This window comes from Opisthocomus hoazin, chromosome 5 (genome assembly GCF_030867145.1).
Source record: "Opisthocomus hoazin isolate bOpiHoa1 chromosome 5, bOpiHoa1.hap1, whole genome shotgun sequence".
NCBI classification, from domain to species: Eukaryota; Metazoa; Chordata; class Aves; order Opisthocomiformes; family Opisthocomidae; genus Opisthocomus; species Opisthocomus hoazin.
The window spans coordinates 54,202,139-54,274,227 of NC_134418.1; the positions used below are offsets into that span (position 1 = coordinate 54,202,139).

The 72,089-nt window shown below is 43.4% G+C and overlaps 2 protein-coding genes across 2 annotated transcripts; both read right to left on the reverse strand.

The window, feature by feature from the left end:
* Positions 1-6,944: 6,944 nt before the first annotated feature.
* LOC104329210 (transmembrane protease serine 11E-like) lies at positions 6,945-48,082 on the reverse strand. Its single transcript, XM_075420104.1, has 10 exons — positions 47,919-48,082; positions 39,964-40,085; positions 39,119-39,237; positions 26,005-26,072; positions 22,570-22,733; positions 13,299-13,337; positions 10,644-10,839; positions 9,552-9,811; positions 8,638-8,780; positions 6,945-7,106 (listed from the first exon to the last, which is right to left on the reverse strand). Exons 1-10 carry the CDS (start codon positions 48,080-48,082, stop codon positions 6,945-6,947), a joined length of 1,437 nt encoding a protein of 478 aa, XP_075276219.1.
* Positions 48,083-58,233: 10,151 nt separating this feature from the next.
* On the reverse strand, positions 58,234-68,113 carry LOC104329203 (transmembrane protease serine 11E). Its single transcript, XM_009934296.2, has 9 exons — positions 67,993-68,113; positions 66,736-66,851; positions 66,244-66,311; positions 64,515-64,678; positions 63,472-63,510; positions 61,578-61,758; positions 61,086-61,351; positions 58,808-58,950; positions 58,234-58,395 (listed from the first exon to the last, which is right to left on the reverse strand). The coding sequence occupies exons 1-9, from the start codon at positions 68,102-68,104 to the stop codon at positions 58,234-58,236; spliced, it is 1,251 nt and encodes a 416-aa protein (XP_009932598.2). The 5' UTR covers positions 68,105-68,113.
* Positions 68,114-72,089: the final 3,976 nt, after the last annotated feature.

Genomic DNA, 72,089 nt, shown 5'->3' on the forward strand with positions numbered 1-72,089 from the left:
ACCCTCAGAGGGAAGAAGTTCTTCCTCATGTTCAGACGGAACTTCCTGTGCTTCAGTTTGTGCCCATTGCCCCTTGTCCTGTCGCTGGGCACCACTGAAAAGAGCTTGGCCCCATCCTCCTGACACCCACCCTGCAGATATTTGTAAGTATATATTAGGTCCCCTCTCAGCCTTCTCTTCTTCAGGCTGAACAAGCCCAGCTCCCTCAGCCTCTCCTCGTAGGAGAGATGTTCCAGTCCCCTCACCATCCTCGTAGCCCTCCGCTGGACTCTCTCCAGTAGCTGTTCATCTTTCTTGAACTGGGGAGCCCAGAACTGGACACAGTACTCCAGATGAGGCCTCACCAGGGCAGTGTAGAGGGGAAGGAGAACCTCCCTCGACCTGCTGGCCGCACTCTTCTTGATGCACCCCAGGATCCCATTGGCTTTCTTGGCAGCCAGGGCACACTGCTGGCTCATGGTCAACCTGTCGTCCACCAGGACACCCAGGTCCCTCTCCACAGAGCTGCGCTTCAGCAGGTCCACCCCAAGCCTGTACTGATGCATGGGGTTGTTCCTCCCCAGGTGCAGGACCCTGCATTTACCTTTGTTGAACCTCATCAGGTTCCTCTCTGCCCAACTTTCCAGCCTATCCAGGTCATGCTGAATGGCAGCACAGCCTTCCGGTGTGTCTACCACACCTCCAGGTTTGGTGTCATCAGCAAACTTGCTGAGGGTACATTCCAACTCTTCATCCAGGTCGTTGATGAAGAAGTTAAACAAGGCTGGGCCCAGTACTGACCCCTGAGGGACACCACTTGTTACCAGCCTCCAACTAGACTCAGCGCCGCTGATGACAACCCTCTGAGTTCTGCCATTCAGCCAGTTCTCAATCCACTTCACCGACCACTCATCCAGCCCATACTTCCTGAGCTTCCCTAGGAGGATATTATGGGAGACAGTGTCGAAAGCCTTGCTGAAGTCTAGGTAGACAACATCCACGGCTCTCCGTTCGTCTACCCAGCCAGTCATGTCATCATAGAAAGCTATCAGATTGGTCAGGCATGATTTCCCCTTGGTGAATCCATGCTGACTACTCCTGATAACCTTCTTTTCCTCCACTTGCTTGATGATGACCTCCAGGATAAGCTGCTCCATCACCTTTCTCGGGATGGAGGTGAGGCTGACCGGCCTGTAGTTCCCTGGGTCCTCCTTCTTGCCCTTTTGAAGATTGGAGTGACATTGGCCTTTCTCCAGTCCTCGAGCACCTCTCCTGTCCTCCAGGACCTCTCAAAGATGATGGAGAGTGGCTCAGCAATGCCATCCGCCAGATCCCTCAGCACTCGTGGGTGCATTCCATCGGGGCCCATGGATTTGTGGACGTCCAGATCGCTTAAGCGATCCCTCACACAGTCCTCCTCGACCATGGGAAAGTCATCCTCTTTGTAGGCTTCTTCTCTTACCTCCGGGGCTTGGGATTCCTGAGGGCCTGCCTTGGCACTGAAGACTGAAGCAAAGGCGGCATTCAGTAGCTCTGCCTTCTCCGCATCTTCCGTCACCAGGACACCTGCCTCATTCAGGAGCGGCCCCACATTGTCCCTAGCCTTCCTTTTGCTGCTGATGTAGTTGAAGAAGCTCTTCTTGTTATTTTTGACATCCCTTGCCAGCTTCAATTCCAGGTGAGTTTTGGCCTTCCTCATCGCATCTCTGCATGCTCTGACCACATTCCTGTATTCTTCCCAAGTGGCCTGCCCCTCTTTCCACATTCCATGGACCTTTCTCTTCCACCTGATCTCCGCTAGAAGCTCCTTGTTCAACCATGCAGGTCTCCTGCCTCCTTTGCTCGATTTCTTTCTCAGGGGGATGCATTGCTCCTGTGCATGGAAGAAGTGTTGTTTAAAGAGCGACCAGCACTCTTGGACCCCCCTGCCTTTGAGAGCCCTGGCCCACGGGATTCCTCCCAGTAGCCCCTTGAAGAGGTCAAATTTAGCCCTCCTGAGGTCCAAGGTTTTGATCCTGCTTATCGCCCTGCTTCCTCCACGCAGGATCCTGAACTCGACTGTTTCATGGTCACTGCAGCCGAGTCTATCTCCAACCTTCACATCCTCCACCAGTCCCTCCGTGTTTGTTAATACAAGGTCCAGCAGAGCGCCTTTCCTTGTTGGTTCCTCCACCACTTGCATCAGAAAGTTATCATCGATGCTCTGTAGGAACCTCCTGGATTGCGCCTGCCTAGCTGTATGGTCTTCCCAGCTGATGTCAGGGTGGTTGAAGTCCCCCATGAGAACCAGGGCCTGTGATTGTGAGGCTGCTTGCTGCTGCCTGTAGAAGGCCTCATCAATTTCCTCCTCCTGGTCAGGTGGCCTGTAGTACACACCCACAGTAATGTCACCAGTATGAGCCTGTCCCTTAATTCTAACCCATAAGCACTCAACTCGTTCTTCATTTGCCCCCAGGCCAAGCTCAATGCATTCCAGTTGCTCCCTCACATATAGAGCAACTCCCCCACCTCTCCTTGTTGGTCTGTCTTTCCTAAAGAGTCTGTAGCCATCTATGACAGCATGCCAGTCATGCGAGTTGTCCCACCACGTTTCTGTGATGGCGACCAAGTCATCTTTGATATGCAGTCCTCTCACATGAAACAGATTTTGCATAGTAACAGTCAATACTGACAAGCCTTTTGCCTAAACAGAGAAAGAGCAACATCAGTTAATTCTTGCCTAACAGTTTAGCAGTAATCAAGAGAACTATCAGTGAAACTGTGAACATGGGCATTCTACGATAAATTGCCAAATTGCTCCAGAAGTCAAAGAAACTGGTTCCCAAGTGCATCAGTTAGTAGGTGTACTCAGAAGCCCACTAGGCTGATGGTACCAAATCAAAAAATTTACAAGTTTTTCTCTAGTTTTCCAAGACTGCAAAATTTGAAACATCTGGAGCCATTTGACTTTTTCCCCATAGCCTTCTGTTTTAAAAATACATGTAACTGTAAAATCTCAGTAAATTTGGTTAAATAAATTAATTTTAAAGGAAATCCCAACTCTATATTTCTACCATGCTAAAGTCAGCTGTAGCTTTTGAGATTGCCAAAAAGTTCCGAAGCAAGGCTGTCAGTTTACTGACTTGCTGAAGCAGTGAGCTCGGCTCATTGGCTCATGGCTGTGGTCAGGAGAACATCACCAGCTCTGGACTCGAGCCTATTCATGCCCAAAATCTCTGTAACTTCAGTTTACATGCACTAATGTGGATTCATTCTGCGTGCAGCTATCAAACACATCTTTAGAGCCAGTATTTTCAAAAGGAGCTAAAGCTAATACAGCTGTAAATCTCCTTTCCAGCTGCTGGGAAAATCCCAGCCACTTGCACTTTTTTTTTTTTTTTTTGTCTTTTAATTTCCTGATTTTCAGGCATGATTTCACATTCTTAGTGGGGACTCCAAAGTGGGGATTTAGGGGGGATGCATTTTTTTTCCCTGATTTATTCATTTAATAAGCAAATGACCAGACAAAGCTCTACCTAGTTTTCTCCCTAAAAATGTGTTAGTTGAAAATACTAAGGCCAACACAATTCAGTTTAGCACACAGGCCAGCGCAGAAATGACCATAAATCCACATCAACATCCTTCAGTGGGTTTCCAGACATCCTGCCATAGGCTGTGGCTTGCCATCAGCTCTTGCAGCAGTGATGTGCTGACTGGCAAGGCTTTGTCTCCTCTTTTTGGCACAACATGTGGTGTAGGAGTGCTTTGCTGGCATATTTGAAAGGGCTCCAGCTTCCCAATGAGGTGGGCCAAAGGATCCTGTCATTTAAGGCTGCTCTAGCAAGTGACACCTTCCTAGAAACCATGTTAACAATGTTGTTAAAATCCTGATCCAAACAAGAGCACCAGCTACCTAAGCTGATTCCACGCTGATGTGCATGAATGCATTTCCGAAAGCAAGAGCCAGCTTTTCCATGCGCGTGCATCTCTAACACAGGCTGCGAGTTGCCCAATAAATATTCATTGGGTTAAATAATATGTTTTGGCTCTCAGCTCTTCTAATTTGTTAACAGGAACAGCAGATATGGAATTGGAGTTTCCACAAGCTTTACTTACATAAGGAATCCCAGTGACTGATTGATGTCATTCAACCAGACCGCCTCACATGATTAGATCTTGTGCAAGCAGCCTCTTATTTCTTTCTGATTTGTGCTCCAGGCTGAAAATTAGCATTTGGCAAGCCTCAAACAACCTGATTTGAATAACCAGAATTTTGGAACATGTTTCTTGACGCTTTAAATCTGCCAGCGAAATCTCAGGAGAGTTGGTATGCCAGCTGCGTCGACCTCCCTACAGCCAATTTCCACGAATGCCACGTTACAAGGATGAGTTTTTCCAAGGCCAGAAGCAAGGTGGTGGATACTCTGATGAAGCTTCAGATCCGTCCTCAAATTTGCATAGCTCAAGCTTAACTGAAATTCACGAGTATCTTAGAAAAACAGATGTCCCACTTGTCTTTGCTGAAACATCTGTAAAGCTCCAACCACTGTTAAAGACAAACAATTCCTAGGATGGGGAATGAACAGAGAGCACTGCAGCTTTAGAATAGTCTTATATCAAAATAAGGGAAGATTAGCCTATTTTGCATATAATTTTTAGTTTGGTTATTATTAAGCAAAAAAAAGGGACAAAAAGGAGCAATTGTTTTTAAATACCTTTAATGTTATGAAACGTATTACCTTTATCTCATTTAAATCCTTGCTAAATCTTAACATCAACAATAATAAAAGGTTTTTAAAAATCTTTTCTTTAATTGCACAATATTTTCTTTCTTTTATTCTAGGGCAGAAAACAGAGTCTTCATAAATAAAACACTGACATGGAGTACAAGACAAACCCAGGCCAGACAGTTTGCTAAAAAATTTGTGAAAAGTGCATCTGGCTGGCTCAGGACTCCCTGAGTAAGGTAGACATTCTCCCCCACACCTCTTGGCTGTCTTTTCTCTCACAAGAAAATCTGAAATAAAGGTTGCCTTTGTCATTTTAAAGGTATCAGATATACATGTCGCAGTGTGAGGTAGGAACCAGTTCTTAGGGGTTGTATCTAATTTGGGCCTCACCTCCTTGTTGTTGCCCCTCCTTTTGCTAGGCAAAAAGATAGATTTAAGTGCAAAACAAAGCCGTAGCTATCTATGAAAGTGGACTACTGTTTACTTTCAATTGCAATTCATCAGCTGATTATAAGGAAGGACACTTGTCATTTTCACCTTCAAAGCATTAAGAGGCACAAAAAACTAGATGTAATTTTTTTCCAAAGGATGCTTTTGAAAAAAGCGGACCTGAACACTGGAAGAAAACAGTGTTTCCAGGTAACCTAATCCAAAACTCCGTTAAGTTTCTATTTTGTAACTGAAACTGGCCCAGAGTAAATTCTTAGCTGAAAAATAGCAGCAACTTGAAAGTGCATAAATTAGAAACTTAATAAATTAAGGAAACTGATTTGCTGCACCTAACTATCCTCCTAACTGTCCCAAGATCCTTTTCATTTTATAACGGACATGGAAAATCAGAATAAAGATACTACTATCTCAAAACCAAAACTAAACTAAAATCTTCAGTAAATTTCTTTCCGAGATAAGGCGTCTTTTTTACTGAAGTTCAAAAGATATCTAGAAAGACTGGAAGGAGCGTAATAATAAGACAACCCCCTCCTCTACCACCAAGGCTTAAGCATAGGCTTTTCCATCCATATGTAGACTCGTAATTCAGGGTGTGAGTTTTCAAGAAATGCCACGTCACTGGATGCCCCTCCTCCAGCAATCTGTGAGATGTTATGCACAAAAGTAGGAAAAGTGCTTAATCAGTGTATAAGGATTGCATTTACTCTGAAGTTCTTATCGAGACTGTTCTTTAATATGAAATTACTCTTCAACCTCGTAAGACAGGATCATATTCATTCATGGCAGAAATGAATCCATCAGCGAAGCAAAACAGTATCACTTATTGCTTTCTTTGCAGTGAGACAGTTTCCACTGACTGCATACCCTTGGAAAAGCACACTATTTCTTGAATGAGAAAGGTAGCTCCCAGTTTGTTTCTGGTGAATATTTATTTTTCCTTTAGCACAAATTTAAATGCTGGGTTTCCTTCCAGGGAAGTTGTTCGTGGAGACACACTTACTCCAAACAAATTTGGGTAGAGCTTGTGTTTCTGTATCTTAAGCACACTGCAAGTTGAACAGAGTAGATCTTGAAGGCAAGTGGTACAGAGGTAGCAGCACAGTATTGTGATAAAGCACTTCCACAGTAGCACTTTCAAGCAACTTGAACTTTATGGAATTCCTGTTAAAAACGTGCTTCAAAAGAAAAACATCGAGCTTTTCTCTTTTGCTTTCCAACTTACTGCAAGCACAGAAATCCTCCTTTTCCTTAGGTAGGACCTACCCTTGGTCCTGGCTGGTCCACTGTTAGCCATGAAGGCCACCAAGCAGGGAGAGCATCCTGGGCCTTGGCTGCAGTCTGTGCAGATGACAGTCTCTAACAAGAGTAATAATCAAGGGTTCACTTTGATAGAAACACAGCTGTGACAGCATTTGCTTCACTGGAGGAAGAAGGTTCAGCTTCAGACCTCAGTCATGGCTGAAGAAAAATTTCTTTTTTTTTTATTTTCCTGGAAAATGTTCGTATTTATAAAGCAGGTAAATTGGCACCTTTTAAATGTTAGTTTAATGACATCAGTTTGTAATTTCCGATAAGCGAGAATGTTTCCAGGCTCAAAGATGAGGCAGGCAATCTCATAGGTTTAGTATAAATTCACAAGGTGTTAGGATCTCTGACAGCAAAGATAGTGGTTGCTGCGGGCAAAGGTTGCTTCAACCAAAACTACATAGGAATATATACAGTAAAAAAAATAATAACCTTTCAAAATTACAGACAAATATGTGTTACACATAGTCTATGTAGTTAAATCCATTTTTGATTTTGGAATTAGATGCCAGTTTTTGAGGTAATCCAGTCACGGAAATAAGTCACTCGTGTGTAAACTCCAGGTTTATTTGGTTTGGCACATTCGTCTCCCCAGCTCACTATTCCCACGAGGTACCACATCAGTCTAGAGTCTGGAGTAACCAGTGGTCCCCCAGAGTCCCCCTAGAGAAAGAGGAGGGGAAAAAAAAGAATTAATTGATTAGAACAGAAAATCTAATTCTATCCATAGATAGGAGGGCGTGTCCAGTAAGAGAAGAAAGCAAGCAGTTTTTCAAGAGGTGCCATTTATGCAGAATCCAGGCTGTTTCTGAAACTTGAGTCAGAAGTCTGTGGCTTTTTCCTGTTTACGATGGAACCTCCTGATCTGTCTCTGTGGTTTTAGAGGGGAAAAAAAAAAAAGAAGCTTCTTTTCTGTTTTGTGAATCACTGCTTCCCATCTGCCTTGCCTTTCTCCTCATACAAAGTAGGGAAACATAAATACAGACAGCAATCTACACCAACAGGAATTTTTTTTTTTTTTTACAGTAACAACTATCCTTTCAATTAATTCTTTTAGTCACTTGCAGCAATAACATTTCAAAAAGATTTCGTCAGGAACTTGGTCTTCTAATTAAACAATATCTAGTGAAGATGTTAGCCACTTTCAAAGGCTGAATTCAGATACTGGTAATAGCATAACATGGTAATAATAGTTAAACTGGAAACTTTACAGGCTGAAAGGCAATCCTCACACAACAGACCAAATTCCCCATCTTTCACCAAAAAGCTTTACTGAAATAAACAGCAGTTGCACCCTTCTGTTCAGGTCTCTTCATTGCTGAGCCAGACAGAACAGAGGAACTGAGCCTCCCAGACTTATTCTGCAGGGAGTTTTGCTTTCGGCATAAATCTGTAGGACTGCGATTCTGGGAAGAGTCTGCTTTGAACCAGCACTTAGGAGTACATTCTTTGTAAATAACATAAATAGAAACTACCTTTTTAAAAGTTATCATTACGGAAATATTTTTGTTTGAACATAAGCATTTCCTTGCAACATTTGCAAACCTGCACCATGTGTGTGTCCTGACCATACCATTTACACTTAGCTTCTTTATAGTTATCTTTGTTTCAGACAGCTTTCTGTCACTGATCCACATTTGTTACCAAAGATCATATCATAACAGATTTGTTATGAGCCTGGTCTAGTCCAGACTTAAATTTCAATGAGTGATACTGCATTTTTGCTGGCAACTTAACTACTCCATTCTTAAACTTCTTCTGTCCCAACTATAGAGATGTGTTGTCTTGGCTACTTGAGACATTTAATTTTTAGCTCATATTTAGTATTTTAGCACATAGTATGGCTGTCAATGTCTTGTCATATTCTTTTGCAAGCATATTGTTTGTTAGATTTCACACACAAGAAATTATGAGAAGGAAATGGGCTTGTAGCAGCTATTCTGAGTTACAGAATAACAATTTCATTTCATGCTATGAAAGGTTTAAATTCTGTATATCATACTAATTTAGTTCTCATAGTATAAGTTTTATGTGCTAAATGACGTGTAGTAAATGCTATTTCATTTTACAACTTGATTCCTGTTTGAATGGAGCCTGTTTAAAGGACTAGTATGCAGTCAGTTAAGATGTGGTCAACCAGATATTGGAGTCAGCATTAAAATAGTTTTCCTTTCTAATTTTCAGCTACAGTTACCTGACAAGCATCTACTCCTCCTTCCAAGTATCCAGCACACAACATCCTGGGTGTTATGTCCCCATCGTACACTTCTTTTCTGTTGCAAGTCTTTGAGTCGATAAGTTTCACTGTTGCTTCCTGAAGAGCATTTGGAGTTGGACCTGAGGGAAAATACAGTTTGGGTATTTGTCAACAGAATTACTTTGCAGTGGTGAAGATATAGGAAGAGCATTTAATGTTCTCTTACGGAGGACCAGCTTGACTTGATTTAATGTGGAGGTTTTGCTTATTGGTCTGTCTAGGTTAGGCCCTTAAGGAAAATATACATGCTCATAGTCTCACTTAGGAACTGTACCATTAAGAGAGAAGTAACAATTGCATGGTATGTAGTGCCTTAAGTGTAAAGGCATGTATTTTATACATTTTCCGTATAATACAATGGAACACAAATTACCTAGCAATTCATTTTGCTACCAAATGAAGACATTTTGGTTCCATTGCTAAATCTACTGTTAGCATGCCCTGATAAGAGTGCGAGCTTGGGGAAGTCACCATCTGCAGCTCACTCTGCACATTGACCTGAAAACGCACAGAGTTATCTGTAGCTTCTGGCTAGGGCTGGGAGAATGTTTTTTTAGGTGCTATATAAACACATGCATGGCTGGACTATCTGTCTTAAAAATTTACAATATGAAACAGAAAGGCTGGAAAAAGAGAACAGTCTTCCTACTGTTTTCTGCCTCAGGGGACTGTAGCTCTGTCCTTGTCCAGCCTAATTTTAGAACAAGAAATAAACAAACCTATTGCTTATAGACAAAGCGTTAGGCTCGCTGCCATACAACATATGGCTACAGAAACTGGTTTCCATTCAGTAGCAGATCAGAGCCACTGTTTATGTAACGTACAGGTCGCCTGGTAGACTCAGGACTCACCGTCATTGGTAAGCGCTCCCCAGCCTGTGATGACAGCAAAAATATTGTATGGAAAAGTCTGAAATGGCTCAGGCAGACAAACGCGGTGTATGCTACTCGTGAACTCAACTTGTTTAGAGAGCTGCACAAGTGCAATGTCATAATCGTGTTCTGGGTAGCGGTACTTTTCATGAATAATAATAGTCTTGACTGATCGTTTCAAGCTTGCTGGCTTCAAAAGAGCTCCAAAAGTAGCAGTCCACTTCTGAGGGTGACTCATGCTGAAAAAGGTAAGAGTGCTGTAAATATTTAGCTTATATCTAAGTGCTTGGGACTTCAAACTTGGTGAGAACCTTTATTGTAAAGGTCCTTCAAGCCAGCTCCCTACTAGATTGTTAAGGCATCCATCACTTTCCATAACACTGTGTCCCATGTAATTGTGGGCTGCTGCTAAAAGACGGCAATCTTGCATTCCCTCCTCAACCATGGTCTCATACTCGTTCCCTGCTCCTTGTCCCTGATCTAGCCATTGTGCAGCCACGGGATGTAATCAAATCAAAAAGCTCTTCTGCTAGAAACTTCTTTCATCTCCATTACTCTTTTTGCATGCTAATAATCTGTTCAATCAGCTGTTCCATTTTACATGTGCTGCAGCTTCACAATTGCCATGCTTGAAACAAAAAAGTGCTGGGAGTGCATGGCTATGGCTGAACAGAGGGGTAGGAATGTGGGATTATAACTTCTAGTAGCAGCCTGCAGTGGCAGCAACATAGCTGTAACACAAAGGAGCACCTTTAGTAACATTTAGTGTGACAGAAAGCAAATACTCTGCCATTTCAGTCACATTACCTTTCCTGCACTTCTTTGCTCAATATGCCAAATGGCTATTGATTTCCACACATACAACTGCCAGTTCTGCTCCAGAGAGTCAGTCTTCGATTCCTCATTGAAACATTCAAGAGATGGGTCTGCTTAACCCTGACTTTTCTCCTCCAGGGGAGAAAATTGTTCCCTTGGAAAGGGTCACAGATGTGGTGTAAATCTGGAAAGCCACACAACTTGGTACACATGGGGCACATTCTGCTGCAGATTCTCTCTAAGATGGGAACTTACTCTCTGAAGCAGTGAGCTGCAGATACAAGCCACGTATTGCTGATGAGTGTTGCACCACAGCGATGGATATTATTGTACTGCAAACTTGCTTGCCACGGCCAGTCCCCAGTCTCTGCAGAAGACAATCCACCGACTATTCGCAATGATGATGATTTTGCCATTGACTTGACTGATCTATTCTGCCGTAACCCACAGACTGTCAAAGAGGAGAAAGAGTGTGTTAGCTATTCTTGTTTAGTAAATATGCCTGCCAATGGCTGTGGAAAACATATGTAAAATTACACAACACCTCGATTCTCTAACAGTATTAACATCAATGAGAAAACGTACCTTCCACCAGCCCTCCCAAATCAGAGATCCTCATGCACAACCCATTCTGTTAGAAGCCTGAATGAACAACTGGCTATTATGGAAAGCCATGATGGTCAACCATTCAGACTTAGCTGTGTGGGCAGCCCAAATCAGGAAGCGAAACCTTCACCACGCACCCAGAACGATTCCCAAATACAGGGATTGCCAACTTTTATGTCCCAGGTAATTTGTCATTAACATAAAACATGAACGAGGCAAAATCGAAGCTGGGAATGATCCAAGCCATGTTTTTTTTACCACACATGCACGCAGATTGCATCAGCAAGATGTCACCTGGAAACAGGCAAATGCGCATTGCACAAACGGCAGGCTGCAAGTGGACCTGGAGAGGCACTTCAGGCAAAGAGCATCACACTAATAGAAGCCAGAGATGACAAAGGCATGGATACTTCCGTCACGGTGTGTATCCATGACAGAAAGTATTATCCTCCAAACCCAGAGAGAAAGTAAAATATCCATGGTTTCAGCCACTGAACTCAGGATATTCAGGAGCAGCTGAAGCTCCCCTGTAGCTTTAGAAACTTCCTCAGTGGACAGAGCTGCTTCAGCTGTCTTCTCCCATCCAAACAACATCAAATCCATCTTACCTGGACCAAGACCCACTAGTTTTCATCCAGGCCCCGATTTCAGCTAGACATTAGGAAAGTTGACAGACAGGACTATCCCAATTCATTGAAAAAGAGACAGAGCTAAGAATTATTTGCATAGTGACAACACAATCCAAACCATTGCACTGCCTGTCTTCCACAAACAGTGACCAAGAGGGGGACAAAGCAGAAACTGGTAGTATGTCACTGTAGAGCTGCCAGCCCCATGGGCCTTGAAGTCCTCAGAAGCGAAACACTGGAGCCACGCAGAGTGCAACCTCTGCCCCTTCCTGCTAGGATCTGCACAAGGTTATGTTAACAGAACCTCGTAGTCAAAAGCAGCAGCAATAACACAACAGAGTGAAAGCTTAAATTTGAGAGGAAAAAAAAAAGTCAGACAATATTGAGAAGCTCACATGCTTAGTGTAGAGTCTGCCCTGTTCTAAGATTTAAAACCACAATGAAGGAAACCAGTGAAATCTAAATCTGTTTGTCCAAAACCCTCCATGTGAAAGGAAAACTGGAGAACATACCATAACTGATAACACTGTCTGCACTAGCATGTTTCCCTCCTTGCAAGCTATTGGTAATCCTCAATTACTGGTCCTAAAACTGCACAATCCTATCGACCACCTGAGCAGTCTATGTTCAAAACACAGGGAGAAACTCACAGTTCCATCAGTGCCCCAGAACACCAGCACCTAAAACGGACCCAAAAAGTGACGTTATTTAATCTCCATTACTTGAAAGCCTGGTGCTAAGGAACTGATCAAACCTTACCAGGGTAAAAGAAACCCAACTTGTAAGCAAAGATGCCTTTTTATGACTGTTAAATCTCTAAACAAGATTCTAACTATCATCTGCTCAAATAAAAATGCACTCAGATCCACAATAAGGACTCTCCTGCCTTTAGCACATTATAGTACACCTTTCAGCTAGCTGTTGTGCCTGACATTAAAGCAGTCCAAGCAATTAATTTTTTTTATTTATTGGAAGTCCTCCCCACTCACTCAACTTTACTACGTACTATGTTATTTCGTGTAAGAGCACAGCCTGTCTCTGCATGTCCAAATACACAAATAAGCAGACACAGTGTAGAAGCTCTCACTGGTACCAACAACAACTGGATCAGGCTAGTAAATAAACAAGAGTCCTGAACATTTGCTCAGCCCTCACTGGCTAAGTCCTGTTTCCTAGATGGCAGGCTTTACATTTAAGATGCACCCTCCACCTTCCACACCAGCACTGCAGGAGGCAGAAGCGTGCCATAGGCACCTGTGCAGCAGGACCTGAGTGTCTCTTCTCTGCCCAGTGCTGGGGATTTCTGTAGAACCCTCAGCACTTGCTCTTTTCTCACAGAATTGCTGTTATTTTTAACAGGAAGAAAATCTCACTGCAAAAAAAACCTGACCAGGGCACTCAGCAGTATGTTTAGACTTTAGAAGGGATTTTTACCCCATCACCACTATTTTCAAGCCAGTTTTCCTTAGTATCCCAGAAGACACGAATAAAAAAAGGCTTCCTTGTGACCGAGCAGGATTTCTAAACACACGGCTCATCTGTGTGGAGTACAAGGTCACATTCATTAGACAAGAGGATGAGAAAAGGCTTTTAAGGGCCAGGAAAAGTGCTCATAGACTATCAGTGCTAATTAATACAATCTGCAATTTCCCAGGCTTAAAAAGCCTTCACTTACTGTCATTGAAGAGGGCTTCTGCTCGTTTCTTCTCCATATCTGAAACAAACAAACAGTCAGGGTGAGGCCAGGACAGCACGGGCAAGGTTTCCCATCTGCATGGTCCTCCCACCCCATGGCTATTTGAGTCCAGGGCACCGCAGGAGATACGGCTGAGGGGGGCTGCTAGAGAAACCAGTGTAGCTCATATGCGGTCACGTTCTTGCACTGGCTATCGCACACCTCTCTGTGATGCTGCTTGCTGTTCTCCAGCCAGCCGATATCCTCTGAGGGCCAGGCACAGGGTCTCCCCCATTCTGCCGGACCCTGATGTTTCTGGATGGGACTGCAGACAAAATAAGTTCTGTATTATTCAAAGCCCACAATTTTGCTGGAGAGAAATTTTTTATAGTGGAAAGTTCTGAAGTTCCCTTTTTGTAAAAATTCAACTGGCTGCATTTTGCACCAGAATGAGGGCCGGGGGAGATCTGGTGCTCACTCTGTGCCATCTTTGAGATCAGATGGCACTGACTTCACTGCAGCAATGCCAGCTTACAATAGCAGTGTCTCACTCGCCTTTCTCCTATCTTACTGAACAACAGGGTGTCTGGTACACTATTAATACCAAAAGAGATGGTTAATAGCAATTTATTGCATGGCACAGCAGGTTCTAGCAATACATTCCCTCCTTTAATATGCATGCCTTATGTTTATGGACGATACAGTATGCTCATGCTGACAATAACAAGCATTGGCTCAAGGCATAAGTCTATTCACCTTCTTCCAGAATGCTGTTTTTAGTAGAGCCACCATTTTAGTTGCCAGCAGTTAAAAATATTAACAAAACAAAAACAACACAAAACCAAAACCCCACACTTTCAGTACAATTTTTAAATTATATAGTGATTCTTGTACAGCATCCACAACTTCACATTTTGCAGCTGGATAGCCTTCCTCAGCAGACCCCTGTCCTTATCCACTTACTTCATTTCTCTTTTCTCTTTGTAGCTACACAGAATAATATCCTAGTTTTGATCCAAAACCACACCAAGCCAGGAGGAGTCTCTTTGGAATGCAAAGGGCTCTGGCTCATACTTGTCGCCTATTGTGCTTGCATCAGTTGTGTTTTGCTTGTGGGCTTGACGCTCCTCCTGGTATCCACAGTGAATTTCATGTTTGCAGTCCACCATTACTAGACGTGTACTCTTCATTTCTTAATATGACATTAAGCAGATTATGATAGAAAAAGGAAACAAACAGAACTCCAGTGCATGCACAGCTTGACTGCAGGGAATGTTACAGAGCAAAAGCAGTGCTAGGGCTGCCGAATGTGCACGCAGCCGCTGCTTTATTTTGTAAGAATGGGAGATGAGTTATACTTGGACATTTATACAGCAACACAGTCTTATTCACTATAAACAGGAACTGTTCACATAATAAAGAGGTTTTTCTGATGAGCAAGCAACAACTTGTGAGGTCCCCTTTCAGTAAAAATGATCACCTATACTTTCTCAATTCCTGTGAAAGAAGGAGGAAAACCCTAAAGTACAGGTATTTCTGCACTTCAGGAATATTGGTTGTATTCTGTGAATTTCCATGGATAATATGTTTGGTTGTTGTCAAGATTCCTTACATCAAAATGTAATAATACCAGACGGTAAAAACTAGGCCAGCAGAGGGACTCAGTGGTGGTGTAAACATTGCTGTTTGGTAAGTCACAAAGTGAGGAAGACAAATGGATGCTGAGCTGTGCTAAGGATTTGGCTACTTCACCTGTATATGTTTATGTTGGCAAAAAGTGCTGTGAAAAATCTGGCCCTACTTGTTCATTTCAACTATGATAAGCATCCAATGTTTTCCTAGAAATTCATACAAGCTTCAGAACTAGCTCATCATTTGGGTCACTCTTAATTTTATAGCTGGAAATTGGTAAGAAACCAACAAATGTAATCAAGAATGAAAGAGCACCTTTTGCCTGATAATAATGTTTTTTTAGCTCCTCTCTGGGTGGAGGTAGATCTACCTCATAATGCCTAATTATAAAGCCTGCAGTCAATTATTAACACTTACATTATGTTGCAAAGCTCATCAAGAAGACAAAAGGAGCAACCAGGTTGTTCAAGCACAGTGCCGGAAGCAATTCAATTGGCATGTTCTCACTGCACTGAGTTTTGCTGTGAGTCACACAGCTGTTCTGCAATGCACCTGTCTATATCTCTCTTTGCATTTTTACGAGGCACCTAGAAAAAAGTACAAACCTCATGTGGGCAAAATTTTACCCATTCTTTCCAGCTGGACTGACTTGCGTGTAATTGGAAAAACAAGTCTCACACACACACTGCAAGTCTTAAACAGCATGTCTGTACAGCTTTGAATTTTAGCATACTTTATAATACATCACAACTATGCAGCCAATGTACTCTCCCCACCCACCCACTGCTGAAGGAAAAAGAGCCAGTCACACCTGTCAGTAAATGTCAGTAAATTCACCAGGGTAGGGGCATTGCTTTGCTTTAGACATCTGCCAGATACAGTGCCCTGACCATGTATTCCACGCACTGGGAGCTGGAACACAAGTACTGAAGAAAACACTGCACCAGTGGAGAAAATCTCAAAGTAAAGGGAGTTTTTAAGAGGTGAAAGCAGGTGTGTCTGGCAACAGGCCCAGGAACCCATCATGCAGATCAGCACTGGTGAAATTATAGACACAGGACTCAAAACAAAGATCCCAAACCCAGAGCACAGGTATGTGTTTGGAAATCTGAACTGATGCTATTTTCAGATAAGCTGAGCCCACAGTATATCCCATCAAAAGCAGGAGCATTTTGGGTTACATGGTACTGCTGAAAATCAGGGTGCTTACTGGCTTACCTCATCAGGGGTTTGCCTTGATTTGTTATTAGTTTGACATTTTTGGCCTGGTTAACCGCATAGCTGTTCATAATTGTGCCAGCCACCATGTTGCAAGCCCTGCCTTGAAGCAATCACTTGTAAGGCACGAGAGACAATTTTGCTGCCCTGCTCATTTACTAGTTGCCCTAGTTGTCTGCACTACCAAGAAAAAGCATCAATTAGTAACAATTAAAGTGCCATAACTTGTCCCAGCCACATATAGCTGCAAAAATAATTGTTTGTGCCGCATTTAGGAAAACAGTGTTCAGGCTTCCACTGTAAACAAGAACAAGTTCAACTTGAACGTGCATTGCCTACCTGTAAAATGGAACTTGCTATTTAATTAAAGCTTGCTTAACTTAAAAGAGAAAACTAATGTTTAAATGAAAATCACAGCAATCTATTGAAATGCTGTTTAGGGATTCCATCTTTCAGAAGAGGGCTCTGCTCTCCACCTGCACAAGCAATTTTGTTCGTACAGTTATTTTGCATATTTAGTAAATGGAATAACCTTAAGACACATATAAATTACTGGTCTTCATTTCCAACTAATGACAACAGTGACTTGCAGTTACTATTTAAGATTAATAACTTCTCAGTAAATAACTTCTTTTTACTCCTCAATATATGTGTTTGAGCAAACACGGAAAGAAAAGGGGAGTAAGCAAAAGCAGGAAAGCATCTTTATTTTGCTAATTGTTTATCTGCAATAGCCAGTTAAGGCCAGGATTTCTAAGGGAGTTCAGTGCCCAAAGCCTGTGGATCTATTTGGCAGCCATCTACATGTTTGCAGATTCAGTTAATTGCAGAGTGAATGTGACCACTTATCTCTAAGGGATTCAGAGATTCCTGCAGAAAAATGTGCTCGCTTTGCCATGTCTCTAAATACTATCAGTGTCATTGCATAAGAAGAATTAATCTTTTGTCCACTGCCTCATTTCATTTTAGCCACAGAGATCAGTGTTTATATTAAAAGGAAAATAACAGGCAGAACTCTCAGTGGCATCAATGGACCAGACATTATATTGAAGTAGTTCAAGCAAGGCAAGCAAATGTGTTATTAGGGGATATTATGCTTTTGCAGTGTGGAAAGGGCCAGAGATGGTTGCAAAATTAAAGATGAAATTTCTGTTTTAAAAATCTGATACAGCTTTACCCAATCACATCATTTTTCACAGATCTTGATTTCCACAAGAAACTTCTTTAAAGGTTTCCACCTGTGATTTTCTGTATGTCATAATTGCAAGCTTCAAAGACAAACTGCATGTTCCATCCTCTGTTATATCAAGTTTCCACATCTTGCTAGTGTAAGATTCACACAGAGAATGCAAGGTAGAGATTATCTTAAGTGGGATATGAAGGGAGGAAAGGATTGTAACATAAAAATTAAGAAAAAGTACATGCTTCAGTACTAGTAACACATTCTTGCACATGCATTTGAAGCACAGCTTTGTGAAATGCACCAGGGAGCAGAGGACGTATTTTCCCCACAGTTCTTTGTCACATTGTAATAACAACTTCCTCAAAAAAAGAGAGAATTACAAAATTCTCAGCTGCATCAGAAACAGGGGCTTACCTAATTTAGGGTTATTTAGGGTAACAACAGTGCATGCAGGCAAAAAATGGATCTCTGGCAAATTTCAGTAGGTCACCAACATGGGCAGCTGAAAGGAATGCCACAGACTGCATCTGTCCTGCAGTGCAGAGGTGGGGATAATAGCTCTAGTCTAATACTCTTTAATTACCTTAAAGACCACAAGGGCCAGAGGTACTGGGCTGAAATGGGAATAAGAGCAGTGAGCAGCAGATTCAGTCATGTTCCAAAAACTGTACCCAAAAGGAAATGCAGGGGTTTCCTGAAAGATGGCAAAACATGAGCTTTGAGCTCATGCTCAGGAAAGTGATGTTCTTGTGCGGTTACATAGGGCATACAATCTAAAATGTCTCCCCACTAACCTTCCAATATTCTCACCACTCTCTCAACAGGAATTACCTCCCTAGAGTTATGCACCCTTGTAGAAGTAGCAAAACATGGCTTAGATACAGGTGATGCAATTCTCATTCCTTCAGCAGGGGAGAGTAGCCTGGTAGAGACAAGACAAAGGCTTTGTACCTGTCACTCAGCCCTTCCCTCCCTACTTATGTCCACTGGGCCTGCCCTCACATGTATCACTTCCTCCCCAGTCACCATCAACCACATCTTATTTCTGTCCATGAGGACAGACAGAGGCCCACACCTCACAGCATACTTACAACTCCTCCATCTGGGCATCCTGCAGCCTGAGTAGGGATCTGCCATCCTGCAGCCCGAGGAGGGATCTGCATGAGGAACTATGGACCAGTTCTGTAGCGTGTATCCAAGCTGATACAGTTTATAGCATTATTTTTCTTCCTGACCCACACTCACGCCCCAGCTGCAATCAAGGTCTCACTACGGTAGGGGCAGTCCAAATCACTTGAAACTCTGCAGGCAAGGCAGAGACAGGGAAAAACAAGAACTGAGTGAGGAAATTAATTAAATCAACTTATCTGGGTCATCTAAGAAGTCAGGTCAGGATGGTTTCCTGCCTAATACCCTATTCACAAGCATGTCGTTGCAAAATATTGATTTAAAAATATATTTCAGGCAGCCTCTCTAGACTGTTGCAAATGCTGAAACATACCACCTCGTGCCAAATTAATGGCATCAAAGCGGAGGAATGTCAGATCTCCACTGTATTTCCTAATGTACAGATGCGTGTCCTGTTCCACTCCCCCAAAATGCTGTTGTGGCTGGTAAAGTACAAAAACCCAGACTGCTATATACATTATTTGAGATGAAGCATTCCTCAATCATCCAGGTCAGACACTCATCTGCATGTCTCCCACAGAAGACTCAATAAAGAAGTGAGAATCTGTCTCTCAGGTTCTGTACTTTGTATTTGTAAGGAGCTTTAGCAAGCCCCAGATGCCAGATAAATAGAAACAATAACAGTTGACTTGTTGATCAAAACCAATTCATGACTCATTCTTCATGGTCAAAACCCTTGGCTGTGCAACAGGTGGGAATGCTTCCTACTCACTTTGAACAGTGCCAGTGATCTTGCAACCAGTTTCTTTCTGACGTCAGAAGTCCATTCCCAAAAATACACTTTGGGAGACTTCCAACCTACTTGACAAAGGGAAATAGTCTGGCAAGGTGCTCTACACTTTGCTTAATAGGGAGCCAGGCTGTGAGATGACTCTACTTCTAACCAAGAAACCCTGGGGAAAAAAAGTCAGCCTTGTAGGAGATCTCTTTGGTGCCAGAACTGTACAGAGGACGAACTGCAACACCTTCGTTCAGTGCCAGTGGAAGAACAAGTCGTAACGTGGGTGTTTCCAAGTCATACAACTTTGATATCTCATTTTGTTGGCCCTTGCACTGTTGTTCAGAGAAGATAGGATTTAGTTTGCCTGCTTCTCCAGTGAAAAATATTTGGGCTTCCTGTAGGGTTTGTACACAAGTGCAGAGATCTCTATCACCTCCTATTTTCTATCAAAGTTACAGTGCATGTCTGGAGATACCACTGTCCTTTACTAGGGGACTACAAAGTCTAGCTAAATAAGAAAGCAGGCACTTCAGTAATAACTCATCTGAAGATACCCCAATACAAATGTATTCTTGTAGTCCTATGTAAAGAACACCTACTGTTTAGTGATGATACAAAACAGAGACAATATTATCTTGTTTTCCTTTAATTTTTACACAATTGCTTTTTTTTCCACATCTGTACGATCAAGCTTGTATCTCTTTTCAAAAAAAAAAAACCTGAACTAATAAATCATTGTCAGTTTAGATTTTATCCCCAGTCCTCAGGAATGAGGAGGCAAAGCAAGTTCTACCCGTGGTCTGGCAGACTGCTTAGTTTTGTACTGCTGCCCTGAACTGCAGCTGGAGATCCCAGGTGTTGCACCCAATTTGCAGGAGTTTGTTGGAGCTGATCCGCAAAGCAAATACTTTTGAGCAAAGTGCAAGTTGAGACATGGTGTTGAACAACAAGATGATTAGATCTGGGGAGGAAGACTTAGGGATGTTCTCCTTATCAGAGCCTTCTAGCATGCAGTGTAAATAAGTGCCTGACCTGGATTTGTTCAACTAGTCAGCTATGCTGAGCTAAACTAAGGTATATCATGGCCCCCAAATTATAATCTTTTGATAAGGTGATAACAATGAACAGGTTAATGATTTTTTACAAGCCATTATGAAAATGTTCTGAGATTGCCTCAAGATAAACAAGGATTCCAGTTGGCAAAACCATCAAAGCTACAGTGAAGCAAAATTTAGAAAGGTGCTGCAGAGCATGGAAAAAATGTAGGGCTTCTTAGCTTTCCTTGGTTTAAATACTAATGTTGGACAGGGTACATCAGGAGCGGAGAGAGAAGTGGGAAAAGCAAAACCTAGATCCTTCTCTGGACTTCCAGGATTTGTTGAAAATTGTCACTTCTCCCAGGTGTGAGGAAGAAGACAAGCTTTTTGTCCTCTAAAGGCATAGGAGTGCTCTGTTCTATACTTGTCACTAGAGTCAACCTGGTTTTCTTAAACCACAGCACCAACAGGAACTTGCCTAAGCCTCATAGCACTGTTGATATCCTGTTAGCAAAGAAAGATCCAAATGGAAACTTTTATTGCCATCTCCTAGAAATGGCAAGGTATTGTTTATGTTCTTTTGTGTCACGTGTAACTGTTGCACAATGGTAGTCTTGTAGCCAGTAGTAGACCTATGTAGTCAGTGTTCTATGGTTAGGCTGGGAGAGCCAAGAAAAGCAGCGTGAAGTTTATCATACAACTTTATCAAAGTAACACAGAGATGCCATCTTTTACTGAGATCAAATATTTAACAAAAACATTATGACGCAATTATACCAGCTAATTTTTTTAACGAGCAAGTAGTGCAGCCCTAGTGCAGTTCAAGGTCAACTAAAACAGAGTTTTGAGTCACTTCGCATATTTACCAGACTGAATAAAACCAGCTAATCAGATAACTCTATGAGAAGATCACACTCCTTCTCTAACAAGTGTTTTTATACTCCTTCCAGTCTTATTCTTTTTGTAAGGCACCAAATTAAACTGAAGCTTCAGAATTCACTAAATTACAACCTGGCTGTCTTTAAAAAAAAAACAGAAAAACCTCTTTGAATCGCTCTAGTTGATGCCCACACACTGTTTCTATCTGGGAGAAATTACATGTACACTCTGCTAAACAGACACTACTGGCATATAAAAAACACCACAGAGAAATGGAGATTCTTTGCCCAAAGGGATGTTACCAATCATCCTGAGCCATTCCAATGGGGAAGACTGGTTGGCCCATCAAGAAACATTGGGGATGTGACAGCTCATATTTGAGTTTCACTGCCCAGTTCAAGCACCAAGAGGCAGTACAAGAGGTTGCTCCTGGTCATTTCTGAAAGGGAGGAAGTCTGGATCGATCCAGCACGGAATCTGGCCCAGGCTCCTTGTCCTTTCAACACAGCCATCCGGCCTCTGCAAATCTCTGCTGGTTTAAGTAGTCTAGTGTGGAAAAGCAAGCAGCAAGTACCCACCCATGTGCTATACTGTCACCCTTGTGCTGCGAGAAAGTGGAAGGTCTGCAAAAACAAATGGAGCAAGAATCTGCCCTTCCTTTCAACTAGCAACTCATTCTTGAAAAGTCTGACACCCAGAAAAAATGCTGACTGTATATAAGCGAAGCCAAGTCAGAGACAAGAGTCTAAGCCTGTACAAAAATTCTCTAACAGATCAGAAGTGTAGAAGCGGAGGAAAACCCACCTTTCAGTGTCTGGTAATTCACTAAATCCAAAACATAGTGCAGTTAATTCTTACATCCTGCAGAAGCAGGTCTGCTTTGCAAAGAAGGGGCTAGATCCCCAGCTGAGAAGACACATAGGTAAGAACATTTTCCCTTTCTTTCCCTTTCCCCTGGGGAATTTGCACGGATTTCAATCCTCCCACCAAATATTATTTTTTCACTGCATTGGCTATTTCCTCACTGTCATCCAAGCATAGTTTCTGCACTTTCAGGCTCCTCAGAGAAGCAAAGACCTAGGGAACATACTTGCGTTGCTGTGTACTAAAGCACTGTGGTGAGGCTCCTACTCTTTACCTCAATAGTAGCAGAAGGTTGATACTGCAGTTTGGAGGGAGGCTAAGGCTGTACTGCGAGGCCACAAAACAACTGCTCCTGTTTATCCATATTTAAGTCACATTTAAAAGACTTAGGTGGGGTTTATACATTACCGCTGATTTTTTGTTTTAACTTAATGAGTAGGAAAGACTGTCATTCAGACTTGGTAACAGCCATCATCAGAAGGGAAAAATCATGTCCCGTCAATCAGAAAAGGGTGAGAACTAGCTTTATGAGAGATGCAATATACTTACTTGATACGGTAGAAGATCTGACATTTATTCGCAGGGGCCCTGTGTATTTTTTCAGGCCTCTCTGTAAGATCCTTTCAACTCTTTCTCGCAATGCTTCTCTAGAATCCGTGGAGGAGAACCGGAATGTGAGCAAAGCCTCTGCCATCACACCACCAGCATCTGGGCTACAAACCAACGAAACAGTCTGGTTACCTTCAGCCCATTTCTGCATTTCTTAGTTTTTATCTTAGCTCCTCTAGCAATGGCAATGTAACATAAAGGATTAGACACATTTTTGAATATTTGGTACATTTTTGAGAGAAGGAATTGCCGAAAGAAATCCAAGTAAATGCTGAATGGTCAAACGCATCTTAGGCTAGAAGAAAGCATGATGCTTTCTGTGAACAAATGGCCAGACCAATGTTATAATGGAGTCTAAAACGCAGTCACTGGCTACATGCTTGGGATACAAGAGGAGGAGTGAATGAACTGATTTGATTGCAGTGAAAAGCTGGATACACAGCACTTCAGAAACATCAGGTTGAAGATTAATGTTATCTAGACAGACCTTTCTAGGGCCCTGTACATACACAGAATAAAAATTTCCAATCATCATCAAACAGGTACTTGAGCAAAGGGGAGAGACCACACAACCCAATTCCACCACTGCAATCTCTCAGGCGTATGTGACTAATGACCCCACATTAGGCAACAATAAATGAAAGTCAGCAGCATATCGACAGTCTGCTTATCACAGTCCAAGAGCTGGACAACAAAAGGGGCCTTTAACATCTCACTGAAAAGTGCAAGCAGCACCCACACTGGGACACAAAATTGCCCAGTTTTGATGTAAGATCAGAGGAAAGAAAAGGAAGAAAAATCTTCTAACAGACTGAACTCACCCAGTAGCAGTATTTATTTTTCCTTAAAGCATCAGATACTGCAAGAGGCTGAATGCTAGACTACAAACACCAAAGCATCTAATCTGGCATAGTGAATCTTGCTCTGTGCTTGCAGATGGCTTATCCTTGGTTATTACATGGGGAAGATAAGAGCGTGCTCTGAGAACCTTCTCTCCTGTGCCTCCTCCTACCTGAGTCAAGAACCAATGACACAGCCCACAACAGGTGGAATCACAGTTGCTTCATACAGGGGGCTAGCTAAAAGCAGGTTGCTCTGACTTCAGCATCATTCGGGTAGGAAAGGAAAAGAGAAGATCTTCCATTTATATCTCACTATCTTGGAAATTTGTAACTATATAAAGGAAAAAGAAGAAAATCTAAAATAGAAGGCAAGTAGCTTATACAGAAGTCATGCAATCAGGCTATGGTCTTCAAAAGGAGAATGCACCCAAATGAAACAGACATTCCTGCTATCGCCAGTGAAGGGCAAATAAAAAGCCATATTTTATGAGCACAGCAAGGCATGCTGTGTGTTTTATAGCTGAGCAGAAAAACACGTTCCTTGCCTCAAGGATCTCATAATTGAGACTGAGTAGCTATATGTGAACGGCCCAACAGGCTGTTTTTTCCCTTTGTGCCAACTTCAGAATGATTGCCACTCCATTTATTTTCCAGATATTATCTGATCCAACTGTGGGTGTTGCTCTGCATTTCTGAGGTGTTCCCTCACCTCTCCCCCCACTCCTCTTCCTGTGCTGTGCCACACTGGAATTACCGTATCAACTCTTGCAAGCACACCACACCTCTCGAAACCCTCAGGTAAGTACAGCCTGCCTTGAATCATTCACTATACAACAAAGGTCCAGAGCCAAAGACACCTAGTCAAGATTCGTTTTGTCTTTCTCAGTAAGCAGTGGGCATTATTACTAATGCATTGTTTATACTGAGCCAAAAAATATGCACAGTACTTTCCAAGCAAATTCACAAAAATGACCCTGCTTGAAAGAACTTGCAGTCTGAGCACTTACAGGCATAAAGCTTGTATATCTGAAAAAAGGAAACCAGCTTTGGTGCATACAAGTCTTGCATCCAACACAGCAAACATCACAGCAAATACCTCAGTTTGTCCTTGGGAACAAGATGTAATGAAAAATATTACTTCTCCCTACAGATTGGCCTCTCAGATCCTTAAACCACCTTGTCTACACTTAAAGCACTCTAGTCAGTGTCGAAAAATATTCCTAAAGCTACGTTCAAATAATGACTTGTGTGATTTGCCTAACTGGGGATTAATCTAAGGTAGAGCAGGAGGCAGGATGTCACAAACTATAGAAGAACAAGGAGAAACACATTCACAAGAGTAAGATCTTGAGGCTGCTATCATTAGTCTTGCAGCTTTAGCACATGATTATTAAGACATTCAAGTTTTACTTGCAAATTGATAGGCACTGTCACTCAGGAACAAGACCTTGGTATTACAATAGACAGTTCCATAAAAAGGTCATTTTCAGCCCTCAACAGTAGTCAAAAAAATCAAATCAAACATTAGATATTATTGGCAAATGAACAGAGAATAAAAAGGAAAAAAAATATTCCTCGGTGATAATCCAAATCACAGGTCTGACCCCTCCATCTAAAAAAGCAGAGACAGCAGACCTGAAAGAGTAACAGAGCAGGGTGACAAAGTGACAAGGAACAGTTCCTGCCAAGAATGGCTGAGCAGGCTGGGACTTTCAACTGAAAAAAAGAGTAGAGCTCATGGGGTACAGGAGAGAAAAGGGATATATGATGGGAGTGTCTGATACCACTATTTGCATAAAGAGGAAGGACAGAGATCAACTTTTCATCACCTTTTCCAGTACAAGAACTAGGGGCCGTTGAATGATCCAAAGAAGGTGGCTCTTCACAAGTATCTCCTTACTAAAGGATTGAGGTGCACAAATTTCAAGAGTCCAGGGGAGACAAGACAAGTCCTTGGAAACTAATTCCACTGGGGGCTGCTAAACAAACCACAACCACTTCAGGAACTCCCAGGTGGTAAATAGCTGGAGGTAGGGAGCATACCAAGAAGTAGTTATCATACATGTCTATTGTGCTGCTACTGTTTCCTAGGTACCTACTTCTGCCCGTTCTTAGAGACACAACAGCGACAAGTGCGACCTTCAGAAGCAGCACAGCCATGCTCAGGTTTTACTTGACAAGCCCAGCACAGCAGCAATACTAGAAGTAAAATGACATCTGCATTATAGTGAAGGAAATAGTTTTGAAAATGCTTTTTATTTTTATATAGCTCAAGTTATATCTGCTTTATTAGCTAAAGCTTGCTCAATATCTGAACACAAACTTGTATAGAATTTGGACTGAATGACGTTTATCTCCTGCATCAAGATCCAAAGGAGGACGTGGTTCAGAATAAGATTATGCTCAATTGGGGATTATGCTCCGGTCTTACATAAAATACACTTTACTGAATTGGATCAAATGGCTCTCTAGCTGGGCTTGGTGTACATTTCATTTTCTCTCTGCTGTGTGCTTTTATTTTAATCTCACATACCTCACTCTGATTAAGCGTGAACTGATGTATTTTTTCCTTAAAATGGAATTGTAAAATGTCTTGTCGATCTGTTGAAAAAAGAAAAATATAAGATAACAACAGAAAAGGAGGGAAATGGACATATTGCTGGAATGAGAAATCAGAAAGCAGCATTCGATTACAAACTCACATCTTACAGAACCTAGAAACGTAATCCAGCCCAGCCTCTAGATAACATTTCTCACAGACTTTTCCTAACAGTTTCCCATTTGGCCTAAAGCACGTCATAAAAAGTTAATTTGTTTTTCTAAATATCCTATGACTACATCAGTGTGCCACTGTAGTGCTGTCCCTTCCACTCCCAGGCATAATGAAGGAATTTCATAAATATCCTTGAAACACACTGCGCAAAGCGCAGCCTCCTAAAGATGGCCTACAGAAAGGATACAGGATGTTGTGCTCTGCACTGAGCCTCTCTTGTAGGGGTCCTTTCTGATACAGCACTTATCCTTGGTCCTGTAGAAATTTATAGCAAAACTAACAGTGATTTCCAATTATATCCCCCAAACACTGTTGTTATTTGCCACATGCTAGGGGAATTGTCATGCAATTCTCACCAGAAATCTGGGACTCATAAGGAATCAATCCCCAAATGACATCATTGCTGGTGCCTGCTTAACCACATCCTTCTTTAGGCTGAATGTTGTCTCAAGATTGCGTGATCAGTCTGAGACAGCACAGTGTGATATAACACGGCACGAAATTCTGCCAGGCATGGCTCATGATCACTGAAGTGTTTAGAAATAGCAAAATCACTAGCGAGCTATGCAGTTCCTCCTATCAGCAAGACCCAGCAAATCAAACATATCCTGTAAACATCAAATGCACTACAAGAAAAGCTACGTAGAAATGCTTTACAATATCATGCAAGTTGTCTTTTTGTAGTTTTTAGCCCATAAAGGCTGTCTGATTTAGCCAGTTCTCCAGATTTTCTGTCTTCCAAAGGAAAGAAAAAAGTAATGGTTCTCAAACTTCTAGTACGATGATATCTTTCAGATATAGAAACAAGCATGTAAGCATGAAATCTGGGGGTGATTCCTCCCAAAGAACACAAAGCCCCTCTTTCCAGCCTTGGTTGTCATAAGATGAAGCCTCACATCATTACACGGTGATACTGAAGCAGAATAATTTCAAGACGAAAACTGCACATTTTATTAAGCATATATTAGTGAGGAAACAAAAAGAATAATTCTGAATGATAATGCATTGAGCTGATGTCTTAGTTTGCTGTTACTGGCCATTATCTGGAATTACTTCAGCATTTGGAATAAACAAAATTCTAGGGGGAAAAAAAAATCAGCTGCAACAAGCTACTGTATACATGCAGAATGTGCTTTATCCTGTCACTTCACAGATTGCCAGCTGCTACCACTGCATTTTATGAAGCATACAGTTAGAAATGAAGAATAAAGTGGTTTCTTTTGTATAACTTGTTCTGCCACCACCCACCACCCCCTACCACCCTCCACCCAAGTTACTGGAAGTGTTAGCCCTCAGCAGACAAAAAGGTTGGGGTTTTTTTTTATTTGGGGGGGGGGGGTGTTAATGATAACATTTACTTATTGTTTCTGTCATAGTGTTAACTGCTTCACTGATGATTGTGTAAGCAGAAGCATGTGATTGATTAAGCAGCACTGCCAGCTTTGTGGCACGCAATGGCATGTGCTGTCTTTGGCTGCACTGCCTTTCAAAACTTTTGAGATCTTTGGGACAGGGACTTCTTTGGAGAGTACTTTGCAAACAAAAGAAGGCCTTGAGCTGGGCTGAGGTACACCTCAAGCTTCTGCTTTGCTAAAGAGTAAAATGAAAGCAGACTGACTTTAAGCTTGGGACTGAAGAGGGGAAGAAATCACAGTCCCTTGCAAGTGAGGGTTAAGTCAATACGACATTCCTGAATCCTTTATCTCCTCCTGGCAGTTGTGTTTTCAAGCTGTCTGTACTGTCACATCTCAGAGATTGTAAGTGGTTTTGCTACACTTTCCACCTACATTTCTGCAGCAGATACAGGGATCCTTACTTCTGTCACCCATTCTCTTGTGTATCTTTGCCACAGCCTGACAGCTCATGTGATTGTGTTTTTTGTACCGCCAGCATGTACAGCTTTCTCCTTTTCTCCTCACCCTGGACCAATTCGTAGATGTTCCATACAGTCTGATAAGGAACACCGTGTACTGCAGCAAAGATTTCCAGTAGCATCTGACAAAATAAAATTACCCACAGTACTTTTACGAAAAGAATCTAAGGAGTCCAAATGCAACTGAACTATCAGCAACAGACATTGTTTTCAGAAAAGTCAATCTAAAAGGGATGTTAGTTACTTTTATGGAGAGAACAGTAAGCATATGATTTAAATTTATATCAAAATTATTGGATTTGTGTTACTTCCATTCTCTTTCACAATTTCATATCTGAATGAGAAAGTAGCCACTTTTCCTGTTACTGTCACTAACGTTCCCCTGCTTAATAGCTGCCTTATCTATCATCGATAGATAAAAAAACAACTGGAGAGTTGTTTTGTTTCCAGTGATCCTAGTAGGGCCTTTAACACCTTCAAACTTGATCTGATATTTTTTACTTTTGTAATATCTGCTGATTCTTATCTGGAAAGATATGCTGGCCAAACCTCTGCTGTGGCCCCTACCTCTCACCTGCTGATGAATTTGTTTGACAGGCGTGAATCTGTCACAAATCTCCTCTTTCCTTCAATGATCATTTTGGTAATCTGATTTATTAACAGTAATCTTTATAGTCATACGGTGTTTATGTAAGAGAAAAAGATGTAGCGAGATGCCTTCAGACAAAAACTTTCAAACATTAATGTTCTGTGTCATGTTTTTACTGTTCGTCTTCTGGTGAAGACTTTCACACCCATATCAAACAGTAAACATTTCTCTCCAGCCTGCTTATAGCTTTCTTTTCAGCTTGAGTCACAACCCTGGAAGCAAAAGCAACTAGAACTTCGTCCGGTCACTAGGTGGGACCCGGTCCTGCCTGGGAGAAGCACCTACACTCATTTTAAGCATTTTGTTTTGATTACAGCCACTCAGAAGTGACACTGTCATGACCAGGTCCCTTAAATTCACCACTGATTAAGTGCATCTTCACTTGTTTTCCTGGCCCTTGTCTAGCAACTGCTCAATGGTGACAGCTGCTGCTGCAGTCAAGGTCCATAACCATTCTTAACCGAGTGCAAAGTCCTACTCCTTTCAAGTAAGCAGCGTTTTCCTTACAGCCTTTGTTTTAGCATTTGTTCAAACAAGATTTTCTTTAAGTTAATGTTTGCTGGCTAGTTTAGCTTAATGCCATCTGCTATATCCTAAATTTAATTTCATATCTTCTCTCCTTTTTACAAAACCTCTCTCCATACAGTATAATTTTCTAAGACAAACTGGACTCCTGAACACTGGTCCATCTACGCCAATAGAGTAACTAATAGTGGCTAGTACCAAAGATGCAATAAGATGGCAAAACATTCCCACCTGTACAAATCCAGCCACAAAGGAAATTCTTCCTTGTTCCTTGCAGACAGAAGTTGCTTTACACCTTGATGAACAAGACCTGTTTTCCTATCCTGTCTTGAGTAACTCTGGATCTCACCATTAACCTCTTTTTCTCATGTTGCACCATGGCCAGCCTTCCGAGGCCTGTGAGCAACCTACTAAAATCTTCATGATTTCAGAGTCCCCCAATATGCCCTGCCTCCCTGCGACCCAAAAAACCCCAAGCTCTGGAAGTAGGTCACATGCAAGAGGGATCCCATTGCTCTCGTGTAGGGTGGCGCTGACATGAGCTGGGCTTGCCCAGATGGGGAGCTGGGTCTGGAAGTGACCCAGCAATGTTGGCTGCGTCAGCCCTTACTTTCTCTCACCACACACCCTCTGCCACTGCACGCAGTGTAACAGGATTTATCAAAAAGGTTATCTTAAATCTTGTTTTACAGAACTTTCCTCTGGAAAATTTGCTGAACCCACTGAATTATTTGCGTAGGATGTTCAAAAGCATTCAGTAGGTTTGGGAGCACAAATCCTCTTGTTGTTCAATACTATTGCTCTTTTGCCTGCTGCCAGTTTAGTCCTTCAACAGCTCTCCTCATACTACATTCTTCCTCTTGCCTCACTACCTTTTTAGGATGTAAAGCCTATTATTAGAGATTTTTAAAGCTTTTTAACCATAAATATTAATTGGAACATACCATCTGGTTCAGTGACTCTCTCCAGTTTTGTGGCAATTGTGCAATATGAATCACTGCTAATCAGTTGTGTTAACTCTGTACCTAGCACCCAACTTGCTGGCCAATTTGCATCCAATTTACAGCTCAACCTGCTGAGCTCCCCAGAGCTGACCATAATGCAAATCCAGTAGCAGCTTCCTTGAGAACCTGACATATCTCCTGCCCAGGTTTCAACTGAAGGGTTAGTTGGGAACCCTACCAGAGACTAGAGGGAGAGAGGGCAGGAGGAGAAAGACAGACAGGGAGAGGAAAAGCTGAAACTGGCACTGTCCCAGACCAGAATGTGGGCATCACATTCCGCTTAGAAGCAGAGATACCAATTATTAACAGCAGCGACAGCCCTACAGCTAGCGTTTGCCCGAGGTGAAGAAAATGGACCTGAAGGAGAGTGAGTATAATGGTCCATGGGCCTCCAGCAAACCAGAAGATCAGATTTTTTCCCATCAGAAACCACACGTATGCAAAGACAGTATGTGTCACAGCAGGCAATAGCAGTGTGATCCTGTACATCTGCAAATGGTATCACAGACTCTTCACAGAGTTTAAACTAACTGGACTGCTAAAGCTGGGAGGCGAGTAAGCAATATCTGACTTTGCACTAAAATAAGGATCTCAGCTGGATGCTTCTTGGAGATGTCGGCTGCAAAAGAGAAATAACTGACCTTGTACAGTAGTTCTTAAAAAGACTGTTTTTTCAGATAAAAGAAATTAACAGGACTAACACATGGGGTAACGTCAGGATTTAAAGTCTCATGCTTATGCCTAGTGCAACCAATTTCAAAGGCACGTAATGACAGGAGAGTTTCATTACAGCCATGTAATAGTGACAGCTGGAATTAAGGTCACCTAAGTATTCCCATTCCTACTCCCCGCTTTCAATTGTCCATAATTAGCTTCCTAAAACTTTCACACGGCCATTGAAATTTTGTCCACTTAGGGAGGAGATCTTCTAACTTTTGGAGAGAAAATCAAGTTTGGAGAGAAAACCATTTGGGCCAATATCCAGTTAAGAGCTTTTGTGTGTTGTTTGTAGTTTGGTTTTTTTTCCAAAAAGTATGCTTTTCCCAGGAAAACAACTCCACGCCCTCTGTTTTTTTAAGCAATACTTAGGGGTAAGGAGCTGAAATACAGGAGTAAATAGTTCTTAGGAAAATAATAGTTTTATGAAATCCAAGGAAGATCAATAGTGATGGATTCAGGTTACAAGTGCCCAAATACCATCAACCACGCAAGTTCAGTAATGAATTTGGATTCTCCCTTTTGACAACACCATGTTCTAAACAACTTCTCTCTTGACTGGCCAGATTTTGATCTCAGTGACACAAGTTCACATCTTGAATCACTTCATTGATTTAATTACCTGTAAACAGTGCAGTAATTCGGGATTGTGAGTCTATAATTAAGATAAGATTCTACCCTTAATCACACAAACTATCGATAACTGCCCTTCATTTAATTTTTAATTCCTTTTTCCAGTTCAGGTTCACATCCATTTTTCTTGTGCACATTTTATAGCTTTTCTTGCCACACACTGGATCTGACTTAGAGTTACTTATTTTGTGGATGTGGGGTGTCATCTTATGATTTTTGTGGCTTTGTTCATGCTTATGAGACCTTCTGCCTTGGTGAACCAAGAAAAAATGAAAAAGAAAAATCAGCTTGTGTGCCTATTACTGGAGAAAATTATGTTGTATTGATAAGTTAAAGAATCAATGAATTTGAATGATTGTTGAACTTAAGATAGAGAAAAAGTTGGATATTAGGCAATTTGTTAATAACTAACCATTTCATCCTGGAAATTCATGCTATTTATGTAGAGCACACTGATAGTTTGAGATCTTACAGGTAAGGAAAAATACTAAGCTACAGCTTCATGCACTACACTGCATCAACTCACACTAGCATTTAAAAGTACTTCATATTTTCCTCAATATTTGTTTAGTTCCCTGTGCTGCTGTGACCTGTGGAAACAGGAAAAACTGGAAACAACAGTTAAAGCAAGAAAGCATCTCAGTTTTTAAATCAATGCAGCATATCCCTATGCCAGTGGTCTTTTTCTTCTTTTGATTTCAGTAGGAATTTGTGAAAAAAAGCATCACAAGTGAGAGCCAAGTGCTTTCTGTGAGTTATTTCCTCTCTCAGTGTACAGCATTTCACCTATATCTTTAAGGCCACACCTGTATACATACATACTGACAGTCAAGTGTGCTGTCAACCTCTAATTCCAGAGCTAAATAAACCAGTCACCACACCGCCATCTTGGCCACTGTTACATTGCCATGTTTCCCAGCTGACTGAATTACTGTGGAAAGATGCTTTTTGCGTTGTTTCTAGCCCCAGTCACCCATAGAGGGCACCCTTATTGTACCATGTTAGTGCAAGGACAATGCTTCCTATTTGTGAGAACCATTCCCTTAAAATAAAGCTTGTAAAGCAGAAGTTGTCAAATGCCCTAAATTTATTTTAGGAATTTTTTCTCAAAATGCTCCTTAATTTTAAAGATATTTTTTACATCGCTAAAAGATTTTTTTTCCATTTTACAATATTATTTTGCAGAACAAGAAAAAAGGGAGAGTATTATTAAAAAGACTCTAAAAAGCTTCATTTAAAAAGCTTCATTTTTCTGGCTTTTGTACTATAGATGTGGTTCTAAATAAAATTGCCTTCAGTGAAGAACAAGAAAAACTTTCAATAAAAGTTCTGTTCTTTTCACCTCATATCTGTACTAAGCAAGTACTTGAGGGAGCACATAGAGAGTCTAGGAATGCTTGGGTTTAAATAAGGACTTACATTTTAAATTTTGGGCTCCATATATGAAAACACTACCAAATCTCTTTTGAAACTTATTACAACCAGTAACATTCTTACTCAGTTTGTTCTGGGTGCTGCAAGACTCTGAAAAATCCTTGGAAAGACTTGGCTGCTGCAGCTACCATAATTTCTCTTTCTGTGATCTGTCCAATCTATCTTCAGTTTTCTTTTGTTTCAGCAGCTGAGAAGGGAAAGAAGTGTTTTATGGGCGGGTGAGGGGGAACAGCTCACATACAGCAAATGAAGCTATATGGTGCTTGCAGATACTTGTATTTTTCAACTTGCTGTGAGAGTCATGTTAGACTCCCTTGAACTTCAGCATACTCCCTTTTCTTGGGGCACATTCAGTTATCACCTCTAAATTAGCCCTCACAGTCTGGTCCTTGGAGAAAAAGCCTGCTGCCTTGGCAATCTGCTCCTACTGAATGAACCTCCCGACCCAAGGACCTTAAGGCACTGATCGAGCAAGCCACACACTTCTAGCTTTACCTTAACACCCGCACAGAAGGTGTGACAAACACACCTCGTGTAGTGTACAGTTTCAGCCAGCTTTGCAGCTAGTTCTTGGCTCTGAAGTGGTTTGTATTTCACCTCCCTCACTCTCCTAAATACACACACTCACTTTTCTGCTCCTCAGGTGGACCTGAGCCTGACATCTGACCCTGAAAATGCCAAGTGTCATAAAACAGCAGTCTCATCTACTCACTCACTGCTGCCGGTCGTTTTAGCTAGGCTTCCTCTGAGTTCAGCTCAGAGGGAAACCTTAGCTAGTACTTCAGGCTTTGGCCCTGCAGATGTGACAGTAAGCCACTCACAGCTCAAATGATACAAGGTACTTCCTGATACCGGGATGACTGCAAGCTTATCGCTTGGTATAAAGCAGAGAGCCTTTCAGTTACAAGCCTCCTGTTGAAGGCTAATCCATCCACCGAACAAGGTTATCAGGTATTAAAGCTCTGCTTTCCATGGAAGCATAACTGTCTACGTGGGAGTTAAGAGAGGACACACACCAAGAAACTGAAGTGCTGTGACGAGGGTGAATAAAACCTGAGTGTGCCAAAGGAACTAGGTGAGTCCTCTCCTGATTACCCATAGGTACTTAAAAAACCTTTTGCTGTCTCTGGCGATCATTTCTCAGGTGCTGAAGTGGCTTTATGTATTTGGCCTTTCAGCTCTCTCCAGCTCAGTTCCCTGTCTGCACAGAGGAGACATCAGTGTCTAGGGACTGGGAAAATGTGGGGAGCTTTGGTCACAATTGAATTGTGATGAAGCAGCTGAGAATCTGCACCACTGAGGATGCAGAGGACAAAGTGAGCTCCCATTGCACCACACTGGTGTCCTTCGTGGTGGTGGCCCAGAGGGCAGCTAAGCAGAGGCACTGGATTCAGCTAACAAGCCCTGTTTGTGAGTCACAAAGCAGCAGGGACAGTGCAGAGCTGCAGAGAACTACTGAGTACCAAATGTTGAACTTAGCAGTGCTTGAGATCCTCGCTCACCTTGGTAGCACAAAGAACAGGAGGGGTGTGTTTGGGGTGAGGTAGGTGCACGGCACCTGCCTGCTGCTCTGCTTCTCCCACCTTGTAGCAAGAGAAATGTGTTAACAACCTCAAAAATCATCATATCCCAAGGGAGAAAACAGCCTCCTTCCTTACCAGCTCTGGTATAGGGACTTATCAGTGAGTCCTTAAACTGACCAAGAACAGGCACAGTCATCAGAGCTATTCTGCAGCATTATCCTGTGGTATCACAACTGCCTCTGCAATACCCAGTATAGACACTATTTCTAAATTAAACCCACACTACTAATTCTATCAGACAGGACAAACTTCAAGAGCTGTATTCATTAAAAACTTTCCCCAACATCTGTACTTCAGGACATGGAAGATTCTTTTATCACTTGAAGTCACTGAAGCAAGATGTGTGTTTCTAAAAGAGATGTCTTGACACACAATGCGGAGTCCTGAGACCAGAGTTACTTTATGAAATTCCATTACTTCAATAGAAATATTGGGATCAGCAGTAGTTTCCCAGAGGAAGTACCCATATATCCTCTTAATACAATTCCCAGCCAGCCACTCTGCCCAGATCCAGACAGTTAGTTCTGCGTTGGTTTCAGATGGTGGAAGGACAGGGGAGAGCCAGGTGCATTGCGAATGATGAGACGACAGGGGAAATACATGCCAGTCCATTCCATGGGTCAAGGCACTCATGGAGAGAACACAAACACCTCACCTCCCCCCTAGCCATCCAATTAGCCAAGGAGGGGGATATGCTACACTCATACCTGAGGAGCATCCTTCCCCCAAACCCATGGCCTGGCTTACCATCACATGGGAGCAGGAGAGAGTAGGGAAAAATGGACAGGGCATAGCCCCAGAAGCAGGGGAGGGTCCACAAAGACATATGGACTAGGACAGGGAGAAGCAGCCCAACATCAGGGCTGGGAACAGATCTGGCCAGAGGAGGAGGAGACGTGGGAGATACTAAGTGTCTGGGAAAGGAGAAGAGTGGCATAGGCTGTCCTCAAAGACAGGAAAGCCCACAACATCTAGAAGAAAGCATCAGAAAGTTACTGTAGTGGTAAAAAGAGCAGACAGGTACATTTGGAATTCACTGGAGGGCAGGGTAAAGGCTGGTGTCTATTTCTTTGAGCAACTAACCACGTACCTAAGGGGGCACATGCTGTGGCCGCTTGGTATCCACTGCTCTCTCACAGCTAGACACTTGCCAGCCTTCAGCTGAGACAATTATCATTAAGATGGGCTTGATGAGGTGCTAATTTCAAGCTCTCCTGATTGCCCGCTTCCTTCCCTTAGGGTCAAAGATCACTTTCCACACTGGACACAAAGCCCCTCCCACCCTCTTCCCTGCACACAGGGCAGTTAGTGCTGCTGCCCGGAGCAGGCACCTGGGATCATCCCAGTCACCCAGGACTATCTAGAGCCGGCTGTCTCGGCTCCCTCCACACTTCAGGGTGCCAGAGGGGCTGAAGAAACAAAGCCTAGAGCAGGGCCTTGGAAATCTCCCCCAGGATGCTGTTAGTCAGAGGGTAGTTAGGGGCGCCAGGGCATTCTTGGGAAATTCAAAAGAATTAATACATTTTGTGGGAGAAGAAAAAATATCCAAGTCTGGTGCAGGAGCTGGAGAAAACCAGTGGGTAAAAGTTGTGCAGATCAGCCAAGCATTAAGCGAACCCACTATAAAATAGAGGTTCCTTGGGGAAGCAGCCATTAAGGCTGTGACGGTGCCTTTTTTTATCCAGTGCAAGAGGGGACGGTCTGGCACAGTGCATTTTAGCTTGGCAAGAGAAGGATGACTGGTCCAGCTAGAAGAACGAGGAGGCACTGGTCAGCTGGGACATCTCTTTCCACAGTGGCATTTTCAGGTCTATTTTTTTCAAGAGAGCACAAAGGGAACCCTCACAGCCACTTGCAGGAAGCCAGGCAAGGAACAAAGACCTTTCATCATCTGTTCCTCAGTCCCCCCAGCTCCACCCCACAACACATTTTCCAGACTTTCCAGTCAGCCCTGAGATGTCGACTGGTGCACCAGCTTCATCAGCTCTCTGGCATGATCTCGCTGCATTCCCTCCCACCTTCAATGAGATAAGAGAGTGTCGCTCACACAATGGGTGTTACAACTCAACTCTGGAAACAAAAGCAAACACCAGGAAGTTTGCTGCCAGTCGCAAGGAAAGCATGAGCTGACTTCCCTATGGGAGCAAAAACACTTTTCCTGGTGAAACATCAGCTCTGAAAAGAGCTCCTTTTGTGGTTGTTCTGGGGACAAAGCAAGGAGGCTTCATCAGGGAGGGATCAGAGAAGGGAGCACTTGACAGGGAGTTGCACTAACTCAGGTAATTTGAATGCTTCTGTTTATCAGAGATGATTCACTTCTGTTCACTTTGCACAAAGTATTGTGAAAGACATTGCATTTATCTGCATTGACTCACTGTTTCACAACATGAGCTTAAGGTATCCTCACTGCTATGAGGATGGGAAGGCCTGAACATCCAAAACCCTGACATCAGCCAGGGAAAGACTGCAAAGGATTTTGGTAAATCCAGACAAATCAAGAAATGTGATAAAAACCTGAACTCTCTACTTCTCTATTAAAGAGATGGTGTGAAAACTCTGAAAATAAAAATTCAGATGTTCTGAGACAGCTATCTGTCAAGAAGTCAAGAGGATATTTCTATCTCTGGAAAGATTGCTTTGATTTTTATCACTACAATCTGAGTTTTGCTTGTAGAGAATCAGACTTACAAGGAACATATTGTTCATTCACTAGTGCATGGAGTCACTTGAAATAAGCTTATGGACAATTATCAATCTCATACATCCTTGTTAGATGGAACGCCTGAAGCTAAAAACACAAAAAATCAAAGTTTATGATAGGGACCAGCTGAACCAAAATTACAGCAAAGAACTTGCCAAAGTTGAGAGAGGGAGGTAGAAGATAATGGCTGAATTAAAGACAGCTCTTAAGAAAAGTCACAGGAATGAAGTAAGGGCAACACAGTTCTCTGTATGTTTGCTATGGTGTTACTTATCAGGTACCATTAACATGTTCTGAAATAATTGTTCTCACTGCTTAGCCAGCATTGGTATTTACTGTCACTACTGTCAGAAGTGCTCAAGATCCATAGAGGAGACATGGTTTCTAAAGAATTGCCTTCCATTCAAGCATCTAAATTAATAGCCAAGTTCAGGGGAAGTCTGACTGCATTGGACAGTGTCTGAAAGAACTTCTTAGCTAAAATAAGTGTTTCTTTGCTAAAGGAGCCACATTTTTAAAAAATGAAGAGGGAATGGAATGGGAAAACAGGATACAACTTTACTCAACAAAGTGTTATTCCTCAGACCTCTCCGCAGCCCTTGCCTTCCTCCCACCTCAGCAATACACAATGTCTTCTCGGTCAGGGAGAACATTCCCTCTCCAAGGTCCTATATCATAAGGTTAAAAGCCTGCAATTATTAGGTAATAGTTGTAAAGTGGCAGCACCTAAGTAAATGCAGCTTATGTAAGACTCTATACATACAGATATATATACCAGGAGCAGATCTTGGCAAACATAGTATGGTTCCTGTTAGGAAAAGAGGGCAGAAAGGAAGCAAATACAGAAAAGAGAACAACTTGACTAAGATCTCCAAGGCCCTCAGCAGTGGAGCCATGAAGAGATGCTAGCAGTGCCAAATCCCAATATAGCACCCTACTTCTCCAGAACAATGTTCACCAGAGCTCACATTTTGTTATGGACAAGTGGCATGGCCCTAAATTAAATAACAGTGGAGAGCAAAGCACTGATTGTCCTATTAACTGAGTATCTGTGCAAGGCTACTAAACAGGAGGAAGGAGATATGCATCGGACTCTGATGAATGAAACACAAAAAGATACAAGCACAATCACATGCTTATTGCTGTAAAGAGTTGAACTCTGTAATTATCATCTATGGGGAAGTGTCTCAAAGAGAAAACAAGAAAGGAAATTGCAATGTGTCTATTTATTTCCATAGCTACTGTATGACTGAGAACCACTCAGCAGCCTCTGCTATTTGTAGGAGGGTTTCCCAATAAAACATACCAAAGGTGCAGGAAAAGGGCTTGTGTATTGTTTTCTCAATACACAGCAACAGCCTGACAGGTAGAGTTCCCCACCCCGTAAAGAAGAGGGTGTAAAAACATGCTTTCCTTAGAGACAGTGGGGCAAAAATCACAAAGCCAGGCGCAGGGCAAGGAAAGAGAAGACACACACATGATTAGTGATACAGGAGGAAGCTGAGATTACTGTCAATATCTGCTTCACCACTGCAGGGACAAAGAGAGGTGACATGCTAGAACAAGCAGACTGGCAAGTGCCTGGCCTGCCAGGTATGATCATGACCCTGATGCTGTCCGTTTCCTAGGTCTGCTAACCGTGGGGGCTCAGGGTACACCAAACACCTGTGGTTTAAGAGTCTGCTGTTCCCATTAATGACTCTTGTATTATCACACAGTCCTTAGTAACGGAATGCCACAGCAGTCCAAACTTACCAGTCTCTCCACCCTCTCGCTCAGGTCTCTAAACCTTCCTGAGGACTGTCTGGACAAGTCATTATTGTATCGGATGTTGGTGATTTTTACATTGCCACTGTAATAGAACAGCTTCTGATCTGTAAGAGAAAGAAGAGGAACAGGCAATACTCAAAGTACCAAGATGAATGACCTTTAGAGAAACACCTGGGGCTGACTGATACCCAGACATCTAGGGAGTAGATGAGCCTGTACCCAACCCATTCAAACACAGCTTCCAAAATCCAGGGGCCCAGGAGCAAGAACTCAGTTGAATTAGGTGATCTAAGCCAAGCAGTAACAAAAAGTCCAGTTTCCCCAACAGTTACATTTGTGGCCAGCCAACAGCACTTTGTGCTCACACAGGATCCCAAACGTCATCTTGCTGGTCAGTTACCTTCCTTCCTGGTCTGTATGCCCACTCAACACCAAGCCCTGGCAGGTGGCTGTTGGTGATCGGGCCAAGGGAACAGAGAAGCACAACAGGTAGAGACAAGCGGAAGGCTCTGTTTGTCACTCACGTACGGGAGACCGGAAGACTTGTGTGTTGACGTCATCACAGAAGTAGATCATGAGGAAGATGTGAAAGGAGTGAAAGCCAACAGAGACCGCAGCCCTAAACCACCCTGCACAGCAGGAAATGTTCCTAAGAGATCTGCAAAAATGCTAAATGAGGAAGCAAAGAGAGCTCTAGGGAAGCTGGTGGGTTTTCCCCAAATGAGCTTTAGACACACTGATGAAAAGCAAACTCTCATCATTGTGTGGCACAACAAGCACAAAGGAAATGCACTAAACATAGGAACCCTGATATGTAGTGTAAAACTTACCATACGCCAGAAAATAAACTAGGAGACCAATGGTGATAGCCGCTGCTGCAGCTGTTCCAATAACAATTAGAGCAATTTTCCAGGGCTCAAGATGTCTTGCTTTTATGGCTGGCTGATGAATTCTGGGTGAAAATAAGAACAAAGGGAGAACATTAATAAGAGATCCTTTCAGCTGATTCTTCCCAGCAGTATTGACTTCTCACCCAACATCACTGAAAATGAAACCATGACTCAAGAGTATTTTGAAACAGATGTTGGGACATGCCAGAAGTCACAGAACACAGACAGGGTTTGAAGGTTTGTGGGTTTTTTTGTTATTAGGGACAAATCAAATAGGAGTCCCACTAAGCACTTTCTTATGTGACCACCGACTGGAAATTTGCAAGAATAAAACTTATTTTTCAGCTAGGTGAACTTTCATACAGCAATGTAGGGCAGCTTTCAATTGGTTAAACAAATCATTTACCACAGACGCACTGGTACCTTTGCTTCCAAAATCACTTTATGCAATAAAATTGGTAAAAGACATCCCATGCTTCGTATAGTACATATCTATTCATTATCCAGGATGCTGAGTCCATTTCAGCCTGCAAAGCAGGGCTGGACAAAAAAGAGAAAGAGATTTCAGAGGGCCAGCCTGTGCTTTGTGTTTTACTCAGACTAAATCTAAAAGCAAAAGGCAAGCACTGCTTTAAGCAGTATTTGCTGAAGTGATGGAATGACAGGGAAGGGCAAGCACACGTGAGCAGACTAGGGAACATAGGTAGGAAGCCTTGCCAGACACTTCTCTCTGCCGTGCTCTTAATTGCACGGGTGCTAATCCAAATTAACTCAACAAAAGTCACAGTCAGTAGGTCAATATTATAGTTAGACAAAAAACTGCCTGAAAAAGATTGTTTACAGCAAATTTTGCCTTTGGCTACAAACTCAAAGACATATGAAGATACTTAAGGCTGTTTTTCTATTATGTTATCAGTCGTTACAAAATACAGAACAGGAAGACACAATTTTTGGCAGAGTCCTTCATTCTAGAGCCAGCTACCTCACTCATACAAACATGCGCACCTTCAGGTTAAGGTACAGCCTTCCCCAGGAAAGCAGGCTGCAGGGGTCCTCTCCTGAGGGTATGAGGCATCTCAGTGAGTTCCCACATTCACTACAAGGTACATATAGCTCATTCCCGGAACACTTACCTCATGAGCCATAAGTTTAAATACTTCAAAATAAGTTGCATGCAGGAATGAGACAGCAAGCACACTGTGCACTGTACATAAATATCAAAGCAGGTTCTGATATTTCATTCTAATTTCATTGTAAAGCATTACAATTACAGCCTTACTACTTCAGTCTGGAAAATAACTGACTCAGGCTAAATATTGTGATTCGTTTGTCACTCATATCTGTTCTGACTTTTCCTGGATCTCCTAGCTAGTGTTTCCTTCACTGCTGCTATCCTCTAAAAACAGCTATTAATTAATCTCTCATCTCATCTGGTTTGCTTCAAAATGCCTCCATGAATCCATAGCAAAGAAAGAAAAAAAAAAAGGACAGAAATCAAACAGTCCTGTGAAGAGCATGGAGATGAGCAGCTCCAAAGTTGTTTCTTAGACTACTGTATGGAAGTTGCCTTAAAACTTTAACTGGAGAAATAAAAAAAAACGCAGGTATAAATAGTCAAGACTCTACCTCATTAAGAAGAGCATTTCAAAGTAGTAGCTCTTAGGCGAGTTCAGCTTTAACTTGTCATATGGGTTTGTTGGGGGTCTTTTTCTGCCACTCCAGCTTATAGGCCTTTGCATGATTTATATGATTTGCAAATGTTTATAATATGTTTGAAGGGAGACCAAGTTAAAAGAAAAGCCAACAAAACAAACAAACCCCCCACATTTAACTTAACACAAGCTACTCATGTTCATTCTTGTGGACACTCTCATTTAAAAAGCAGTTGTCTTGGTTAAGCTGCACAGAAGGAAAAACACTCAGAAGGTCTTTCAGCTATAATGATCCTGGCATAGCCCCAAACCAAAATGCTGGGTTTGAGAAGCCCTTTTGAAAGGCTGAATGCCACTCTACACCGCAGCAGGTGAGCATGAAGAAATTACTGCCTATCATATCAGTGGAAGAGCGGTTTCAAACCAGAAGTAACATGGCTGGGACACAATTAATATTGAGTACTATATAATTTTAATCCTTTTCAGCATTCTTTCATACACAGTATAACATTTTTTATAACTCTTATTCTTCATTTCTTCCCTTTCAAGCTCCATGTTATCATTTAGCAAACAGAAACCCCAGTCCATAACTGTTACTCACACGTGTAATTTTACTCAGACAAATGACTTGCACTTAATTCATGAAACCTGTTTGAGAGCATCATTTCATAGAGGTGCAGAGGGGACTTAGCATCAGCTTCTAAACTGAATTTTCTCATACAAGAAGCTGTTTGATAAATACTTCTTAAAATGTCACTTAATAGAGGGGGGCCTGTTTTGGCTTTTGGGTCTTTTTTAAATCTTTTTTTTCTCTGAATAAACTGCCTCCCTTCCTTTTAAATAACAACATGAAACCACTGTTAAGGTTTACTCTCCACTCCTAACAAAAATTGGTTTTAAAAAAAAAAGGTGTTTTTGAGTAAAATATCCTTGGCTAGGCTGTACCATCCAGATACTTCCCCATTTGAATAGAAGTGCAGACTGAGCACACTAGGCAGATTTCAAATCCAAGTTTTCAAAGATATCTGAGAGACAAGAACACAAAGATTGCTAGGCTGATACTTTTCCATTCCCATTAACTTTGAGCTTTATTGCTGCCTGGCTCCATCTCCTGAGGTTCATACCTCAAAGATCAATTATTTCATCTGACAACATGTCCCGTTGTGAAAAGTTGGACAGTACTTACAGGGATTCAATACACAGAAGAGAAGTAACTATCCTAGAACTGAAATGGCTTCGATCCACATCCACCCATCAAAGCTTGAATACTCTGCAGAGAGCTGATAAAAATTCAACAGTGGGAATTTGTTTTCTCAGATCAAGACTCAAGCAGTCCCTGATAACACCTTGGGAACTATCTGCTCAGCAGAGAGGAAACAGGGAACATAACCTAGAAATGCACAGCAGGATTAAAAACACCCAGCTGAGAAGGTCACTGAAATCCTCCAGACCAGAAACGGAGATTTTAAGACTAAACCAAATACCAGCTGAAAGCCTCCCACTGACTTCAGTGGGCTTTCTTGGGGACCCTTCTGGCTGCAGCCTACATCATCCTCCCCTCTACCCCACAGACCCTGCTCTTTCCCAGACAGCCATGCCTGTGCAGTAATCTTAAATACACTGCAGTCAGGGACTGGATTTCATCTCTCGGCAAAAAACTGCCAAGTCCCAGATTAAGATTTGTCTGAGTAGGAAAAGTGAAATATTTGCTGACAAAGAGAAACAACAAAAACTGACCTAATATTGCCCACACTGACATAGAAATTTTACTTGATTGTCCTCTCTTTCTTTCCTAGTAATTCCTAACACTATCTTGGCTCTTTCAACTAGCATTCAGCTGACATGTTCCTAGAAATACCCACTGAGACCTCTCCTGAGTGGTGGTAGGTGATTTGGAGCCCTGCGTTCTGTACTTGGGCTCCCCCCCAACATAAGCACAAAGAAGCCCCCTAAGAACCCTTTCGTCAACAAGGAGCTCACATCAATAAACAGAGAGCCAGAGGGGTCCCTCCTCTTACGCATTTTACAAGGCAGGCATAAGAAAGACACAGCTAATTATGTCTGTTGACTTTTAGTAATTGAGGAGTATCAGGGGGAGTGAAAAATCCGAAAGAAAGATTTAAAATCTTACCTAATATCCTAACGTGTTTTTTTAAGTGTGCCATTCAATCAACACATCATAAACATCGCAGTAAGTAAATCATGCATGCACTTGCCTCACTGCAGCCTAAAACTTTTACTTTACAAAAGAAATAAGTGTCTTGTAACTATTAGAATTTACATTCGCTTCCTGCAAAGAAGCAGAATTAAAACTGCCTTCTACAAGTCAAACCACCTGCTTTGGAGGAAAGCCTCAAAATTCTTCCTCATCAGGAAGAAAGCACGCTCTGACACCTGTGGGAGCCCTCCATTATCTGCAGTGAGCTTCATATCAGAGACAGTGTCTAGCTAAGTCAGCATGCACCATGAAAGAGAACACAGGCTCTGCTTTGCCATGCATGCACTGACAGTGTCTGCTCAAGGAAGGTGCTGACGGGACAGCCTGACAGCCAAACCCAAAACAGTCACCTAGAGATGATCTCTTGTGGGCTATTAAATGTCCTTTGTTTTTAGTTCTGTAAGAGAGGCATGCTTAGACAGACAAATTTTCTCCACAATTTGAGAACATGTGTGGTACTTCTCTCCTATTAAGGTGCTTTGAGAAAAAAAAAAAGATAAAAAACACTGTATCAGCCTTAGCAATAATTGTAATATATTAATACACACGTAATAGGACCGTGATGGTGTTTTAATCTGTTTACTGGTACATGAAATGTCACGGTAAAACAACTATACTTACATCACTCCTGAAGAGTTCTGCAAGTCTGATACAACAGACCAGCCCTTCTGCCTTCATGATAGTTTGTCTGCATCTGTGACAGCTCTTATCCACTAAGAATTTGACCCAAAGTATCCAGCTTTTCATCTAGTTTGGAAGCTTACGTTTCTGGCTGAATAATAAGTTTTTCTGTGTTTTGTACTTTATATATAATAAACAGTTGTTAGGCCAGGTAGATAAACAGTGAGATGCTGTAAGCTAGCAATGTATTTTCACTGAACAAAGACTGAAAAATTTCTTCATTGGAGAAATACTACTGGAATTAGAGAAGGCTTCTTAGACAAGGTTCAGCTGAGACTTTGAAACCCCAGGCAGTTCTCCAGCGGCAGAGAAAGCAGACAATTCCAGTTCAGTTCTGTGTTAAATCTGTCCCCTTGTTATCACCAAATCTGTCCACAGACCACATGAATTTTTCAGATGGTCTTGTATCAGAAGCATGTCAAATTAAGCCATCCCAAGCTTTGTGTTAGCTCAGCTTCATTCAGAATGAAGATCTCTGTGTAATCAAAAATACAGACATGGAAGGAGTATGTGATGGAAGCAGAATGACTTGATTTTAAAAGCTTATGCTGACCCAAAATGCCCGATCATAAAAATGCCTGTGAAAAAATTAATAAATTGAGGCACTTCTGCAACACCCTCAACCGGAACAGTAGAGGCCAGAAAAGCTGCTGGCTTTACACTGGGGCTTGCCCAGTTGATGAAGACAACTAGATTTTAAGGCTCAAGAGGAGGTCCTTTCTCATTCTGGTATTCCTGTCGAAAATGTTCAGAAACTGAGTGAATGTGGCAAGGAAACACAAACGGTACCAATTCCATGTGAGTCAAATCAGGTGTGACGTGTACCGGAATCAAATGTATTTCACTAGGGTTCCCTGGAACCCAAATCTGCTCTGGGGCAAACTGAGCAGAATAGGTTTCTGTTTGGTATCGTGCAGGAACAACATCTGCCTCCTGCAATAATCAAGGTTAACTCCCACTAGTGCCAATGGGACATGAGTATCCTTGCCCCAGGGCTGGTATCTATTTCCTGCTACACCTCAGCACTCTGTAATTTACAGTCATTTTGCCCACCTACTGCATGACAAATTGGAGCAAGTGGCACTGCATTTCCACCTACATATTCACTTTTAGACTGCCATAGACACCACCAGCTGCTCTGTACCTCACCCTGCCAGGGCACAAGATCTCCACAAGGAAGCTGGGGGTAGGACACTGCGTTTGCTCCCCAGGCTGCAGGACACAGCAAGGCTATCTACTCCACCCAGTTTTCTTTAGCAGCATTGCTTCCTGGAGGATTTTATGGAGCACACATTCCAACATAGCTTGAAATGTTGTGAAAAGAGGCATCCTGGAACTGGATAAAGCTATTACTTAAGCACCGCTCTTATAAGAGACTAAGGCACAGCATGATGAGCTCTAATAGCAAGGCTTACGGCTCCACACTCAGATCTATGTCCCTGCCCAGCAAAGAACTCTGGACATTTAACAGGCTACACAGGGCCTTTGATGAAGACCAGGCAGTTTCCATCCCTTTCCAAATGTGTAAATATTTAATCATCCAACACAGATTCCCCCTAACGTACTTTAGATCTTATAATCATCTAAACAACTATTTAAACAACTCAATCCCTTCCTAACTAGGAGGCAACAAAACTGGAGTCAGATGTTGTTTAACTACCCTCTAGTACACTGTTATTAACATTATTTACACCACTTTTGATATCAACAAGACATGGCAACTAAATTTACATCTGACTAGAAAAAGGAATGGCTTTTGAATTCTGCTAGATAGAGAACTCTCACTTAGTTTCCCCTCTTTATGTAACACGCACAAACTGGTATTCAGAACTGATGGGGATTTCTTCCTCACCTGACATTTACAGCAGCATAGCTTTTAAGGTATGGACATTAAACAGGGCAGAGGATCTTTGGGCATTGAGCTGGGTACCACTAAGGAGCACAGAGCCAAAAGCTGAATTCAGTCTTCTTCCGGCAAAGTCAACACTGTATTATGAGGACAATACCATTCAGTCAAAATGAGAAAAACACTTCAGTGGGCATAAAGAATAAGTTTTGTCAATTCAGAAACAATGTTTCTATATCAGGATGTCCAGAAATTACTAGAAAAACCCAATTTTTAAAAATACTGAGGATGGAAAAAATAAGTAGTATCATGCAATCATCCACAGCCATTTACCGAAAGCAAGGGCAGAGAGGAGGCTACTATTGTAGTCTCCAGCAATCACACACAAAAATTCAGCCATCCAGCCACATCATTAGAGTGTTTAAAAGAAAAAAAAAAAACAACCTAAAAAACTACATTTCAGATTCTTTTGGATTCTGTTTCTGAGGTCATACTTTTAAGCTTCGTCAACTGAGGCAACAACAAAAAACAAACTCCAGGGAAACTCAGCGTCTCCTATTGCCACATGAATCCAGGAGCCAAAGTATTAAACAGAAAACAACAAATTCCAAGAGGCTTTCTGTACATTTATGAACAGATCCCTGCTCTGACCTAAGAGAGCATAGTGGAGTGTCGCACCTGGAAGACTTATTTTCGTAAAATTACTCTGAACTTTCCAGCACTGTCTTAAATATCGTTACAGTAAAACAAAACTAAGGATATCCAGCATCTCTGGCTGCACCAAATACTTTCAGACTCAAAACACCCTGTCATTACTCCCTAGAAATCATGGCTTCTTCCTTAAAAGTACTAGGGTCAAACTGGAACGATGAACACCTATGGTATTCTCCTTTTTCAGTTGTGCTGCCAATACTGATTTAACTGGGACCTTTTGCAGGGTTTGGGGGAAATAATATTGCAACTAGAGCTGACCAAAACCCATGGTTTCCCAACTTCGTGTTATTAACATTTGATTTTGACACAAAAGAGCTTCCTGGATTCTGCGCTGCTGCAATAAAAGCCTGCTGGGTGCAGGATAAGACAATCACAAGGAATAAATACAATCTTCCTGAACAGAAAGCAAATCTTTATGCTTCTGGCAATGCTAGGGAAGGATTTCCCTCTGCATTTCTCACTCCAGTCATGTGTTATTCTTTTCATCCAGACTACAACCTCCAAAACTTCCCCTTCAGCCTGCAACTTACTGTTTAGCTTCCACTCCATCTATTGCCCCTTATTGGGCTGCACATTTCAGGTAGATCCATGATGTACCCTAGGTCTAAAAGGATGAAAGGGGCAGAGATGGAGCAATGAGGTCCAAGGTCAGGCAAGAGAACAAACAGATTCCTTTTCTCGATCTATATATGTCCTTGAAGTCCTAAAACTCTCCCATAGGCAATATCCTTTACCACCACTGCACCTCGAAATCAGACTTGCCGAGTTAAAACACGCCACCTACTTTTGAAGATCCCATGGTAGGTCCCGGTAGGTCTGGTAGCCTTTCTGACCGCCAACCAAGGCTTGACTAAAGTCTGGACTGTGTAGCGAATGCTGCTGAAAAACGCAGGAGTCGCATTGACTGGTGTGACGGGAAGGGAAAGGTGTTGAATGAAGATCCTTCATTGAGGCACAGCTGGCGCAACACCCAGCACCCTGTGGGTTATTGCAAAACGAGGGAGCGAACTTCAGAATTAAAACAAACAGAGGTAAGCATGGAGTTGATAAGGAGACTCTAACCTTCAGATCAGCTCCGCATCAAAGAGCTCCCCAGGCAGAGATGGACAGAGCAGATAAACCAGCCCAGGCAAGAAGACTTGTTCTTCACCACAGCAGAACAGGAAGTGCGTGAGATTTCCCTTTTCCAGCACTCCCTTTCTGTCCAACTTGTATTCCTACAGCAGGCCTTGTCCAGAGCAGCAGCACCTTCTACCGTACACTCACTGTAAAACCCACACGGGAGAGGCACCACGCAGTCCACAGCACTAAGCCACTTGCCTCCAGAGACAGACAACACAAAGGCATATACAGACATAAATGGCTTGGTCAGCCAAGCCTGATCTCCCTCGGTGCTCACTCCTCCACAGCTGTCCTGGAGTCCCTTGGCATCAGGGACATGACAACTATATGTATCCAGCCTCCTAATTACATGTTAGTCATTTAATGGTTGGCATAACCCCGCCTGTGGAAAATGCTTACTCTGTGAAAAGGGCCACCAATCTCCTTGGAATTCCCTTCTCCCACCACAAATGTGATTCTTCAGAGCCAGCTGGAAAGGGGAAAAATGGATATTCTCTAGTGAGAAATTCTGCACTTCCATCTAAAATCCCAAACCAGAAAGGAAAATTCCTAGAAACCAAACTCCTGGTTTCTAGTCTTTGCTGTGCTTGGAATTGTGCCAAAAAGTTTGAAGCATTTGGTTTTCCAATGAAGTCTCAAGATTTCACTGCCATTTTTATGGGAACACGTATTATCTTATAGAAAGAACCTCAGCAACAGAGGGTAAAAAAAAACAGCAAGAGGAAAACTTCACCTAATATACCTAGTCTTTTTCCATCTTTCCGCAAAAATGCCCATTCACAGGCACTTCAGTGCAATTACAGAAGCAAGTGACTGGACAGCCCATTTTTAGGACAGTGGGAAAAGCTGAGCACTGCTGCATGGCTTCTGCTATTTCTCTAACACTGATTTCTGCCTTTGATTTGATCAAATAAATTGCTTTTTTTGGCTTCTCCTAGCTCCACGTAGAAAGCGCATTGCTGCAGTTACCTAGGTTACGTGGAGCTTTACTGACAGAATACACGGTTATCTGTCAAGTACTAATATCATCCCTGGGCATTCCCTTCTCCTTCCCCTCCCAGCCTCATTATTTTGTTTTTCAAAATTAGTAAAACTCGAAAAGGCTTGTGCGCAAAGGAAATCCCTGCTCCACCCAGAAACACACGCACACCCACAAGAACTCCGGCATTCAATAAAGTGCTGGAGATCCATTACAAACCGATTCAATCCAGGAGTCAAAAAAAACACCTTAGAATTCCTTGTTTGTTTTTTTTTTTAATATTGTGATCACAAAACCTGGCATCCTTACAAAACATGCTCCTAGAATAGAAAAAGCTTAATTAAGTTTGGGATGTAACGCAAAGAAGCACATAGCAATTTCTGCCCAGAATGCTATGCATAGTGGTTTGTTCACAGAGATAAAGGTTGGCAACATTGTTAGTGGGTTACTAACATTAATTTCTTCATTAGTATTTAGAAACTACTAATCAAGTGCCCTGAGTACCCAGGCCAAGCACATTGGGAAAAGGTGGCCCTTGAAGTGTTTATCCTGTAAGATGCACAGAATTTTGCCCAACGTGCCCAGAAGCTCAAAGGACAGCTGTACCCACCATGGTCAGGTAAAAAACATATTCCAGGAGGAGTAGGTTTTAGCAAACAGGTAGAGTTTGAGACAAAAGTTACCTGAGATCTTGGGCTCTGCAACAAGATTTCACGGAGACGAAGAGCATTGATTAGAAGAATACCAAGTTGCAAAGAGTCTCAGCAGGTAGGGCTAGTGGAAGGGTCTTGGACAACAGATGAATCGACTTCTGGTAACTTTCAGATCACACTTACGACAGACCTTCCTGTTGTTACTCCAGAGCATGAACAACAGAGATATTCCAAAAACATTATCTGATTTCCTTACAATCGAGATATTTTTTGCAATCTGCCTAATAAAAATAGAAGTAGGTCCCTTTTGTTTTCAAATTAACTGTTAAAATGAACTGTCCTGGAAAACAGTAGAATATAAGGAAATACACTTGCCTGTGTCAGATTGTGCAAAATCAATTTACACATACCTATCCCCCACGAACAATGGTACAGACAAGCCAAGAAAAGACAATCATTAAGGAACAATTCTCCTCACTATAAATTAGCAAGTTGCAAAGTGCTTGGTAATACAGGATTATTCTGTAAGCTAAGGCAGTTACTAACCTTTGTGGTTAATACTAGGGAAGCAGTACAGAAACCAGCTGTCAAAGCGTGGGGCGGAAATGTGAGAATGCGGGTACACAGGATTTTGTGAACGAAAGTGTAAAAAGATGTAATAATCATTCTCTCCGTTTAACCCTGCAAAGTCAGCCCAGCTGGTCAGACAAACTGCTAGCCTAAGAATGGTAATAATAGGCTACCTTGGTTTATGTTTGCATACTTACCTATGCTCCCTAACTGTAGAGACGAACACCTTTAGAGACCATTGGCCAGCCCCATAGCAATAACATCTTCGGAATTCACAGGCAAAGATGTTTTACATAATTGTCTACCGGTTACTCAACCTGGGCCACAAATTTTAGACCAAAGACAATGGTCAGTCATTACTTTTAAACTGAGAAGTAACTGTTCTTGCCAGCAATATTTAACAGAAATGATAGAAGCATTGTTAAACAGCATGGTCTTAAACAACCTGAACTAATTAGACCTGCTTTGAGCAGGGGGTTAGACAAGGTGACCTCTGTACATCTCTCCCCATCTAAATTAGTCTGGATTTTGTGAGCATCTGATAAGACCAAACTGGTACACTGCGATGAAATCCTTCCCTAGGACAAGTCCACTCATTTTCCATCAGCACACCTTGACAGCTCAGTTATGGCTTCAGGCCTCGCCCTCCTGAAAAAAATAAGGGCATCTTGCATTTGGCCTTCAAAATTCAGGGGAAGCTCTAAATGAGCTGTGTTTCTTTATGCTTTTTAACTTCAGCTGTGGACATACCACACAACTCTACGGTTTTGACAAACAAAAGGCCACCAGTTTATTATCGCATGCTTTCCTTTGCCACATGAAATTCTAAGCCATGGCTTTTATTAACCGATAAGTAGAAAAACAACTCCAGAAAATCCACTAAACGGATAGAGTGATTCTCTAGAACCAATGTCAGGGCTGGGAGAGAAGCCAGGTCCTATATCCTGAGACTTGAAAAGTCACTCAGGGCCAGATTTCATTACATGCCCATACAGCTTTGAGATACTGAACGTGCGGAGGCTCTCAGATGCTATAGCAATGGCCTCAAGCTCTGAAGTGTGCTAGATCCTGCCCTGGTTGGTTTCCAAATAGTCCCTCTTTCGAGGCCCTTATAACAGAAACTGCTACACCCATCTGAGTTGCAGCCAGATAGACAAGCCCAGAATACTGACAACGCCCTTCAACAACAGAAGTCCCCCACTGCCTCAGTCATTAAAAAAGAATTCATAGCCCATCGCCCCATTTGAGGCAAAAAGCTAGCACACATGTACCTGTTCTCTGCAGCTGCTCAGCCAGAGCTGCTACTGGGTACAGTGAAACAGGCCAGCCTGCATTTTCTTCCAGGTGTTGCCTAGCAATCAGACTAACAAGCCGCTCTCTACATCCACTGCACAAGTCAAGACGCACAGCATCTCCAAAGAGACAGGAGATCGGAAATAAGGCACATTAAGACAAAAATAAAACCTTTACAGGCACAGCTCAAATTAAACAAAAGAACAGCAGCCATGTTTCACACATCAGAAGTGACAGAGAGACTTACTGGGAGCACTAACACAGAGCTCCGTGGAAGACAACACACTCAAAACATTACCTTTCCTACACCTCTATGTCCCCACAAAATGGTTAGCTTGGGCTTGATTTCATATTATTTGTTATCAGCTAACTTGCCTGGTGGAAGCCAAACAGAGTCTGGCTCTTTGAGGTGCTTTCTAACATTTATCTGTTCCAGCTTGCCCTGCAGCAGCATGCAAGATCCTAAATGTGATTCTTGTGAGCAGTCGCTCACACTGCGTTAGCCTGCAAGGCTTCATAGACTAAATTAGGCACAATGAAAAACAAGCCAAAGACCTCCATCCTGCACCTGTTTCAACTCTGGCTGTTCTTCAACCACAGTTCAGGAGCCAAGTCACTCTGATGGAAGAACGCAGCATGCTTCAGGCAGGACTGCTCAGTACCAGATGAGGGTCCCACTTGGTTTGCTGCCTCCCTGTGAAACCTTCTGGCCACATGCACTCTTGGGTAATCTGCTGTCTACCTCGGTAGCACAGAATGGATTGTTTCCCCTTCCATGACCTGCTATTTTCATTGATTACTCAATCAATGGTAACAGTGCCACACAAACTGGGGACAACAGCGCTGGGTACTGCATCTAAGTGTCAAGCATGAAAACAACCTCCTGTCACTCTTCTTTAGGTTGTCTACCAGAGCATTCACTATCACAGAAACAGTTGAGGGGCAGTCAGCTCATTGGAGACAGTACCCGCCACTTAGCCACAGCCGTGTGCCTTTCCCTAAAGCTGCTAGGCACTGTGGGAGAACAGAATCATAGAGTAGCTGAGGTGGGAAGGGAACTCTGGAGATGGTCCGGCTCAAAATCCCTGCTCAAAATAAGGGCAGCTGGACCAAGATGCTCAGGATCATATCCAATTGGGTTTTGTGTATCTCTGAGGACGAAGACTCCATAACCTCTCCTGACAACCTGTTTCAGTATTCAACCAGTCTCACTGTAAAAAAGTTTTTTCTTATGTTCTCACCACCCTCTGTCATGGGAGACATTATTTCCCAGTACAGTCCCTCCATCTGGTCTGTCCACAGGGAAAGGAATGATCCCAGCAACAACTCACCTTGGTATGCAGGTCGTCTCTGCTGGCCTGGAGAGCAGTGCCAGACTGTCTGGGTCATGACTCCAAAGGCTGCAGACTGCAGGTGATCGCAAGAGGCTGGGGAAGGTCAATATGTGACAATTGCAGGCAGCTGACTGTTTGTATTGACTTACAAAGAACAATCTGTGATTAAAACAGGCTCTGGATGCCAGGCTGATGGCAAGTCCTTCCTCAAGGGACTACCCAGTGGCACAACTGGAAGATGGACAGCACAGGAGCTGAGGGGACAAACAACACGTAGCAAGCACAGCCTTTCAGGTTCAATGGGAGGAGGAAGGAATTCAGTAGATAATGAAGTGAATCAGAGACATGCCACGTATTCCTTGGACCTATTCAAGCTTACATAAAAGAAAATCATTGCATTTTTGGATAACAAGTTGCCCCAAAGCCTTTTCTCTGTCTTTATAGAAACAATTTATTTGCACCTGAGAGAAACTCACCAGCAACAAATGGCAAACAAAATATTCTTCAAAGGAAGTGTCATTTAAGAATGGGTTCAATTAAAAATAAAATTTTACCCTAAGATAAAGCATATTTACTGCCATTTGTTATACCTGTTTCTGAACTATTCTAACCAGATGAGTTTTGAAAAGTTTTCTTTGCAGCAATAATGGATCAAAGACGCCAAGAAAGCTGAAATATTGACAGCTATGTTTTATAGAAGGATCCTGGTTCAGCCACGCATACAGAAGAACATGAAAATTATTCTTCTGTTCAGTTCTCCACTTCAAACCCTTTGACAGAAACTCCACCCACACAGCTGCCCCAGCCAGGTACGACCACACCAGCTGAACATCAGCTACTGAATGGTCATAAATTATTTGTGTCATGTATACAGCATGTGCTCTGTCAGAGACTCAGCACAAAGCAGTTTTCTCTAAGACATAAAAAAAGAAATTAAAAAATCAGATTTGTTACAATGATGTCTTTTAAGAAGTCTGTAATCTAAGGCTCCCTTTATTGCAGCTGACCCAGTAAGGGCTGCTGTTTTTCCAAACGAACAGCCCCCTTCCGTCCATAGCCCACCTGGCACGTCCTGCAATACTGCACTAAAGCTGTTGCACTCCTTTTCGCCCTCTCAGATAATCCCAGATTCCAGGACCATCCCTTCGGCTGTTAGTTATTATAGACCAGGATCAATGAGATGCAGCACGTTTCGCTCATCAAGCGCTTGCTGAGAATACGGTGCAATTTGTACCAAGTTTCCCGTCCTGACAGGAAAGGCACACGGAGAAACCTGGTGTCTTTGATCCACACGCGTCAAGGGGAGCTGTCGAAACGGGAGGTCCAAGCGAGCAGCAGCTGTAGGCCACTGCAAACCTCCCCGCCCAGCAGATGCTCGACATCCCCGCTGCTCTTTGCCTTCCCTGCCTGCAGGCAGCCTGACGAGCCGGGAGAGGAAGACCCACGCCGCCGTCAGCAGCGGACAGCGCGCCTTTCCAGTCCGCTTGTCCGCGGGACAGAGGTCTGGCTACGCTGTGGCAGAGAAGCAGGCAAACCTCCCCAGCCCCCCGCTCGCAGCCGCCGCGCCCTGCGCTCTGCACGCTCAGAGGGCAGCGTTTGGCGCCAGCGTTCTGACGGCGGTGGGGGGGGGGGGGGGGGGGGCCAGAAAGCCCGACACTCGCTGGGCGCCGCAGAGGCCTCTGCTCCGCGGGGAGGCCGCGGCCGCCCCGGACCGCCCTCTGCGCGCGCCTCCCGCGCGGCGCGGCGCGCCTCCCCCCCTAGCGGCTGCCGCGAGCCCCGCCCGCCGCAGGGTCCCGCGCATGGGTACGGGCACGTGGCGGCCAGCAGGTAAACCCGCGGCACGGGGCGCAGGGCGATGCCAACACGGACGTGAAACGGGAAGCAAATTCTTAACGGATTTTATTAAATGTATCTATAAATTACAGTCCTGTGCGTGATGCACGGCCGTATAGCTGGATACACCCCCTTCTGCCTCGAGCGAAGACGTCAATTCCTGCAAAAACATGGCTGAGAGAAGATGGCACGTGTGGCTTCCCGAAGAGGTGAGACCGCACCTTACAAAGAATAACCCTAAAGCAAACAAAACAGTTTGGCCGCCTACGTTGCTTCAAGTTTCCATCGTTCCCCCCTCAGGAAAAGCCAGAGAATGCTGACAGCGGTGCAGTTTTGCCATGAGCAAGGGATTCAGACCCACCACGGCCATCCGCACCAACATCCCCAGTGGACGAGGAGTGGTCTGTCAAGCACTCGTCTTGACAGTCCCCTCTCACACCGCTGTGCTGGTTCTGGCTGGGATAGAGCTGATTTTCTTCACAGAAGCTAGCATGAGGCTACGCTTTGGGTTTGTGCTGAAAACAGCAATGATAATTCAGGGACGTTTTTGTTACTGCAGGACAACTGCTTTGCATCACCAGGAGGCCTCAGAGCATGTAAACCACATTGCTGCCAGAAGAAACCAGATCAGAAGACTTGTTCCAGCTGCTGTCAGGAAAACTGCACAAGGCAGTCAAAAATAAAGGCTCCGAAAACATACGGCACGTAGATGTCAGGTCCTCTTCAGCCCTCCTCCTCCCAGCTGCTCTGTGCTGGCACTTGGCATTAAGGTGGTGGATCAGCCGCTGTAGCTCTCCAAGTAGATGCTCGGAACTGGTAGCTCCTCCAACAAATGATGGGTTTACTTTTTCAGCCTTGTGTACACCACTCTGGAAAATGACATTTACTGCAGCCCTTGATACAGAGCAGAACACTTAAGGCTTTCTGATTTTATACCCAAAATAAACGCAAGTGGAAAGTTCACAGATGCAAAATAAATTTTTTGGACACCTACTTACCTGTTTAGGTGAACCACTGACGTAACCAGGATTTGCAAGCCTAAAAATATTGTTTCCAAGTTACAATGAAATCCAGCATTATGCCCTTTGAAAACCCAAGCTTAAAGTGCTTTGGGAACTGGAAATCCATGGCATCTTGTAATAACGCTTTTCTTCATGAAGATCAAATTTTATTCACTGTCCTGGTAAGACAATTGCTACTAGCAAGAAAAAAATTATCTATACTTGTCATACGTAATTTCTGAACTTCGTCTATAAGCAACATACTTCAAAGTCATGTTCTGCTCAAGGAACTAAAATGAGATTTGTTGGGCTCAACAGACCTACAGAACCGGTCTGACGCTTTTTACTCCCTATGTAGAAGTAAAGCCACAAAGTTATGTTTCTGAAGCTTACAACATTCCACAAGAAAAGTTCCATGAGTAAAATTTTTTGAAGTGCCAGATTTCCTGATATACACAAATATAGAACACACAACAGCTGCAGACCCTTGTCTTCCATGCAGACCTTCTTTTGGCATCCAAATATTCCAGTACCTCCAGTGATGCTCTAGAAAAGAACGGTTCTCTGTACTGGCAAGCAGCCAGATCACAGGACGCATAATCAAAACACCTCTGTTAACTCAATGGATTGCTGCTCTGTGTGGCAGCATTCGCAGCAAGCTGCACAGCCCAGAGGGAATCCCCTGAACTGCCATTGACTATGTCAACTGACTTGTACTCGATTTGGACAACACTTTGATCTTAAGACCATAATCACTGAGGGCCTGTTTCCCCCTGATCTTCCAACTATGAGCATGCCGAAAGCCAGCTGCTTGCCTTTTCTAGCATGGCATAAGACTCTTGCTTGCTTGCCACACTGGAACAGCTCCGAGTCTTGGCAGCGTGGCTGGTATCTCCATTGCTGAGCTCTTTTCTCGTCTGACCACAGAGCAAAAAGAGAGCAACTGAGGGGCTGCTTATCTAGCAACTAAGACCACAGCTCTTGCTGTTGTCAGAATCAGCATCCACACAAAGTGTTGGAAAGAGTCTGCAGACACACCAAGGAAAACGTGCTCACTAGGAATAGGCATGTTCCACTGCTAGGTTGTAGAAAGTGTTTGAGATCTCTGTGGTAGGCAGAAACATGGGTTCCTGAAAACATGAAGTCAGAGACAGTATGAAGTTCGTGTGGCTCAGCTCAAATGAGTTAGCTCTGGTCTAGCAATGAGACACCGGCAATTCGTACTTCCTGACAGGAGAGGAAGATCTTTACATAAGATTACTTAGTCAGAAGGGTCAGTCAGAGGTTCTGACCTGCTCTGAAGGAGACAGGTGTTTTCACGATAACACAAAAGCTTTTTTTTTTTTTAGGATGCAGCTGAAGATGCACATATTAAATTATAAAGATCTGAGAACAGCATTCACACGAACAAGCAATTTGAGAGGGGGTTTCTTTTGGCAGTGGTCATACTGAGATTGTTACAATCTTCCATCCTGCACAAAAAGCCAAGAACTTTTATTCTGAACAATACAATCTGGAAAGTTAAAAAAGGAAATTAATTCAGCCAAACACTCTGATATAACAACAGACTGGTACGAATGTAACATGGTTTTCGGTTTTAAGTCCAGCAATCATTCTCACAGCAAACACTGTGGTAGGGGCTGTTTGTATGAAACAATGAGTGGGCACACATACACTTGTTCAAAGAAGCTAGTATTTTCCACTGATTAGTTTTTCAGGACAACACAACAAGAAAAAATTCTCTATTCACCTAAGTAACAGTCCAACATGATATTAGGAACCAGGACTTCTCTAAGCCATCTTTTGTTCTTCATTAGAGTACAGTCCCTGGAATGGTGTAGGAAAAAGCTCGAGAATTCAGCAGCACAGCAGCCTTGGAGTCAGGGGCTGGACTGCAGCTGGTCTACAGACAGACAGGGCCTTGGGAGCACACAGCAAATAGGCAGGCCATGTTTTAGTTATAACTTGTCTTGGATGATAGTAAGTGATTGTTTGGGCTCAAACACTTTGCCTCAGTATAAAAGTAGGGGCCAAAACATTTGGCCACGGAGAAAAGGTCAGTATATTGCATATAGATGAAGGCAGTTGTCCCTTTGACAGAGTACTTCCTGAACACACAGCTGTCACGTGGATCAAGTCTGTTCCTGTCTGGCTGTAGGCCAAACCAGTTTCAAGTCCTAGACTACTCCAAGCTTGCCGGCACTTGATACACGACCACAAGCTAAGCCAGCAGCTGTTTAGAGGGTAACCACAGAGCAGAACGTGTCAGAGGAATAGCCGTACACAGCCCACAAAACTTAACCCGCTGCAAGTTTCAGATGCCCGTTTTGGAGTTGATCCAGTTTCGATAGTAAGTCACTCGCGTGTACACTCCTGGTTTATTTCGCTTTCCACATTCATCTCCCCAGCTCACTATTCCCACAAGATACCAGATTCCTCTGGAGTTCGCCTGCACCAATGGCCCACCAGAGTCACCCTAAGGAGAAAAACATCAACAGGCAAGAACAAAGCAAACAGTGTTCACCTCGCTAATGCAGCAAGCCTCAAATTGCTCTGTTACAACTGACAGATATTTGTCTCTAGACTACACCTATAATTCAACCTCCCCATGGTCTACTGACCAGACAGTGGCTGACAACCTATGTCTAATTCAGTCTCTCCCACTCCACACCCTCACATCTGTTTTCTCTCACATGTACACTATATATAAACCCCAAGCACCTAAGTGCAGACTTCAGCCCATGAGCCATGAAGCTCTTCATTTACATCTGTCAAGATATTGAACCCCATAAACTTAACTGAGATTCCCCAAAGGATATGTTATTTCTAGGAAACATAACCTCCCATCCCACCTATTTTTTTTTACTATTACCTGTGAAAAGACTTACCTGGCAGGCATCCACCTGCCCCTCCAAGTATCCAGCACACAACATTCCAGCTGTTATTGCTCCACTATACACTTCTCTTCTATTACAAATCTGAGTGCTTATAATTTTCACTTCTGCTTGTCGAAGCTCATTAACACTAGAGCCTAAAAGGAGAATCACAGAATCACAGAATCACAGAACGGTAGGGGTTGGAAGGGACCTCTGTGGGTCATCTAGTCCAACCCCCCTGCCGAAGCAGGGTCACCTACAGCAGGCTGCACAGGACCTTGTCCAGGCAGGTCTTGAATATCTCCAGAGAAGGAGACTCCACAACCTCCCTGGGCAGCCTGTGCCACTGCTCCGTCACCCTCAGAGGGAAGAAGTTCTTCCTCATGTTCAGACGGAACTTCCTGTGCCTCAGTTTGTGCCCATTGCCCCTTGTCCTGTCGCTGGGCACTACTGAAAAGAGCTTGGCCCCATCCTCCTGACACCCACCCTTCAGATATTTATAAGCATTTATTAGGTCCCCTCGCAGCCTTCTCTTCTTCAGGCTGAACAAGCCCAGCTCCCTCAGCCTCTCCTCGTAGGAGAGATGTTCCAGTCCCCTCACCATCCTCATAGCCCTCCGCTGGACTCTCTCCAGTAGCTCCTCATCTTTCTTGAACTGGGGAGCCCAGAACTGGACAGAGTACTCCAGATGAGGCCTCACCAGGGCAGTGTAGAGGGGAAGAAGAACCTCCCTCGTCCTGCTGGCCACACTCCTCTTGATGCACCCCAGAATGCCACTGGCCTTCTTGGCAGCCAGGGCACACTGCTGGCTCATGGTTAACCTGTCGTCCACCAGGACACCCAGGTCCCTCTCCACAGAGCTGCTCTCCAGCAGGTCCACCCCAAGCCTGTACTGGTGCATGGGGTTGTTCCTCCCCAGGAGCAGGACCCTGCATTTGCCTTTGTTGAACCTCATCAGGTTCCTCTCTGCCCAACTTTCCAGCCTATCCAGGTCACGCTGAATGGCAGCACAGCCTTCCGGTGTGTCTACCACTCCTCCCAGTTTGGTGTCATCAGCAAACTTGCTGAGGGTACACTCCAACTCTTCATCCAGGTCGTCGATGAAGAAGCCAAACAAGACTGGGCCCAGTACTGACCCCTGAAGGACACCACCAGGTACCAGCCTCCAACTAGACTCAGCGCCGCTGATGACAGCCCTCTGAGTTCTGCCATTCAGCCAGTTCTCAATCCACTTCACCGACCACTCATCCAGCCCACATTTCCTCAGCTTCCCTAGGAGGATGTTATGGGAGACTGTGTCGAAAGCCTTGCTGAAGTCTAGGTAGACAACATCCACGGCTCTCCCTTCGTCTACCCAGCCAGTCATGTCATCACAGAAAGCTATCAGATTGGTCAGGCATGAGAAGTGACATTAGAATTTGCAGACAGTGTATGATACCTAAACCACTCAAGGATTAGGAGTAGCCATATTTTCCTGCAGCTTTTCTGACATTACATGCAATGAAGGCAGCTACCCAGACAATGTCTCAGGAAGAAGAAAGTTTTTTTTCCCCACTAAAGTCTTTCACTTGTTCCCAGACATAACCCTTTTTCATCTTTCATCCTCACCAGATGCTCTTTAGCATAGAGGGCAAAAGGATTTTTGTACATGTTTCAATGTTGAATTCAACTGTAGGCTACAAGATACGTCCTTGATATCATTGGAAAGACCTATGTGGTTAGCTGCAGCGTAGCTCTGGACAATCACTACACACCTCAAGAGTCTACCATGAAACACAACCTATACAGTTCAGTGGCTCTCATAAGCAGATTTATAGCCCTGTAAGTCCATCATCTCTAACTTCATTGACGTGGACTAATTTGAATGAAGCTCACTCAAGTCATGGGATGAACTGAAGCCTGATTTATGACTGGAGAGAGAATAACTGATGAAAATTGTCATGATGCATCTATGACAAAGCTGAATGGTGAAAGAACTCATGTCAGGGCTAAACCCAGAGGGACTGGGCCAGTGTGAACAGAATGTATTCAACCAGCACAATGGATGCAGCAACAAAAAAAAGCTGCTCTTACTCCTGTAAGGCTAACCTGTAGCGTCTTTCCCCCATATTCCAATCCACTGACCAAGCCAGAAAAAAGATGCAAACTAAGCCCACAAGTGTATCATTAGCACATGCACCTATTAAACGCCAAGTCTAAGGAACCCAAAATCAACAAAAAAAACCTATAAAACTGACAGAAGCCTTTTCAGATACATGTGTGATGGCACAGGAAGGCAAGAGACACTCACCATCATTCTCCAAAGCTCCCCAACCGGTGACAAAACAGGAAGTGTTTGCTGCAAAAATGTGAGATGCTTCAGGAAGACAGACACTGTGCACATCACTCGTGAACTCAATAGCAGAGGCAAGTTCCACAACAGCCACATCATATTCATGACCAGAGACAGGGTTGTTGTAACTTTCATGAACGATAATTCTTCGGACGAGTCTTCTCTGTTCTGGAGGTCTGAGCCGAATTCCAAAGCTGGCGGTCCACTTCCGAGGATCACTTTCCCTGCAAGATATTTGAGGTTATGTCACAGCCATACAAAACAAGATCCTCAGAGGAGCTTAGCTCTCCACTTAAGCATCAAAATGCAATGTGGCCAGGTTTGCCTAAGGGACAGAGCAGAGCCAAACTTCATTATCTTTCAGCAGATACTGACTTCAGTGGGCAACAAAAGGTCAGAACACCCAAGAGTCCTAAGGCCTGTAGGATCAGAAGGGTGATGATGACTTACCCTCTAAAACAGTGGGCTGCAGTGACTAGCCATGTATTACTGATCACTGATGCACCACAGCGATGGGTCCCCTCTAGCTGAATACTAGCCTGCCACGGCCACTCCCCAGTCTGTGCCTGCTGCCCACCAATTATTCTCTCCAATCCTGTGAAGGAGAATGTCTGTCTTCGTATTCCACAGCCTGTCAAAGAAAAGGCAGCTCTGCTTTAGCTGATTAAAGGAAACCAGGGTGTTGCTTTAAGAAAGGTCCACATGGCTGCAGGCAGAGGCGTAACAGGTCAGAGGTGTCAAGAGACAGCCTTCACCTAAAGCCGTGCCTCCAATAGCAGGGAAACCAAGTGTCATGGTCACAAACATCTCAGGATAGATGTGGGGTAAACAAAGAAGTTTGGTAGAAGAGTCATTACTTTGTCATTAGACCAGTTTTCATACACACAAGCCTATACGTACTCCCATGGGAACTGAAGGCTGTATATCTGAGACACTGTTTATTTTCCCCAGTTGTAACTGTTTATCTAGTTAAAAAAATATATAGCCCCTACAAACCTTGTTTTGTTTGATATTTAACCAGAGCTGTACAGAGGGAGAAGTAACATACATAGCCATTAGTGTGGCTTTGCATACAGGTACACACACAGATTATTAGGCACAAAGACATGCACTGATAATTAACCTAAGCATATACATTCATATAGCTTTCATAATAACGGCATGTAAGTTCCATCCAAAGACTAAACCTTTCTTTGTACTGTACAAAAAAAAGAACATCCTTAGTTTGGTTTCATTCTTTTAAAAAGACTTCTTAAAAATTGAGTACAAAAATAACTGAGGAATCCCCACGTAAACAACCACCACACCAGGGCAGCTCTAAGCTTTAATACACAAATCATCACCAAAATATGCACATGACAGACACTGCACATCACTTGTGAACTCAGCAGAGGTAATCTTCCCATTATTTGTAACATCCCACCGGTATAGCAAAGGCAAGACCAACATAGTCGTTCTAGCTTTAAGTGTCACAGAATTGCTGAAGACTAGATTGCAAAAACACACAAGAACGAAACAAAAATCCCACCCACAAACTAAGCAAAGAAGGGCTTTTGTGAGGTCACCTCCAGGTCAGCCTTGACAACAGCAACAAAAAAGTATCCTCTTCCTCCAGCAGTTTACTTATAGCCACTGTGCCAACAGCACAGTCATGTATTATTCGGCTGAAAAAGTTAGACCCAAACCAGTTAATTCTCATAGTCCATTTAAAGGTGAAAAGCTAACTTGCAAAGGCTCCAACACCACGCAGGCGACTGATGTAGTCCCCTGAGGGGGTACTTAAAGCTCCTTTAGAAACAGGGAGACAGTGCAAGACCTCAAGGGGGAGCACAGAACAGGAGAGGGACTAAGCACCTGCCCCTCTCCAGGGCTGTGCCACTGCCTTGCTGTCACTGTGGACAGCTCTTCTCCCCTTCCCTGTATATTGCAAGGTTTAGCTCGCATCTGACAGACGTCTATTGTCAAACCATTCTGCAGGGAGGAGGGGGCAGGAAGAAAATGTTTTTGGAAGGATTCCAGCAAGAATCTGGGCTCACAGCTACTGCAGTCCTTGTGGAAAGCTCACCAACAGCAGCTCATCTACGTGCCCCTACTTCCCATAACCGACATTAAAGCAAGTACTTCCCATCACCAAGTCAGAATGCCTGATTCCACAAACAGTACAGAGCCAGCCTGACTGCAAGAAAATGAGCTGAAGTATTCCCTGGCTCAGGCACTGTCTACTGCTCTAGTATTTTTCATAAGTTATTTTTTCAACTTGCATCTCAAAAGCATAAGAATCTTGTAAACACAGAACTTATAGCATCAAGTCCCTGGACCTTTTCTGTAAAGCATTTGTACTTACAGTTGTTTAAAAGGTTATCTCCATTTTCCTTATTCAACTCTGAAATGAAAAGCAAACAGCACAGTGAGTAATCTCATACTGTTACATGATCTAGCACAGACTCTGTCCCTGTACCAGCAAACACAAATTAAGTGGCTCACACTGCTGCATGGAGTGACAGTACAGTAAGAGGCATAATTTGCTCTGTTGGAGAAGTTCAGTTAAGCCTCTGTTCCTCACTGAACGTGTAAGGCCAAAGGATACATCTTTCTCGCTTCAGCTCAAAGCTAACAAAAGCAGTAGATAACTGCAAATAGGTCCAAGTAACATCTACATGTGCTGGCAACTGTGCACGATATAAACACCTACATGCATTTGTTCAGGTTCAGGCAAGGTGGTCAAAACAGTCTTCACAAACCCTCAGCGCTGGGACTGAGTGAAGCTAAGCTGTAACGTTACTGACTTCTTCACTACAAAAAGCCCTCTGCCAGATTCTGATAGTAACCAGCGACAGATTCATGGGAGAGGATTACTGCCCAGGAAGCCTCAGGGTTTTGTTATGGACATTTGCTACAGCAATCTGTCAAATCTGTCAAATAAGCACAGGAAATGGCAGGGGGGTGGAGAAGGGAACCATCTCAGCCTTGCAGTTTTTTAGCAGCTTTTTAATAGAGGACTCTGTATTTCAGTACCTGGTGATACAGGTTCTTGTTCAATTCACTATGTGCCTTAAAATAATCTGTGAACCGGTGATCACAAATTTGGGCCTTTTTTTAATGAACTAGGGGGGATGACTATCTCATTCAACAGAGCTAGGTCACAGAGAGAGCCTCTGATGCACAGAGGAGAGCCCACACTCATAAATCAGTGCCAGTATGCTTTAATTCTTTTCATCCTACTTCTTCCGAGTTCCCAGGCTGTCAGCTGTAACACAAAATTTTGAGAAGGCAAAAAAAGAAAACAGGAACAGCCCATATTTGCATACTAAAGTGGAATTCATTACACTAAGAACAATAAAATATGAAGAACAAATTCCAAGCTAAAAACAAACCTAAGGCACTTGCCTGTAAGTGTAAGAGTAGATTGGTCAATATTCAAGAACGTGGAGACTGTTTGCAGCCTCTCGCGTAACACCTTGTCAACAAGACCCCAGCTCGTGTCCTTACTGTCACCAGCGGCAAATTTAAATACCAGAACAACAGATGCAAGCACTCCACCAGGATCTGGGCTGCAAACCAACAAAAACAAAGTGGTGTCATTCTCTCTTTGCTCACTAATCTGCTTTGTTCTGCTTTGCACCGTTCACCTTTATACAAGAACAGATCTGGTCTGCACAGACGTATAGAACAAAAAGAATAGCTGTGCACAAGGAAGGTGATGACACGTCAGCAAGCAGCAAAAGGCTTGGTTGTCACTATAATAATGATCAGAGGAAATTTTCTGGGAACTATTACAGGCAGTACAGCTGAGAAGGAGCAGAGGGATCACTCCCTTTGGCACCCACGCAGCTCATAGTCAGTAGGACGAAGATGGCAGTAGGAATAACACAGCAAGTTAAAACCCTTCAACAGATACTCAACATGCCATTCCTAACAGCCATTCAGAAGACCCAGTTTAGAGCTATAGAAGTTACAGAGGTCTTCTGGCATTTCGTTGCATTTAAGTCACTTGTCCATTTATTGACCAGTTAGCTCGATTGCATCTAGAGACAAAAATCTCAATAGTTTACCAGAGCAAGGCATGATCACTTACTGTCAGTATAGAGTGCTGAGCCCCATATTTTAGAGTAACAGCCTAAAGGAAAACCAGCTGAAGCCTAGAGGGAAAGACAGCAGAGATGCAGCTAAGCTGTTTCAGTGCCTAATGGCACAACAAGGTATCTGTAGTGAAAACAAGCTTGGAAGAGATATGCTGTTTGGTCAATCTAAAAAGTATAAAGAGGTTGCTTGAAGTGTAGCTCCTAACTTCTGCAATTTCAGTTGATATGCAGTATGGGAGGCTTGCAGAAGAAACCAGCAGCAGAAAACATTGTAGAACAGTTAAAGGAAATGACTCCTTCCAACAATGACAACAAGTAAAGGCAAGAAAGTCCAAAAGTGCTGTCAAGAAGGACATTTCTGGGAAGTCTGACATTCTTTACTAGCTAGGGAAAAATAGTCTACAGCAGAATTGAGCCTTATAGAAATACAGCTCCAAACCAAAGGAATGTGAAGGAGAGGGAAGCGATGGGTCTTATCACTGAGTGATGCATAATTACTGCAGAGAGAGGAAAGACTTAAAAGCTCTCACACAGGATCTTTATACCTGTATGTCCCACTTGCCTCCTTCCCTAAACTCTGTATCCAGGTTCCATTGGAATCATTTATTCCTTCCGACTTTTTCAGAGAGGGAGGAGAATAGTCACCTCCTGCTGTATATCGTGCAGAGGTGTAAACATCAGCCTGAGCTTCCACAGGAAGCATTAAGTGGAATAAAGAGCTGACTCTGCATCTCTCAAGCCCTTAACTAGTAGTGAAGACTGGGATCACCTAGTAATTCAGTTACTGCATCACAGCCACAAAGAACTGGTCTTCAGGTAATCAATCTGCAGAAGTATAAGGCCAAATTTCTCTTGCTGACCTCTGAAGGTAACTGAGCCCTCAGCATTATGAGTACCAAAGGAAAGCAACAGCCAGACAAGACTTAGTCATCCTGCTGGTATAATCCAAGCATAAACAACCAGGCACACTCCATATGGTCAAGAGGTAGGAAAAAAGGATATTTACCACACCCCTGCTTATTCACATTACTTACCTTAGACTGACAACATGGGACCTGATGTACCTTTTACTTAGAAAGGAGCCCCTGAATACTTCAGATATCTGTTAAAGGAAAAGAGTGCATTAAAATACATCTGTAGTATGTCCATGCTTTCAAGGTGTAAGTGTCTTGTGAGGCTCCGAAGCACAAGAAGGTGCCTTCAGATCTCCACGTCTACACCAAAGCTACCGCTAAATTTCTATCAGAGGCTCCAGAGCCAAAATAAACAGCTGAGATGTCCGATTTTGCTGTCCCTTCTGCTCTGTGGGTGCCTGTTCCACCACAGGGCTGCTGGAACAGACAGAACCCGTGCTTACCATCTGCTTGTGCAGTCAGCAAAGCATCTTTAACCCACTACAGCAAAGTTCAAAAGGTAAGGCCAGCCGCATAAGGATGAGGCACAATCACCTCTGACTATTTTCAATCATACTGTTGCAGGACTCTTCGCCATAGGTCAGGCAGAAACAGAGAAACATCTTAGCTTACCATGGTTTCAATATAGTGGCTTACGTTCCCAAACTCTACTGTGGTTTGCCTTTCGAACTTGCGGTCATACTGGACGTTGGTGATTAGGAAAGATGTATTGTAAAATCGCTCCTGATCTACAGAGGAGAAAATGAAAGGTGGTTGATCTCCTTCAGTACAATTCAGACATGCACAGCACTCACAGAGCATGGCACAGGTAAGGATCCCAGACTCTGACTGAGACCCTGTCAGCTGTAGAATTCCAGCTTTATCAGCACTTTGTGAAAAGCGGGCTCTGGACCATCTTGTTGCTCCATGGACCAGCTAGGGGCTCATTTCTACTTTGAGGACCATCCTAAGTATCTTTAAATTACACCCACTACAACATTTCTCTGAGGATCACCTTGTCATCAGCCTGAGGTGAGCACAGCACAAGACACACTAGCCCACATATATACCTTCTGACTCAGTAGACACACTCACTCCTCCCTAGGTGCGCTCTTGCATGTCCCTGCCTCTCTGAGAGGCAGGTGACCCAGAGCTGTTTGCACCCATTCAGCAGTCAGGTTAGGTTTAAAAACTGGCTCTTCAGTGAATGGCAGAGAGGGGCCCAATAATGCAGAGTCAGCAAAAAGCAAAGCTAAGCTGTAGCTCTGCCACTGCTCTGTCTAGTGTCCTAATGCAAGACACAGCCTCATCAACTCTTGGTGAGCTGAGACAACACCACGATTAGTTCCATCCCAGCAGGAAGGCTTTTCAGAATCCCTTACACTGGTATCTTGGAGACTGGGAGTGGAATGGCTTGGTTTCATTCATCTGCTACCGAAACTTGGCCCTTGGCAACCATGACTGACTCCTGGGCTCCAAAACGCTGAAATCTCTGTCCTCTCTCTTTCCGGAACACCCCCAGCTAGAGGCACCAGGTTCAGTTTCAGCAAAAACCCTGTCCAAGACCAAGCTTACTATACATAGCCTGAGTACTAGACACACCCCCGGCTTACACAGAAGACTGCTAGCCTTTGGTTAACCATGGACACCAGTGGAGGCACCAGGGCAAAACAAGCAACAAAAAGAGGGGAAAAAACTTAAAATATCATTTACTTAAAGCAGAGATTTAAGTATTCTTGCAGAACCTGAATAGGGTCTAGTAAGATTTTGCATGCAGAGTCTATACCAGGGGTGAATTGTGTACCTAAATCATCAGGCAAGACCACAGTAGCAAGTGAAACACAACAGATTCCCAAAGACTTCTGACAACAAAAAAAGTGGTGCACTTACCATAGCACAAAAAATATGCAATCAATCCAATGATGAGGGCTAAGCCTACTACCACCGACACAACAATGACTGCTATCTTCCACGGCTCTATACGATTCGATGCTCTGTCCATCTGGATTCACTATCTGCACTGAAGAAAACATGGAGAAATTGAACTCTATTACAACGACATAGTGCATCCTGAGCAAATAAGATCTGGCAGAGCTTAGCTCAGCTGACAAACCTCACAGAATGAAGTAAGTTGGGAAGGACTCTCTAGACCCTGTAGGACTGACCTGCTCAAACCAGGTCTAACTACAGCAGGTTGCTCCAGGCTTTGTCCACTCAAGTTTTTAGTAACTCCAAGGACAGATATCTCCCAGTCTCTCAGGAGTCCTGGTCCAGTCTCTGACCACCCTCATGACATAAGTTTTTTCTTTACATTTAGTCAATTTCCTGTGTTCTAACTTGCCTCCATCACCGCACATGCACCACTGAGAACAGCCTAGAGTTGTGCAGTTATTGCTAGTAGAGACAATTTCCCACCAAGAAACTTTACAGATTTCAAGCGCAGATGACTGCCCACACAGGTGCTTAAACTGAACATAAATGTAGTAATTCATGACTGATGAAATAACTTCTGCACCAAGGATACTCTAGGCTACCAGAGATCACAGAATCACAGAATGGTAGGGGTTGGAAGGGACCTCTGGGGATCATCTAGTCCAACCCCCCTGCCCAGGCAGGGTCACCTAGGGCAGGCTGCACAGGATCTTGTCCAGGCAGTTTTTGAATATCTCCAGAGAAGGAGAATCCACAACCTCTGTGGGCAACCTGTTCCAGTGCTCCATCACCCTCAGAGTGAAGAAGTTCTTCCTCATGTTCAGACAGAACTTCTTATGCTTCAGTTTGTTCCCATTGCCCCTTGTCTTGTCGCTGGGCACCACTGAAAGGAGTCTGGCCCCATCCTCCTGACACCCACCCTGCAGATATTTATAAGCATTTGTAAGGTCCCCGCTCAGCCTTCTCTTCTTCAGGCTGAACAAGCCCAGCTCCCTCAGCCTTTCCTCGTAGCAGAGATGCTCCAGTCCCTCATTATCTTCATGGCCCTCTGCTGGACTCTCTCCAGTAGCTCCTCATCTTTCTTGAACTGGGAGTCCAGAACTGGACAGAGTACTCCAGATGAGGCCTCACTAGGGCAAAGTAGGGAGGGAGGAGAACCTCTCTCGACCTGCTGGCCACACTCCTCCTAATGCACCCCAGGATGCCATTGGCCTTCTTGGCAGCCAGGGCACACTGCTGGCTCATGGTCAACTTGTTGTCCACCAGCACTCCCAAGTCCCTCTCCACAGAGCTGCTCTCCAGCAGGTCAGCCCCGAGCCTGTACTGGTGCATGGGGTTGTTCCTCCCCAGGTGCAGGACCCTACACTTGCCCTTGTTGAATTTGGACCCAACACTTGCCCTTATTGAATTTCATCAGGTGCCTCTGCACCCAACTCTCCAGCCTGTCCAGGTCTCTCTGATTGGCAAGACAGCCTTCTGGTGTATCCATCAGTCCTCCCAGTTTTGTGTCATCAAAAACCACGATGCTGTATAACATACAGCTTTGAGTTATTTTTAGTTGGTATGAGTAGTAACATTTTTTGATCCCCTACAGGGTTTGGGTTTTATTGCACCAAAACCATACATACACTGTAAGAGACCGCATCCTGTCTCTTGCCAGACAGTCTGCCAGAGGTGAGGGAAATAGCTACTCATGTGTAAATGTGACATGGCAACAAGACTCAGACTTAGTGACTCGCTGAAAGCCAACAGCAGACCTGTAAAAGGGTTGGCAACTTGACTCATATGGACAAAGGCGCATAAGCCTTTCTCCTCCACTGATGTCATCCTGTGCAGCATTAAGCAAGAGAACATTAGGAAAACTGCGATTTTGCGCATGTCCTCGGTAGCTTTGTTGTAGGACGATGCAAAGCCTTAAGCACAATTATTTCAGATTCCCAGTAATTCCACAGCACACTATGTAGTAACTGTTGTCATGCCACGCACTGAGTCTCTACATCATGGTAGCATAGGACAGGGTATCAGTAAAACACATGGCATAATCTCTCAAAGGTGCCTGGAGTGACAAGTGGCAGCAGCCAGCTCTGGGGAGGAGGGACTCAGCTGAGCAGTCACCATGCTGTTTTATGCCCACTGAGCCATGTTCATATTACCATGGACGAGACATACTAAATGCTGCTTACCCCTTTTCAGGCCTATGGCACAGCCATTTCCGAGCAACATCTGAGAAAATAGGGGCAGGAAGGGACAGAAAGGCAGGCAAAGAGAGTAAGTCTTTGCAGGTCTTCTGACTACAAGGTGGCAAAGAAGAAATCACAGTGAAAGCAGAGCAGGATACCAGCAGATGCTCCTTCTTAGGAAATTAGCTGAGGGGGGGAGAAGAGAAGGCAAGGGCATGATGCACAAATCCAAGACAGCAAAAGCCACTGAAGTGGTAGGAGAGCAGAATGGGGTTATACATTCTGCCTTGTGGGCAAGAAAGCTGAGCAAAGGTACAAGTAAGAGATGGTAAGCAAGGCAAACCAGAATAATTAAAAAAAAAAGGATAGAGCCACAGAGGAAGCAGCTGAGAGGTCTGCACACAGTGAGGGTGTGCTCAGCAAGTGACAGGGAAGTTAGAAGCAACTCAGAGTTTAATCTCCTCACATAAAAACCTGGTTTTGGCTAGGGAGAGTTCTGGCAGGTATCCCAGTCCATTGCTTAAGAAGGGAAGCAGACAAGTTTTTACCCACTCAAACAGGTGGCATACTGGAAAGAAAAAGTTAAACAGGGGAGCTTCAGCCAGTACCACAACCGCGGGTGGTCACAAGCATCAGGTTAGTGCTACCAAAATACACAAGACAGATGACCAGGATCAAGCCTTCTGCTTCAGTCACATGCTACAGAGCAGCCTAGTACTTCTTCTTCTGTTGTGCCTGCTTTACTGGGGCAAAGTTATGTTCTGGCATTGCACAGTCCAAGTTTTCCCCAAATCTAGCTGTCTTCCCGCTAGACTGGCTCAGTTCCCTGATGGCAAGGCTCTGCAAAACAGAGTGTAGGGCAGTTGACAGGAGTCTGAAAGCCCAGGCTGGCCAAGATTACTTTCTCTGGAAACTGCAAGTTACAGTAAGCACATAATATACACGCACTAGAGCTCATCTGGTTCCACAGAGGCCTTGACTGCTTGCCATCTAGACCTTCACTGTATACACTATCCATTACTTTTGAGGGTTTAACAGATGCAGAGATTTGGATAAAAATCCAAGATGAGTAGGACTGTCCTGCCTCAGTCTCTTTAACATGCTGCAGTCTCCCATGGAGCATTCCCATCCTCATCTCACAGCTTGTGGTCTTTCAGTCACAGCTCATGGAATTGCAGCATGCCTCACGGGCAGCCAAGTACTGGCTTTGAGGGCAAGCTCCTTGATTAACCCAAGAACAGCCCACTATGGCAATACGCCTCTGCCTCTCCTTAGCTAGCCACCTCTCATGCTTTAAAGATTCCGCTTTAGCATCTGAATTTGCTCTCCAGCCTGAGCACCTTCCCATCAGTCTTGATCAGACTGCTTCCCTGTGCTTCAGCTGTCCCCACCCCAGTGTGTTTCCACCTGAATGGCAATCAAAGCAACATCTCTCCATTGCTCTTGATAGAGAGAACACACAGCACAGCCCTGACAGCATATGGCTGACTCTGCAGATATTGAGGCAACGGTACTCTTATTTCATAACCGCCGGCTTTCTTGAACTCTATACAGACAGATTTCCTCAAGACACGGCCTTACGCCTAAGCTACAAAAAAGACTCACACTTGAGAAATGAGCGTCTCGCTGCCTGTGGGACTTGTGCTCTGACAGGCAGCACTGTCCTCCATTTCAATCTGTTTCCTTTTCATGCAAACACCAGCTACATTGACAAACACTGATAGCACAGATGCCCCTTCTCCTCCAACATTTCAGAACTGCTTGCTCTCCACAGATCACAGACTTGCAAGCGGAAACAGATACCTTAGGAACTGCTGCAGTGCTGGGGTAAATGGAAACACGGGAGATGAGGAATAAAAACCTCTTCCACTTCTG

Bases quoted from the DNA above. Each gene is read 5' to 3' on its own strand.
- LOC104329210 (XM_075420104.1), bottom strand. From the start codon at position 48,082: ATGAAGGATCTTCATTCAACACCTTTCCCTTCCCGTCACACCAGTCAA. The intron at 9,812-10,643 runs GTAAGTTCCCAT...TACCTTTTTCAG, and splicing joins GCAGCTCACTGCTTCAGAGA to CATGAGTCACCCTCAGAAGT. The intron at 8,781-9,551 runs GTGAGTCCTGAG...ATTTTCCCTCAG, and splicing joins GGGAGCGCTTACCAATGACG to GTCCAACTCCAAATGCTCTT.
- LOC104329203 (XM_009934296.2), bottom strand. From the start codon at position 68,104: ATGGACAGAGCATCGAATCGTATAGAGCCGTGGAAGATAGCAGTCATT. The intron at 63,511-64,514 runs GCAAGTGCCTTA...TTTTCATTTCAG, and splicing joins ATCTACTCTTACACTTACAG to AGTTGAATAAGGAAAATGGA. The intron at 61,759-63,471 runs GTAAGTACAAAT...TTTCTTTGACAG, and splicing joins AGATAACCTTTTAAACAACT to GCTGTGGAATACGAAGACAG.